Here is a 50,783-nt window from a genome sequence, read left to right as displayed (position 1 = left end):
ATAGATATATCAGGTTATATTGATATCAAGCTATATAAGCACCTTGTAACTCTGATTTAAGTTATATAGGTATCACCCTTTAGCAGGCCAATGTGCACCAAAGTCAGTGCAAGCATCTCAGCTCCCCCATCTCTGGAATATTTTGCTTGTACAGTCACACAGACAATTTCTCCTGCAATACCCACCCTGGTGTTCCCATCTTAGTCACAATACACTGAACATCAGAGACCTTGGAAAGGGAGAGGGGGTTTACTGGAGAGGGGAAGGGTGCACTTGAAGACCTGACCCTCTTTTGTCTCTATCACAATCACAAAGATTCAGCCCAAGCTGAAAGTATGGCCTGTAAGACCTACCTGAGCACCTTCATCTTCAAACAAAAATATTTGAGCCAGATGAAGCCAAGGAAATAAAGAAAATTAAAGACTGAACAATAATCTGCAGGCAGAAAGGAGTTTGCAGTGTTTTTTGCTAGCCATTTCTCCCTCACAGCATTCTGATTAAAAGGGAAGAGAGTTTTAAAAAACTCCTGCTTGATTTACAGGATACACATGCTCCTTTCTCATTAATGTCGTGCCATCTATGCAGATACATTTTGTTTCCTTGTTCCTGTACAGTTTCCAGGGCTGCAAACACCAGCCTCATTAGCAAAACTATTGTCTGAACAAACCGCTTCTGTTCCCTGAGTAGTCGTCACATTTCTGAAGCTTTTAAAGCTTTCAAGGAAGAATTTGAGGGCGTGAGCTGGGGTGTGTTTTGGATATGTCAGGTACCACACTGTGAAACAGCCAGGATAGATCCTACTCGGGAATTAAAAAAAAAAAAAAAAAAAAAAAAAAAAGTGTAAGTCCTCTGTCTTTGCTTTTCTAGAAACTCAGAAACATGGAACCTATCTCTCAGTTTGCATTCACATCCAGGAGGAGTGGGAGTTACTGGGTGATACCTGAATGAATTCCTTGTTCCCAACTTTCCAAGCCCTGCCTGCCCAGTGCAGATGTAACAGACTATGGCCAAGAACACTGCCAGCAGTCAGGGTTTGCCACTTTCACCTTTCTCTAGTGCTCTACTCATCAACCTGGCAATCATCTGACACAAGTCATCAGAGATCTTGTAAAAGGTTTTAGAGGGTAGATTTCTTAATAAAAAATAACCACATTATTTTCCTGCAGTAATGGGAAGATTTGCCCATGTTCATTAAACACTTGACCCAAAATCTGAACAAACTTTTCCACTGTGTCATTTATCTGCAACCCGTAAAATACGTCTCTGCTTTTCCTCCAATTAAAACATTGAGAAATAGAAAGTGTGAAAGCTGTTGGAAAGAAAACATTCTGGGTGTATTTTTACCTTCTTTAGACTTTGTTGGTCATATAGAGTCACTGCATGCTCCAAAGTGGCCAACACATTTTAATAATCCCATTGGGATTGCTTCAAGATTGTGGTTTTATATTTTAACTGAAATTAAATATGCAATTAACAGCGAATACAAACAGCAAATACAAACAGTCTATTTTCCAGGGTATTGAGAAATGTGGGTTTGTCATCTCTCTGTCTACCTTTCAGTCCTCTATTGACCATTACCATCAGCACTGGAACAATGAAGAAATAAAATTCATTTGCTTTGGCAGTCAAAAATGCAAATCACAGTAGGGATCATAGGAAAAGAGACCAATTGGTGTGGCATCACCAATACTAGTGCATCACCAATACTAGTGCAGTTTGGTTAGCCAGTATTCAGGAGCATGTGGCAGGCCTAAAAAGACTCAGTCAGGACAACAAGGATGAGCAAAGTCACAACAAACTTCCAGCTCAGGAAAGATGAAGTCAGGACTCCTCGGACTGGAGATGAGGCTGGTAGGAAGAGGTATCAGAGCTGGCAATCAAACCACGTGTGGCACGGCTGCAAGTGGTGTCCCACAAGCCATAGGATGAGACATCACCTGAATTTTCCAGAGGCATATCCAGAGAGACATAAGGAGAGGATTTCACCTGCTGGGTAGTTACACCACAACATTTCTTACCATGTGATGCTGGGATGGGTGTTGAATGCTTTCATCAGCCCAAAGGAAGATTAGGCAGATTCATGAACAATAAATTTGTTGAAGGTTGCTAATACAGAGACAGTGGATTCATCTCACAAAATTCCTATGCTGTGAATAGTTTGGTGCTAGAGGAGTGCTTAAAAGCAGGTTTTTTCCTAACAGAAAGAAACAAATACTACTTTTGATACTAAATAAGGTAATCTTTCACACAAATCAAAATCTGATAGCACTTGCCTAGTGATGAATAGGAAAAAATTAATTCATATTATTTGCATGTGAAGATAAGCTCTGCTCGGATAGGGCCCCCTTAAGCAGCCTTCTGATTTGTTATCATAGGGTCACAGAATACTTCAGCTTCATTAATTTCCATATTTAATCCTTCCTAATACCCTTGGCTAGATGGGATTATCAGGTGCTGAAAACACTTCCTGGGAGGAAGATATTTTGTTGTGTCTTCTTTCATCTATTTGGCATACTGATTTTCATAAGACTGCCTGGATATTTACACAGTCCACATTTGGGTGACAGTAGTTTTGTGGGATAAATATTTGTGCATATAATGTAGAGCAGAGTGCAGAGCCAGGAGTGCTTCATTAGCTGGAGTCACAGCTTGTCACAGGGCCTGGTATCAAACCCATCCACATGCCTTGTCCCACAGTCAATCTAACAAGCTATTGTGTCTTCCTGCTCCATGTTCAAGGAAACAACGACTATGATAGCCTTTTCCAGATCAAAAGCAAGCTTCCACAAGGAATGCTTTGGGGTGATTAACTACATAGTCATACAAACAGGTAAATCACAATTCATGGACTTGTGCAAAATAGCAGTGCTGAAATTAATCAAATATTTTGGAGATGAGTTTGGCGCCTACTTGAATTACAACATCACTAAAGCTCTAATATGGTCGGATCAGGTGCTTTGTTTGTAATATGAGGACTATTACTCTGTACATCTGTTTGTGCAGACAACACTGTCTGCAAGAAAATCACATAATCTTTATTCTCCTTACTGCAACAGTTAAATGAGCAAGCTAAACCTGGCTGAAACTTTTTGTACATCTGCATAATTGGTCTGTGTGTAGTGGGGAAGGCAGGAGGAAGCTTTTCAAAAATCTTCTTGCAAAATCTGACAGTACCACTGTAAGAACTGAACACAGTTCAGTCTCACACATAGCACATAGTCTGAACACTGCGATTTTGAACACTGTAATTTTGAGCATTGTGATTTTGAGCCTGCAAGCTCAAAGCTGAGCAGGAGGTATGGGATAGGGCCATTAGCTGCCCCTCTTTGGCAAGCAGAAAGGCCAAGCCTGTGTACGTCAAGGCTACTGAAAGCTAATGGGGGCTGTTATACCACATGTTGCTAGCAAGTGCTGAAGTACACTTGATGTTTCAGCAAGGACTAAGGCTAGTTACATTCACTGCAGAAGAGGAGCATGAAAAACCCAGCCAGCCATTACAGAGTACTTAAGATACAAGAAATTTAGGCTTTTGGCTTTTATTTGCAATAATTTACTAACAGCTGGCGCCCTGGGCTACCCATCCACTCTGTCCAGTGGAACACATATCAGGTAGGATCTCAAGTTTCTAAGGGTTCAGCTAAATGGTTCTGACTTCATAAAATTTGGCTGCAGTTTAAGCCTGATTAGGAGGAATTGGTGATTTTAAACCAGAAATAGAAGCAGATAAAGCAAATGCAAATGCATCCTTTCTGGGCTGTTTGCTTGTGAGGGGGGAAACATGGCTGCTGCTGCTGCTGCTCTCAAATGTCTGTCATTTTCCCTCTGCTTTTGTTTTAATTAAACCTTGAGTCTTCAATTAGGGCTAAAAGGACTTGACAAAGAGAAATGTAAATCAACAATTTGTGATGAAGCAGCTTTTCAGCTTTCAGGGCTGTTTTTTCTGTACGTTGAAAGCATCAGTTGTGCAAAGGCTGCAGTTAACAAATATGTATCTGTAAAGTGCTTTAATTTGCCTGTAATCATAATGTTTATCAAAGGAGAGCTCTGAGGAGCTTTTCCTCAGATGTTCTCTTTGTGCAATGAAGATAAGACTTTGGATTAAATAAATACAACTCTTAGAGTAAAAAAAAAAAGAAGCTTAATTTGAAAAACTAAGTTACTGATATTGAGAACTTGCATACACATTACTAAATTATTCAGTGAACCTCCTGCTATTTTTTTAATTGGTCCTTTTCAGAGACATTCAAGAGATATGTCTTGACCTTCAAGAAAAACAAAATAAATACCTTGGAGTATTATGCTCACAATTTTTGTAATAACTTTTAGTTTCATAGCTCTGAGTAAAATAAAAGAGAATTGGACTGGAATGTCTCGCTTTTCATATCAAACAAAAATGCATGTACCTGCTACTTCTGCAAGGCACACTTCTCTTTCTTGGGCCTGATGGACAAAAACTGGACAAAAAGCTTAATGCTGTTAACCAGTGGCATGTCATGGCAATGTTTGGCAGCTCCAATTATGGCATTTTAGCATCTCTTAGATCAGGTGACTGGAAGGAAGTGTTTCAGTAGAATTCCACGAGGGCAAAATATCAGCATTAACTTTTGCTCTGTTTTATCTGGTGGGACCCAGTGCATGTTCAGAGATTTTTTATTAATAAATATAAATAGGATTTATTCACAGGTTTCTAGAAGTTCTCTCTTCCCTAAAGGCAAGTGGTAAATATTGTAGCATTAATGATCTGAGTGCGGTTTTGATACATTTGGAATTTATCCTACTGAGTTGCAAGGACTTTGTCCATTTTTTTAAAAGCTATGTAAAGGACCTGAACCAAACTGTATTAACAAAGATTTCTCAGTAAGTCTATGTATTTTTATTTTTTATATATTTTATTGTCTCAGAAAAAAAAAAAAAAAAGAAGCAGTGATTCTGCCCCATAAGTATCATGCATGCATAAATGTGAGCACTTTCATGCACTTAAGGAGAGAGAAGACCTACTTCAAAGAGGAATTGTCCTGTGTTTGTATAATTTACAAAATTATGTATTAATTTGGGGTTGGGTTTGTTTTTGTTTTGTTTTTTTTTTTGTTTGTTTTGAAACTTATTGAAAAAGCACATGCTTTTTCAACACAAAGTTGCTAATATGTCTCATGTTAGAGAAATATTTTTGCGATGCAAGATCACTGGGCTTTAGCCCCAGGCAACTCCCCATGAACAGATCTATGTGCCAACTGGTCTGAAGCTCTTCCGTTCTCTCCTCCTGGGGCTCTTTTATGTTGTGTGGAACACTTAAATACTGATACATGTGGAAAACAGAATATCTTGATTCTAGTCCATACTCCTAAAAATTTGACAAGTTGGAAGGGAACAAAATGGTTTGGGACCTTCATGTAGTTATTTTGTGATTACAAAGGGGATGGGTAGCTTCAGATGAGTAAAGGAGAAGAGAGGACAAAGCATGTTGGTCTACTGTTTTTTTCTCATACATCTTTCCTTGAATTGCTGTACAAAACCTCTGGGGCAGATGGCTCAGAGCAGCACCTTCCAAACAGAAAACCCTCTGCAAGCAGATCCTGATTCTGAAATGTATTTTCATACCCTGTCTGCAGGTCATGTGCAATTTTTTAATGGGTATTTGCCTTGTGCTTGCCTCTTCCAGCATTTCTGGTGTAGGGCTGTGCCCTGGTTATGCCCTTTTGTCTTGGAGCTTGCCTCATAGGTATTTATTCCTCTCTCAAGTGAATTGATAATATGGGTGCTTTAATTTGCAAATACTTTGTATTCACTTTGGAAAAAGCAGAAAGCCTTGGGGATGGGAGCTTCTCTGTGGATTTTTCAAACAGTTGGGGACAGCAGTGGTGGAGGCTTGTGGTCCCTCACATGCCCAGGGTGAGGGACCTTTTAACCAAGGGTGAAAAGAAGCCTCTCCATTTGCTGGAGGAGGCTTTGCATCATTTTGCAAAGTCATATTGTTTTAAAGTACAATATGACTGTCAGTTTCTATGCCTTCGAGCTGTTTTTAAAAGCAGCATTTTCTTTGACTCACTGTTGTATCTAAGCTGTGTCATTTGAGATCCTGTTAATTGCTTATATTTGATGGAGATGGCTCTTGTATTTCTCCACCGTACCTCAAAGCTTGTCTTCAAAGGGGGAGCTGGCTCTCCTGTCTGGGTGACACCTTCCTGATAGTTCCCAGTTGTGCCAGGATATCAGCATGGCTCCACAGCAAGCTCAGATGCCCCCGTGTTGCTCCTGTGTGTTCAGATGGCAGAAAGACTACTTCCTTTGAAACACTGTCTCCATGCTACGCTGATCCTGTTGCTCTGAAGGTGATGAAGTGTGCAACTCTGAGCATATTTGTGTGTCGCTGAAAGAATTTTCAGGAAATTCGGGAGACACGTCTGACTCTGTAATGAGCTCATTCCCCAGACTGAGCTGGGGCTTGTGCAAATCTCATCCTTTAAGGACCCACTTCATAGTAATTGTAAAATCCATGAAGTCCTGTTGCTGTTACTGAAGCAGCACATGTATTAGCTTATTGTCTGGGTCTCATCTGTGTTTATGTCTCACTTATGTTTAATCAAACTGAATCCATCCCCTTGGGAATCATCAGTGATTCAAAACACTCCATGTCAGACTGACCTGCATTTCCCATGAAAATATTGTTTCACTGGTATTGATAGTTTTACAGGCATTTTGCACTCGCTAATTGGGAACTGAGCCATTCCCAGACATCTCTACTTGATTCTTCTATTTTCTATTTTCTTCTATTTTGCTAAAGACTAGCATGGACTTTTTTCTTCATGGGAAGGGACAAGAAGACATCTACTTTCAGGACAGTATCCCCTACTTCTCTGTCCTCTCCCTACCCAAAACTGTGCTTGTGAAACCAAATGCACTGAATTCTGATAGCATTTAGAGGATCTCAGTTGCATCAGTCTGTGATAATTCCTTTCACAGGGTTGCTCAAGGATCATATCAGCTGAAAAAGGGCTTTTGACAAACAAGGTATGTGTGATATGAGCAGCGGTGAGGCTGCGGGCACAATTTACTTTAGTGCCACCAGCCAGACATTGAAATCTGTTTGTGTGGTATTTTAAACAAATGAAGACTTAAATCAAGATGAGTTTCTCTTTACAGCAGTCAACAACACTAAAAATCCTACATCAAGGAACCAAACTCAAGACATGCTTGTCTTGTCCTGAAGTCCATAACTTGCTCTGCAAGTGCTCACTGCATTATTTCCTCTGTTAAGGGTGGCATGACTTGTTTTGTAAGCTGCTGCTTGATTCAGCAGTGTTGTGACCTAAAAGTGATATTGTTATGCACTATAAAACACAATAATTCTTACACTGATCCATACAATCTGACCATATGTTAGCCCTGGACTTGGCACTGAATACTAAGCCACTAAATAGCATGTTTGCTTCCCCTTAGGGAATCAGGGAGTGGTGGTGGGTCTGCAAATCACACTCCTGTGTGCAGACAACAAGGTTCTGCTGTGACTTCTAACAGATCTGTCTTTCATGGCTATCCACGACAACTTGAAAAAGATTGGTTATTGCTCATATTTATAAATTCTTAAGTGAATAGTGCAGTGAGACTTCAAGTGGCATTTAAGAAACAAAATCAATATCATAGTAGCACATCTTCAGCATTCTTGTCTTGTGTTAGGCAGAAAACAGTAAACCTGGCTATAATAAACATGCACGCATGCTCAAGGCTATATTTGTATCAAGTAAGTTGTGATTCCTCTCGGGAGAATATTCAGCACAAGCTCTCTCTTGTACAGCACTGTGTTGAATGTGTCTTACAAATGCACCATATATAGTTTTGGTGATATCTTGCTTTATTTAATCTAGTAGTCCTAAAACTCCTTCTGTATTACATTCTCTTTCATTTTAGTCAGATTGTGAGGGTTCTAGAAAGGGAAGTCTCTATGCACAGCTTATATTTTGGTGGGTTTTTTTTGTTTTTGGTTTGGTGTTTTTTTTGTTGTTTTTTTGTTGTTGTTGTTTTTTTTTGTTTGGTTGTTGGGGTTTTTTTGTGGGGTTTTTTTTGTGGTTTTTTTTTTTTTTTTTTTTGTAGACCATAGCTCCTTCCTTTTCTCAACCAATTTTTCCATCAGGGTGTTATGGTCATCAGAACAGTAAAACCAAATTTCTGTCAGTAAACCTGAATGTCAGCTGGTTCATTCACAAGTAAAAATGAAGCTGAGTTAATGTGGTGATAAAAAACCTTTTTATTTACATAAATTGTTCAAAAATAAATAAAATTCCTTCATGAGCTTGGTCACACAGAATGTGCTCCTCTTTGCTGTCATAAGCTTCTCCAAACTTCCATCTCCTACTTGCTCTACTAATCCCTCCTCTTCATAGTTGTGTTTTGCTACACTCATTGAGAGTGTCTGACATAAACAGAGAAGCTTCTCATTTGATTTGCTCTTATTTTCTTAATAATAATTAAAATCCCGGAAACACTACCACAAAATTCCAAAATAATTTTAAAATGAAGAGTCCTTTACTGTTCTTCCCAATGTCTGTTTATGACCTTTCTGGTAAGCATGTGTGGCGGGTTGACCCTGGATGGGTGCCAGGTGCCCACTGTGACAGGGGAGAGAATTACATGGAGCACAACCAGCAGGGTGAGATAAGGAAGTTTTATTACAGCAAAAAGAAAGAAACAAGCAGAGATGTGCATGTGCAGGAGCTAAAGAGGAAGATCAGTCTCTACATCCCATCAGCAGTGATGTTCCCGGGAAGCAGGGCTTCAGCACACGTAACAGTTCCTCCAGATGGCAAACACTGAAAACTCACTAATGCTCCTCTTCTTCCTCTCTCCCTTAGCTTTAATATGCGAGCTGACATCATATGGTATGGACTATCCTTCTGGCTAGTTTGGGTCAGCTGGCCCGGTTTTGTCCCCTCCCAGGATCTTGCCCACTCCCCTCCCCTTTGGTGGGGGAAGGCATGTCAGAGGGACAGTAGCCAAAACACTGATCTCTTGTCAACACCCATCCAGCTACCAATGCAAAGCACAGCACTGTAAGGGCTGTGAACTTTACTTCAATCAGACCCAATACAGCATGACCTTTCTAATCCTTGTCTGAAGGAACAGCCTGTTTATACTCAGAGATGGAACTGACCTTGGCTGCAGCATTGCGAGTTCACCGTGTTTTATGCAAAATTCAGGTCACTGGCCATTTTCTTACCTCTGCAGAACAGAATTAACACTACAGTGTCAGCTTGATGTTAATGACTCAAATTGCCTGTAATGAAATGAAAGATATTTTGCATGACCTTGTTGGCCAGGGTGAACAGCAGAAAAAAGAAGGCATATCTGTGATTTATGTTGCCTTATTTGTTTCTACAGGTTCCCTTGGGCTAAATTACTGCAGTGATGCAGTCAGCTTTCTTCACCATCATTAGCAGTGCTGAAAACCCTCTCATTATGACTATCTTTAAGGGGCAAAGGTGGTGTTGAGGAAGTGTTCATGTAATGTTCTGCGTGGCTGGCAATTGCAATATGCTGATGCTGCAGTAAGTGTTCAGTTTGTTCCAGGTTGTTCACCAAGACTGACTTCAAATGTTGAAATGGAAACCTGTATAGCCAAACCCACCATCTTGGAATAGCTTTTCATAGTCACCAGTGATGCCTTAAGTTTTAGCTTTTATATTTTTCAGATCCTGTACTGCATTAGTATATAACTCTGAATGTAGTAAGTTCTCTTCACAGTTTGGTCAGATAAAACAATCCTTTCTCAAATGGGAACCAAGGTCATCATCTCAGTCTCGGGCCCAAAAAGTAAAAACAAAAGTGAATTGGAGGGAGCAAACTGGGGAAATGTGACTTAATTACCTGAAGCTATAATTGGACAATTAACCCCTGATATGGAAATAGACCAAACTTATATCTGTCTGAGAAAACTGACAACTGTTGTCCTTTGTTGTGGTTCGTTTTGGGGGGGGCACCCCGGGGAGTCTCCGGAGGGCCCCTTAGGCTGTGAGTTCGCTGGCCGCAGCAGGCAGGAAAGGAGACTCCACACGGCTTCTGAGGGTGCTGATTAGTTGGGAGTTTATTTGGGGTCCCATCTCCAGGAACAGCATGGTTACTGAGGGAAAAGGGGGGAAGGGGGAGGGGGAAGGAGGGGGAGAGGGCCTAGGGGATGGAAGGGCCAAGAGGGGAGGAAGGCTAAGAGAGGGGGAAAGGCTAAGAGAGTGACTGATTTCCTAGCACAGCTTAAGAGGGGAATTGAAGTGGGCTCGGAATCAGACTTGTGCCAATGGGATTACAGATAATGATGGTTCAGGGCAGGACCACGGGCTTGGGATATACCATACATTTCGGAGGGGTGAGACAGAGCATACCATTTAAATAAAATGCAATACTGCAGTCCTTGTAGCATCTATGAGGCTCCTGCACTGCCCAAGGTGTATCCTTTGAAGGCCTTTCAAGAACGACCTACGTTATTTTCTATCTCTGTCTAGCCTCTGTCCTAGGTAGCCTCTCCAGGCATCACCACGAGGCCTACATGCAGTTTGTGGTGCCAAGTGTGTGGCGCCATGATGGAGCAGTCTGTGAAGGAGAAACCACAGCCCAGGCAGCCCAGAGTGGTGCCAGCCTCTGTGCAGACAGGATTGAGTGACTGCATGGAGGGCTGGCTGGCTGGAGACAAAGGGACCCGTGGAGGACAGTGGCAGCAGGCCATTGCTGCGTTACCATCTGGGCAAGGAAAGATGAGTGTTACAGCTGGGCTGCTTATGTACTGTGAATGTATAAAGAATCTGGGAGCAGGGCTGTCCATGCCCAAACACTGGGAATAGGTGGATTCAGTGGAGGAGGTGTGGGTGTTGGGAAGCCAGCCTCAAAATGCCTGCAGTTAGCAATGATGGTGCACCCGGGGCCTGAGCGTGCTGTGTTAGCCATGAGAACTCCTTCCCATGGGGTTAGAGCCCAGAGGGCACTGTGGGCTTGAATCTTCACCAGCTTCCTCCATCAGGTGATTTCTTGCATCCTGTGTCCCTGTGGTTCAAAAGCAAAGAACAAAAGCCTTCATGGTATATTCCCCTTTCCTGCACAGCACTGTCTTCTCTTGTCTCTTGTGTGAGTTCATACAGTTGCAGGCAGTGAAAAGGGAAGTCCAGGCTGCTCCAAAATGCATGATGAGAAGCAGACTCAGCTGTCAGTGATGTCTTTATCCATGAAAATTAATAACTTGAAGATCGTATAGGGGACACAGAGATGAACAGATCTTTTTTTAAGTAGGTGAATAAAACTCTGAGTCTGAAAATAGATGAAGGGAAAGAAAAGTGAGTGACTTGGCATAATCCACAGAAAAGGAGGTATGGGACTGGGTGTTGTACTTTCTAGCTCTTAACCTGGTGTTTGGTTGTCTGGACTACGCTTCCCTTGCTGCCCTATCTTGAATTTCATTAATTTAATTACTTCAATGACAATAGGAGCAAGGCCTTAGATAGGGTTTTCAGGGACAGTTGAGGGAGTCAGAGACTCACTGCTGGTTTCTCAAATTATTTTGTTGGTTTTGAAACCAATTAGAAAGGTCAAGATTTCAGTTACTTGTAAACGGTGGTTTGGGGGATTTGAAATTCCTTTATTTGCCTCCTGCTTCCAAAGTAGGAGGTAGGAAGAATTATGTGGATCCTGGTCAAGCTGTCAGTTGATTGTTGTTTGTTGGCACTTGCGTATAACACTGAGTTCCTTTATAAATATATACATATGCCACTTGCAATGCATTTTTAAGACAACTAAAAATAAATGTAAAACTATGAATCATGTGATGGGTAGACATAAACAAAATCACAGTGTGATCTACTGGATTATGTCGTGAACACCTCAAAATTTGTCAATACAGGTAAGGGTGAATATCAAAAACTCAAAAGGACTCACTGAGGACCTACTGACACCTTTGGCAAGGGAAAGGACAGCCTGTGAATGAATATTCACAATGACAAGCAAGGCAGGAGTTGATTTTCTCCCTTCATCAGTCTAACAGTAAGGGTTTCCACCTATGTCTGCTGCAGAGGAAATAGCAGCATGAACAGGCATAATATAGACCCCCCCTTTGTTTTCCTGGGTATGAAAGGCTTTACAGTGCAGCTCAGAGGTAGCCAAGCTGGGGGTCAGCCTGTGGGTCTCACCACTCTGAAGGAGCTGGATGGGAAGAGTGGGAAGGTGACTGCCTGAATCAGAAGACATAGTGTATAATTTTTTCCTCCATCTTTATACAGGTGTTCAAGCAGTCATGCATGCAGTCTTGCATACTGAGGCATGCACACCAAATTTACACTGCCAGCTGCACTCTGCATGCAGGTCACAAGCAGATAAATGCACATGCAGCAGGTTCAGAATGCAATTCTCCTTCAAACATGCAATGTCAGTGTAAAGCATAGACTCACAGCTGAAACCCTTGCCATTAGCATGCAAGGAGTTCCAGTATCATCAGAGTTCCCTGTGCTTTGTCTTACCATAAATGGATCATGAATAAAACATTCTGAGTCATGGAGAAGAGTGCAGCTCCCATAATTGCAGGTGAGTGATGTAAAGGTGGCATGGCAACACCAGCAGCTTCATCCTGCTGTAGAACACGAGAGTGACAGAGAAACAGCAATACTGGCTCCACCAGCAGACCACCTCAAAAGCCTGTCTGCCTGCACTGAGGCACATGTGCACCTGCAAACATCTCAGCTCTGCTGGGGTGTCAGACTGGGAGTTTAAGTCCATCCCAAGACTTGGCTGGAGAGCTTAGAGAATGCCTTTCTAATGCAATTCCTCCACTGACATTTGTCTTTCATCAGGAATTTCTGTCCAGCATTGAACAGATATGCCTCAGTGCAAAAATTCATACATGCAAACATTTATTCATCTTTGCAGAACTGCAACTGAAAAGGGGACACAGCTGACTTTGAGGAAAAGAATCCTTTCAGGATTTGTGGAAAGCTGTGGTCATTTACCACTTGCATTGTGCCCATGGCAGAAATGTTACTATCCAGCAGGAGCTGCGGCAAAACCCATTACCTCTAAATATTTTCCATAGGGATAGGAGCACTAATGGCAGAAGAAAGAGGTCACATTTATGAAGAGGAAAGCAAAGCACCATTTCCAGATTTGCCCTTTGTATAGGTTTCACTCCAAGTAGAAAAATCTTCTGCTTTGTCCTCTACTTCTGCTATGGGTGACCTGTAAAACAGGCACATGAGTACTGCCTGTCGCTCCAGCTGCAGCTTTCATTACAAAGATCTAACCACATACTTATTCAAGGTACTTTCTAAACCCATCGTGATTAGTATTGTGTCATGTTTCTTGGAAGCAGCCTGCTTCAGGTCACAGAGTGTAATTAAAGGCAATTAATGCAATTACTCACAACTGTGCTACTGATAATGCTCCAGATGCCATTGCAGCACTGTGCCTCCTGCTACTGGTCCTCACAGGCTGTGCCTTTATGCTCTCCTAGTGTTGTCATTGTGGTTAAACCAGGGGGCTGAAAATGGGAGTACAATTTATTGCTCCTAACTCCCCTCTCTCTGAAAATTTCAACTGTGCTAGGCAGAGCCTGAACTCATTAATTTATTCACTGACTGATGAAAAGTGAGAGAGAAGAGTGAAGAGTCCCCTGGAAAATGATCATAGTTGAAAGGTTATAAAGAAAATATATGAAAAAGTGTGGTTTACAGTAGTTGGTTCTACAACTAAACATATACTAAATGTGCTGATTTCTTCTAATAAGCTTTATAATTATGGAGTAAATTTTCAAAGGAACTATAATTTTAGGCAGTAAAATCTGAAAGACTTTAATTAGCTGTGAACTTCAAACTTTTCCTTTGCAATCCAGCTCTGCCTTTCCCTTTTGTCTCAGCCACTGCCAAGTAATTTACAGTTCAAGAAAGGCTAATGGAGCTATAAACACAGCACAGATGCCTCTCACATTTCCTTTATTGGGCTGAGGTATGAAAATAGCCAGTGCTTCCAGAGAAGGGCACACGTGTAATTATAGAATTATCTCAAGTCTTCTGCTTATCTGTAGAACAGGTACACCATAAACCATCTTTCATCTTCAGTGGGCTTGCTTAGGGGGCTGATACCTACCTGAATTCACTCCCTGCCCTCTGGGTTTATTTTTGTAAAGTGAGTGTTAGTTTATTGGGATGATTGTTAAACTCATTAAGTCTCTAAAGAAGGATTGACTACTGTAAGCTCGATTTTAAAAGCTGTCTCAGACAGATAGTGAGATATCTTTGGATCCCCTTGTGAGCCTGTCAATCACTGCAAGCACATTAGAGTTCAACATTTCCCACTTGCACCAGCATGAAACAAAAATATCTCATCTGAGCTGAATGGTGTTGAATCAGTTTTACAGCGATGCAGTTGTGACTGGGTTCAGTAGCGCCAGGTCAGGGCTGCCTCCTGTTCACCTTTCTCAAAATGCAGGTTCAGCAGGGCTGGAGCCTGGGCAAGCAGCACTGTCCTGCAGCAGCTGATGCCTAGAACACAGCCTGTCTGCAGGACCAGCTCCTGCTGCTGCTGCTGGGACAGGGGCTTGGAGCTGTCCCGGAGAGCTGGAAGCTTTGGCAGACAGCTTAGTCCATTTCCCTTCTTCCCGCGGGTGTGGTTGCAGTACAGGGGAGTCCGTATCCTTGGAAAAATGCAGTAGGATCCATATAATGCTTTGTTTGAAGAAGGCTAACTGTGAGCAGATGCTGTAGCTGATGGTCAGAGTCACTGCAGGGGTATTTCAGGACAGGAGTGCAAATGAGCAGAGGTCAGCAGCCTGCATGGGCACCCGGCAGTTCAGCCCCGCTCGCTGAAGCTGTGTTTGCTGGCTCTGGGACCTTGCAGGGCAGTCCTGTCACACACAGGCTCTGTGCAAAGCTGAGGCTGATCTTCAGCTCTTTAGTAGCTAGCAATGCCCTGCAATGTATAGGCTGGGTCACACATGTACCAGCCAGGGGAACATCTTCCCAGAAGAGCGCTCATGAGCCCTGATAAGCATTTGCCCCTCAGCTGACAAGAGCCATGGTTTTATTTTTAGGGCTGCTCAGACATACCAGTGGTCAAATCACAGCAGAGTTGCAACAGAGACCTTGGGACCCCTCACAGCTCAGGGCTCTTTTCATGCACTCCTGCCTGACACCAGACTTTGAGTGTTTGTTCCACTGAGAGTATGGGTCACAAGCACTTTGGAGAACAGATCTTCACATGGGTGCTATGGCTATAAAGGCAGGTCAGAAATCAGGATCCTAAAACAGGAATTAGTAGTTCTTGTATTAAAAGGGAAGTATCGTCTACCAACATAGGGCATTGATTCTTTTCTGCTTTCTGTAGTCCATACAATGCCCAGAAACCCTCAAGACTCTCACCCTCTGTATGGTTTCTCCTATCCAGCTTTGGAGAGTGTATGAAGCATAAATCAAGTATGCAACTATTGTTCTCAGTTTAATTTCCCCTCATCTGCCCCACTTCTTCTTCCAGTCCCATTTGCCGCAAACCCACAGTGCTGGGGTGGACTGAGGCATCCTCAGCTGCAGATTGGCACCCCTGGCCAGCCCAGCAGCACCACGGCACAAAAGCTGTCCCTCTATATGTGATCATGGATGTCACCTTAAGTGTCATTGCAATATACAAGTGAGCAGGAGCTTTTCTACTGAATTCAATTACACCTTCCTGTGATATTTAGAGCACATTCACTACAGTGATGTGACTGCTGGGAAGGACAAGGTAAGAAATAACATGCCACTGATGAAGGTGAAAGCCTTAATCCAACTGAAAATGCGCTATCCTGGCAGGCTTGATGAATGCAGGTTAGTTTCCATGAAATAACCACTACAGCTTTCACAAGAATGCTCAAAGTGCCATCATCCACTGCATCAGGCCTGTAGATCTTTGCATCACCCATCTTTTGACAGCTACAGCACAAGCATGTTTGTTTGGAGAATGTCCTTGCAGCTATGCCTTCAAACACAGAGGAGATCCCCTTTGGCTATAGAATAGCCTCCATTGGAACCTCCTCTGTTTTGTAGGAATTGGTCTGAGGTGTGCCAAGGCTGTGTTTCAAATGGTGCACATCCTGGTTGTAGGGGAAAATGAAGACTAGGAAGACTGGCAACTTGAGTGGTTCCTGAGTCCCTGAATTATCAAGCCTAATCCCATCTTCTAGTGTCAGAAACAGAAGATAAGATTTCAAATATTACCTTAATGATTAGTTTATTTTATGCTTTGATCTCTATCCACAAAGCCATTCAGTAGTCAAAGTTCTGTTGACTTGAGCCCTTGTCTTCATTTCATTGTTGTGAGGCCCCTGAACACCCTGGTGCAGGCCTGGCTGATGGAGCATACAGATAAAGCCAGAACAGCCAGAGCAGTCTGACACGTCCTTAATGTCACCCCACCCTACACAGGTGTTTACAGCAATGCTGATGTTTTGTGTCCAAACAGAGAAAGAGAGGATAAGGAGGGCTTGTGGTTCCAGGGAGAGGAAGAGGAACTGAAAGAGCACAGGGTGAGTTGTTAGCAATCATCTCTGGTCAGGCAGTTCTGCTGTGTGAACTGGGATTTGAGCTACAGCTCTGAATTTTCTTTATCTGCCTCTGAGTCACTGCCAAACACTGACAGGCACCTCTGATCTTGATTTGCCACAGAAAAAAACAAGCTGTTTGTTCTCTTGGCTCTGCAATGTACTTTGGATTTGACCTAGCAAGTTCATCTCTGGTAGAGAAAGATTCCTTCATTGCCTGGTATTTTTATGATGATAAAGTTACCAATCATACTGAAACTTCAAAAAAATTATCCATGAATTGCAGAGATGAATCAGCAGAGCTCTTAGTAGGTGTCCATTTACAGGACTTGCCTAGTGATCAAATAAACTAAAATCTCTTACCCCATTAATTCTGATTCATCTAGTTTCTCAGTGGGTAGTTATAAAAAATTGCAATTTAAAATATTTATTGTAACATTGTTAAATGCATTTTGTAGTTTATAGTTGTAGTTTGATTTCAACACAGAAAAGCTCTAAAAAACTTTGTCTATTGGTGCTCCCTAGTGGTGAAGTTTGCCTTAAGTATTGCTGGAAGAATTTCATTAGTTATTGTGCAATTCCATATCTTAATTGATTCAAGTCACCCAAAAAGCCTTTTTGGATATGTAAGGTCATTCACACATTGCAGATATGCAGGATTCAGCTTTCATGTGGCACAGGGTCTCTATGATGTGAAAAATGTACATTTCAGCAAAGAAAATCCTTTTTCCCTCCTAGGCTTTGCTCATTCCTGTCCTTAGTGTTAATGTACTGCTGTCCTAAATAAGATGCGATAGAATTCTTTTTCTCACTCTGTGTCAATCAGAAAGCCAGGCACCAATGCAGTGTGCCTGACTGCCTTCCTTTAAGTGTGCCAGGTTGAGGACAAAGCACTTGTGGAAAGGACTTTGGTAAATGCCAAACTGGCTTCACTCATGGGCTGAACTTGATGAATTTGAGAAACATCAAGAGGAGACCCCACAGCACTTGTCAGCTCTTGCCTGTGAAACAGCTGTACAGAGTCACGAACCACAGCTCTGCCTCACAGAACTGCTGGTAATCCTGGGCAAGGCTGACTGGTTCAGATTCTGCAGAGAAAGGAAGTTTGTCCCAGGACAGGCTCTGGAGAAAACAGCAGAGCCAGAGAATCACAACTTTCAGCACAGAGTCTGAGCTAGGAGTGGGTACACTGGGGAAGGAGCCCAGGTTAGGGGTGCACCCAGTTCCCTTCAGCTTTCCCTAGTGAGGTGGCTGTCAGATGCTGTTTTAATCAAACAAAGTAACTTACTTTGATTGATAATTATCAGAGTTGTTTGATAGTAGTTATCATTGTTTATCAGGGATCCTTATTGCTTTGCACTGTTCTTTTTGAAGTTTTTCTGTCCCTTTGTTTTTCTGTCAGGCGGGATGTTATCTTCTAATCTTCCAAGTTTTCAGCAACATTACCTCTTTCAGGAAGCCGAGATCTACCAGCAAACTGTCTGGAAGTAAATTGAAATAAGTCTGTGGAACCTGTAAAGGAAAATTTCAGTTTCTAGTAGTTGCACACATTAGTAGACCTTCTGTCCCCATGCAAGGAAGCCCAGCACAGCAGGTGACCCCTGCAGTTGCAAAGTGTATTTCCAGTGGCCTGGAACAGAGCCTTTCCCCACTTTCTACGGCTTGGGTCAGCTTCTGAAAGGTGGTTCCCAGGGAGCACCAAAGCCTGTAGGCAGGCAGTATGCAGCTTCCTTGCTGCTGACAGATAACATTGGGGAAATCAGCTGTGGCACAGCCTGCTGCCTCCTGCACTCTAGTTATTCTGGCAGATACTCATGATACAATGATCTGAATCCACTGAGTTAGTTGTGTGAAATGACAGGTATTTTATCCTGTGTTTTATCTAGAATATCTGTTATGCTATGGGGTACAAGTGCCTCACAGCTCTGTTGTCCCTCCTGTTTGACAGCACTCCAGAAATGCCATTTCTCACAGAAAAACTAAGCACAAATGCAGTATCCAACATGTCTTGCTGGGTGATGTGTCGGGGATTCCAAATCTGGTCTTGTTCACTGTCTCAGACTTCAGCATCCCTCTCTCACTCCGGTGCTCCAGTGCCTGTGTGTACCAAGAGAGAGATAATTTGCTGAATGACTTCAACAGTGACAGAAGTAATTTAGGCAGCAAATGGAAGACTGTGGTCTCACCTTGCCACGTGACAGACACTTTAGGATAAAGTGGTGGTGCCAGCTCATGTGCAGTGATGCTCATGGTCTAGCCATGAACTGTGGGCCAGGTTGATGAAGCAGAACAAGCACATGTGGCCAGAATGCTGCCATCCCTCCCCTGCATTTATCCCTCTGTGGCCTTGCTGGCTGGTGGCTGCTGCAGGTTCCTCACTATGGTGCAGGAGGTGTTCTCTATTACAGCCAGTATTATGAGTGACTCTCCTGGGACAGACTCAGACTCTTATTCAGCTGGTGCTGCCTTCTCCCTTGGAAGCTGGTTTGGAAAGCAGGGTACTATGCAAAGGATGGCTGCCTTTCCACCCACCTTTCCTGATCAGGTGAGGGGGCCGAGTACTGAGTGATGAATGCCTGTCTGCAGCATTTCTGTTGGTTCCAGTCCCTTCTGCTGCTGCTAAGGTGTCTTACAAGCACGGAACCTGGGATTTAGTTTCTCCATAATTTTGGTCTTTCACTGTGTGATAGATGGAAACCACTTTTAAGGCATTTCAGGCCTGGTAGAATGGGTGGTTTTTTTGTTCAGGGAAATGTGTTTATGCTGTAATTGTGCGGGGTGGGCCTGTAGTCTGCCTGAGCTATTGCTGGGCACTCAATAGGGATAAAATCCAACGTGGCTTCTAAAAGTGAGAAGCTTTAAGTTAATTTCCAGGTATGCTGTGGGGTAAAGAAGTGATGAGACAATGTTCTGGAAACAAAGGCAGGTACTGAGCTGGGGTTTCCATCCTTAGCTCCAGGCCAATCATTACTATTCGGTACAAACAAGAGGGCAGAAACTCAGCAAAAAGTGTTTGTGCTTGCATCACCTCCTGGTGGTGCAAGCAGGGAATAGGCTTTTCAGAGCTGAGTACCCTGAAATGGGCCTAATCCAGAGCAAAACATCCTGAACATATTTTCAGAAGTGGCAGCTAGTTCTGCTTCCTACTATCCTGAAATTGCCTTGATCAGACTCACACCCACACCCACAATCCCAACATGATGAAGTCCTTAGTCCTACTGCAGATGCTACAAATACTTCTGGATTATTGATTAAACTCAAGGAAGCAGAAAATTCTGCATAACAGAAAGAATGCCTGACTTTGTTCATTCAACAAAGCAGCTGAAGAGGGAAGCTGATTCCAAACTGCCTCATAAAACCTGAATCTGCTCGTCCAATCCTTGGACATAATTAGTTTTATTTCACAGGTGCTGCTGTTCCACAGAATCCTCCATGCTGATTCAATCCCTCTTCTCCAAGTCTTGACTCTGCTCTACAATCCCACACCTCCTTCAGCTCTGCAGTGGCACCCAGGGAGGAGGCAGAGGCATAGGATCCCTGGTGAAGCAGAGCACAAGTGGCAGATGTCTGGCTGCATGCAGGGCTGCCTGCCACCACTGTGCCTTGCCAGTGGCACTGCCACCCCTCTCCTCAGACAGCCCAGTGAGGGACAGACTGTATAGGATGTTCTATGGTTCACTTTTCTTATTGCCACAGGATATGTCAGAACAGTTCAGTATTGAAGCCATTCAGATAACCTTTGTTCTTAAAGGTGTCTTATTCTTTTTTGTTCTTTTTCTTTTTTTTTTAATATCCCTTCTCATGGGGAGCATATATGGAGGAAAAACAACTCTCTGAATGATTAAATTAGTGCAAGGTGTATTTTCCTCCCACTCTATCCTGATAGTAAATTTTCATTTGCTATGTAGGGGTGAAAGATTTCTCTTGTGCTTTGTTTTCAGGGGAAAAGCAGACAGATGAAGCTATGTCTGTAAGATCAGTGTGAGATGAAGGATGTAGTGCACTAAACTCTTGCTATTCATTATCTGAAGAACAGAAGGTTGGTGGTAACCATCCACAGATACAAATTTTATTCGACAGGATAAGCAGCTTTTCCCATCTCTATACATAGAGAGTATGGAAAACACCAGGGGATGTCACTTAAGTTGAAGACCTGTTTGATTTGTTTTGCTTACCTCTCAAAAAATGTTGTGGTGTTTTCCCCCTTCCCTTCTGTTCCCTTCTGTTCTTTCCCCTTTGCAGTTCTAGACTTTCTCCCTTCAGCAAAGGCTTTCAGTGAGAACATGGGCTTCTCTAAGAGGAGAGTTAGAGGCTGGCTTGGGAGAATAACACAGTTTTCTGACTACAAGGAATTAGATACAGGATGAAATAGACAAGACATGACCTTGTGAAACCCTGCTAGAAATGCTACAGTGTCAGGCAGAATACTCACTGAATTTCTTTGAGGTAATATTTCCACATTCTTTGAAAAATGATCTTTTATTCATTGCATCAGATAAGAAGAGATGTTATGTTTGTTTTCCTGGATAAATACTTCTTGTAGAAATAATGAAACTGAGGATGTGAATATGTACATAGACATTTCCAAAGTCTGGGGGCAATAAAATAGCACCTCCACCCTCCCCTCTTTGGGCTGCTCCCAGTTTCATTCCAGTGTTGGTGCTATTCTTTAGGGAATACTGCACCAGAACTTGAGACCAGAGACTCAGTAAGGCACAGCAGATATGGGAATATCTTTCCATGTTGATGCTTTTCTCTGTGAAAATCAGTTCTAGAAGGTAACCAGGTTTGTACAAGCCATCACTTGCCATATTGCTGACTGAATTTCTAAGTGCTTCTATCTCTAGCTGACTGTCAGGCGAGAAGATGAACACAAACACTAGGGTACTGTCCACTGTTAAAGATGCCCTTGAAAATCCTATAGTTTAAGGGAAAGATGCACTTATGCAAGTGCTAACCTCCATCCAGGGCAGAGAATGAGATAGTTTTGAGGATATCCTGTAGACAAAACCTTTGAGAAACAGGTATAAAATGGAGAGTAGTCCTTCAGTGACAGGCAGTGAGCTGCCACACTTATGAAACTTTGGTCACCTTGATGACAACAGGAGTGCCTACTTTCTGGTTTTGGTCCAGACCCTTCACTGGTCTTGTCACCTTGCCAGCTTGCAGAAGAGCTGACAGCCTGCTGGGGCACACCAGCAGCTGTACTCAGCTTTGTCAAGAAGTGAGTTAGCCCATGCAACACTCTGCTGCCGTGGCCTCTAAGTTTCAGGCAACTGATTTACATGACCTCCCATCTAATATTCAATATAGATGCAGTCGTGCTGTTCTCAAGCCCTGGCTTTGGAGTGAGGTCTACCTGTGCCTATCTCCACCTAACATTTCTGTTCATGCTAAGCGTGGTGCTTGTCTGTGAGCTTGTTCTCTAATTGCAAATGGCTTTTTTTATAAGACTGCTTTTATAAAAGACTGGCTTTACACTATAAGTCTCTTTCCTTTGTAATCTTTTAAAATTTAACAAATCTTTAGTAAATCCTTTTTATCCTGATACAAAGAAGTGAAAAAAAAAAGTTTCTCAACTAGAAGATTTTAGCCATCTGCATTATGTACTGTGACCACTGACTTGAAGCTCACAGCTGTGGTTTGTTTCTGCAAGACTGGAAGAAACCAGGCCTCTCCTGGGGCTGGAGGGGCTGCCCTCAGTGAGTTGTGAGTGCTGAGGTTTAGAAGATGCTCTCTGGTGGGTATAACATAATATTTTCCACATAACTTTAAAAATCCCACCCAGCAGCAATGATAGAGCCAGTGATGACTATTTTGATTTCCTATGACAAGTTTACACAATGTAATAAGGATCTGGCAGAACATCACTTTGCTAATTTTGTGTGCAAGTTGTGTAACAACAATTCTTGGCAAGCTCAGAATTTAAAAAAAAAAAAAGCAAAGGCAACTGGAAAATGAAGCTATGCAGGCAGCTCTGAGTTTTTTCCAAGGATATAGATGAACTTGGATCCCAACAAACTGGGAAATATGTTTTGAGAACTCTGACATCTTGGCATATTTCTGCCAGTCCATTGGAGTCAAGGGGACCCAATGCAGGATTGCCCTCTGCATTGAATCCTTGCTGTGTATTTGGGAGGTGAGGGATTCTATTTAATGTAGTGATTTTTATTTATTTTTTTTTAGGGCAAACTGCTTCCTTGTTTTGTACTCGCCCTTGCTGTTTCTGTTCTGCATGTGTATTCTGTATTCTCTCTTTTATCATTTTAATGCCTGCCTTGGCACCTCGGTCATGAGGAGGTGCCCATGCTGCAGGACAGAGGCTCACAGTCCTTGTCTGCTGGTTGTACTTGCCTAGGGTCAGAGAACACATCTTGCCATCGAGGGCAAAAGGCAAACAGCTGTAAATAACCTCAAACGTATTTGGACTTCTGCTTTCTCTGCATCCCATTTGGTGGAGATGGTGTAGCAGCAGACAGGTATTTTGTCTGAGCCTGTCTTCTGTTTCCTTGTGAAAGCAGTAATGAGTTACAAGCATGAGCCTTCTTACCAAATTCTGTCTTGCTGTCAGACTGAAGTCAGAGAGGGTGTGCAGCTCTCTGGGTCAGCACAAGGAGACCTGCAGTGCATTGAGCCATCGTGGCCTAATGCAAGTGTACTTTGATTCCTCTTGGCTCATCCTGGACAGCTGCATTTGTACAAAGCGGTGGCTCTCCACACTTCTGTAGAACACATCTCCCTGAGGCTGCAGGTGCAGAGGCCATTTCGTGAGCACTCCTGCCACCAGATCAATTTGCCTTCATTAAAACATAACCAAATCAAACAAAGCCTCTGGCCTTTCATTTCAAAGGCTGCAGTGAACCACACAGGGCGGCATGAGTCTGCAACACACACTGACTTTTCAGGTAACAATCTTACAGTAAGTTAGAAAGGAGGACTTTTATTTTTGGTTGCCTCAATGTGCACAGGTTACCAAACCTATGGAAAAGTGTTCTGTAGAGTTTGTTCTGTTTCTTTAAAATGTTGAATTACTGTCTCATGGGCTAATATTTATATTGGGTTGGTGTTTTGCTCACTGATGAGAATAAAGAGTGTTTCTCTACATACAGTACAGTGATCGAATAAAGCAAGTAATTGTTGCATAGGGCTTCATCTCTTTTCCAAGCCGGCATTCTTCGTGCAAGAATCCAGGAAGTCAGGTAAGGAAAAAGAAAATATCTGTTCCCTTCTCACTGGCAAGACTGCTACTTCCTCTCTCTTATAATATTTTTTATTTGATTATACTTAAATCTCTCTGAAAGGCTTGCTCATTCATAAGCTTTCCATGTAAAAAGTGCTGCAAGTTCTCATTGCACAACAGTGTGAAGACCTACTGCCTTTCTTTGCTAAGGGAGGAAGCAATGGCTGGATTTGAAAGTATAAAAATCATAATAGCATATGTGGCTAAAAGTCTTAAAGAAAAAAACAATTGCACAATTAATTTCAAACTTTTTTGACACAAAGTATTTTGGAATATTGTTTTGAAAAAAATACTTTGGTTTTTAAATGTCCTACTGAATTTGGGGGGGAATTTTTGAGGTAAACCAAATTTATAATGCTCTACTGTAACAGCCTATCAGATTTAGTCTTGATTCAACCTCATGATGAGGTTTGCATTTTTTAATTAATACTTTTTTTTCTGGATTTTTTTGTTGTTGTTTTTTGTTTACCAAGTATTATTACTTCCTAAATGCTGCCAATAACCTTCTGTCTCAGCAAATAAAGTATGATTGACCACTAGCATGGGAAACAGGCTAGATGCTCTCATTCTACTGCTGGTGGAAAATTCAGATTAGCTTTGAATAGTGATGGTTTGCAGTTTCAACAAGCTAGTCAAAACTTTGAGAAGGGAGAATTCACTGCAATAGAATGCTTATGCAAAGAGTTTTTATAGGCATGTAAAATTAATTGGTAACAGGCTAATAGATGGGGCTGCCTAGTCTTAAGGTCTTGTTTGTTGTTTTACATACTGTATAGGAAGAACTCTCATATTTTATTCCAATTTCTAGAAAATATTTTTGAGGATACTTTTGAGCAATGAAGAACAATAACAAATCTTTATTTGTCACATTCAAAATAATTTATAAGCAACATCTGAAACAAAAATAATGCACAATTGTGTTAGTACTCCTGATAAATAAGTGGCCAAAAAACCCATTGTGACTTCCACTCCATAAAGTATTGACTGAATTACTGTATTATGTTTATTATTATATGTCTGTCATGCATGATTCTCCCTTTTTGGATGCTCTGCTTGGCACCTCTGTATTTCGAAACAGATTTATAGACTGTGAGTTTCAGAAGAGACATCTCTGTAAGAACCCTGGCATAACTAACTGATGGTTTCTTGAGCTTTTGTTGCTCATCTCTGTAGATGGACACCTTTGCCACGGGCATGACTGTGCCAGTGCTCCTGGTCCTGCTGAGCCTGGTGATTGGGAGCAGCCAGGGGTGCTACTGTGAACATTACCCATGGGGGTCGTGGTCTGCCTGCTCCCAGACCTGCAATTTCGGCACACAGACCAGGCACAGGTAGGGCCAAGCCATCTCACTGCTTCTGTGTTTCTTTTCTGTGAAAAATAACACTTCTGGAGAGTGGCACCCATGTCCAAAGCTCCACCTTCCACAATATATTGAGAAAAATTTTCATGATCAAGTGTTTATCAGATAAATAGATCATCTTTTAATTGCAATGCTTTAAAATTACAAAATTTAGTATCTAGAACATTACTGCCTGTGAGGCAGGGAGGGAAGGGAAGGGCTGGAATGAAATGATCCTTGAGATCCCTTTCAACTCAGACCATTCTAATCCTAGGAGCCAGTGCCTCCAAACAAACCAGTGTCTGCTGATAGATGTAATGAGGGGAGGACAGCCAGGTCCTGCAGTGGCCTTGCTGTCGGCGTGCTTTGGGTGTTCACCCCTGTGCACACATGAGGCTCTGGGGGCCCTGCACTGGCACAATGCCACAGGAAGAGCGAGCTCCAAATTTCCTCCCTGCACCACTAGTTTTGTGAGAACAGATGATGTCAAATAAAGATTCAGCAGCATCAAATTTGATGCAGCACTGTGGTATAATCTAAACTTATGAGAAATCCCCTCTTTTCCTCCTAGCTCTGTCTGTAGCTATCCTCTGGGACATCTGAAGTGACATGAATCAAAAAGAATTGCTTTTTAAACTTAAGGCATATTTGGATTTTTCTTGTAATCAACGTTCTGCCAAATGTGTATTATCTCTCAGGGTTTCTTAGTTCAAATAATTTTGTCAGCCTTCACCCACAAGTAGAGAACACCTACGGTCTGTCTATTCTTTCCTAGCATAATTTTTTAAACTTTATTTTAGGCAAATAAGAATGGATGAATATTACAGCCAAAACTTCTGTGACCAGCTGTGCACAAAGCAAGAATCTCGTCCATGTAACCAGCAAACATGTCCTATCAACTGTCAGCTTGGAGACTTTGGCCCTTGGTCAGAATGTGACCCATGTGTTAAAAAACAAGTAGGTAGAAAACACATTATATGGGCTAAATGCAAGAAATTATCCTAAGGAGATCTCTTTACAGCAATTAATCTGGAAAATGACAGTTTAAGTTAACAAGGGAAATTGGTTATGAATTATACAGTAGGAGCTGTAGAGAACAAGTTACAATAAGCAGATCAAACCAGAAAGGGGTTTTAATAGAATAAATCCATTTATCAGACTGCTTGTGATGCTTATCATAAACTTGCTTCAAAGTTTCCACTGCCATAGTTAAAGGTGAATTTTTTGCAAAAAGAATCAACTAAACTGTAAAGTATTAATGTTGGCTTAAGCAGGAGAAAGTCACAGAATCTTTGCTTATCCACAACATTCTGTATGTTCTAAAGACAAGAAAAATATGATCAAATCATCTCTTGAAAAGAGTCAACAAATCCTAATTGCTGTTGGCTAGAAATTCTCAGGCTGTATCTTACACTGATAGTCAGGATCAGTTTCAGATTGCTCTTAAGAAATACAGAGCACCATTCCCTGAACCTTCATAGCATGCACAAATCCCCCCACCTCCGCAAGTAGATGTGCTAATATCTATAGGACAAACACCCTATATGGTGTTTTTTCCTCTTGGGCTTTTATCTGTTGACGATGGTACACTTAGAGGTGAGACAGTAGAGAGGAAAGAAATGAAAAATCAGGTTAAAGTGAATTTGACCTAAACAAACCAAGGCCTGTCAAATGTGAGGTTGTAGAGGATAGAGAGAAGTGACAGCAGATTGTGTGGGGTAATTGCTTGGCTGGTGGGTATGAGCTTTGAAACTGACCATGAGAGCAACTCTGAGGTTCTGTACAGACACAGCCCATGTCCCTCTGCATGTACCCCTTGGTTTCAGAATTCCATGCCTGAAAGCAAAAAGCAACCCTGAAAAACCTGTCATCATAAGTATATCTTTACATATATATAGGTAACATTCTGATGCAACAGCTGTCCTACGTGTGAGAGGTGAACCAGCCTGTGGGGTTGCAATTGGGATGGGCAATATGAGAGCAGAATAAGGAGAATCAGTGAGAGACTGGGAGACAGAAAGCTTCAAGAAGTGAGTGTTCCTCTCAACTGGACTGATTTCAATATCCTCTTAAAAGTCTGAGTTTCTTACCTTATATTACTATATAAGTGTATTAATTTTTACTAGTTTCAAGTCTTGATACGACATATGTGCTTAAAACAAAAAGGTGCTTTTGTGGACTGTGGTCCATTTTCTCCTACAAACTGTAAAGACCATTGCTTGTGTCATTTATAAATAGGAATAAACAACAGAATGGAGGAACTGGCTTACAGTGTAAGAATGAAGACTAGTGTAAGCAAGTTCCCATTGATGGGAAGGGATAAAGAAGTGGAAGCTCTGACAAATAATATAGTGTTATGAAACTGAAATGGAGTGTAAAGAATGGGTTCTCATGAGCTAGAAAACTTTCTGGTGTTGCTGTTTGCGCTCTCCCTTCAGAGTCACTTGGTTACTGATTTTCACTAGAATCTTCCTGCCCTGTTTGTCTCTCGGGTCTGTCTACAGGGAGGGAAGTCTGCAAGGAACCATACTTTTCCAGTGGGAAAAATTCTTAGAGGAGAATCTCTTCAGGCACATGCAGACAGGTCTCACCAGAAGTTCTGTGAAGTGGAGTGGAAAATATAGCTGAAGTGTTTATCTATTACCATTCAACTATACTGTTCTGTGTGGAGGGTGCTGTCTCAGGGAAAGAAAACTCAATGAGCTCCCAGAAACTTTCAGGAAAAGCTTTTCTGTCCTCTCAAGTAATCCAGTTCTCCTCAGACAAGCGGTCCCACATGTGGGAGTCAAGCCAGCTGGGTTGTCACTGTCAGGGTATTTCTAATTCAACAGAGATGGTAAAGAACAGGAAAAATCTCTGTAAGCCTGTTCTCACATAGTTTTCTACTGCATATACTGAAGATACAGGGATAGAATTTCTGATTCCCTTGGTGATGTAGACCAGGCAGTCTGCAGTTTAATCATTTATGCTCCATCAGGACTAATGAGGCTCTTGGTTCCCTGCCTGCCTCACCTGGGATGATGGCATGGTAGAATGGAAGGACAAGAATCACTGATTATTTCCTTCAGGGCTGTGGTTCTGATAAAGCTTCAGCAGCACTGATGTGTGTGGCTCTGCCTGGGGTGGGACTTAGCTACAAACAGCTCCCAAAAACAACCCTGGGTTTGTTTCTTCTGCCTTTCAGTTCCGTACCCGGCCACTTCTGCGACCATCCCAGTTTGGGGGCCAGGCCTGCACCGAGCCACTGGTGGATTCCCGTCCATGTTTCCCAGCTAAGCTCTGCAACATAGTGGAAGTTGACTGCAAGAATAAATTTCGGTGTGAGAGTGGTAATGATAATCCCCATTGTTGTAACTGCAGCATTACCATTTAGTAAAATTTTAGATACTAAGGCAAAAGACATCCATACAATCCATGCATAAATTCCACAGAAAATGGACCAGGGAGTAAAGTTATGTGAGGATTTTGTATGTGTTAGTAAGAGCTTATCTTTTAAGTTTCTTCTATAAGTAATTAAAATTCAGTCTGTAGCCAGAGGCATCACTACGATCATGATAGCTGGACAGTAGAACTGTTCCAATTATATTTCTTTGCACAAATTTTTCATATACAAACATAACTGTAGAGTTTGTCTGAACATGAATTCTCACTATTTTTATTAGGCTTGTGGCTATTTTTTGTTTGCTTCAATTAAATATATCTGATTAAACAAAATAATTTTATCCACATATCCTTTTCCCAAACTTAAAATTAAGCCTTTGCAGCTTTGAAATGAGGCAAAACTCACAGAACTGAAATAATAATTTCTTAATTATTATTTTATATATATGGCTTTATACTAATTCTGTGTTAATATCTATGGCAAGCTCACACCTTTGCAAGGGAAAAAGACAAGACTGCCCTTTTCTGCATTTAGACATGATGAACCTTTGCTGCTGCTGTTTCTCTGGTGCAGGTCGCTGTATTTCAAAAACACTGGAATGTAATGGAGAAAATGACTGTGGGGACAACTCTGATGAAAGAAACTGCAGAAGGAAAAAGACTGTGTGTAACCGAAAGTATGAGAGCATCCCAGGTGTGCAATTAATAGGCAGTGGGTAAGCCAATTCTGCTAATCTTTTTGTAAGCTTTTGTTGTTACCTCGCTAATTTACATAAGCAAAATAATTCCCAGTAAGCATGTGTGAGGATTCATTAAAGCATATAATCTCTCAAATTAAAACTGGCAAGAAATGATAAAAATACAACAAAAAAATTAGACTAGAACTGGCCTGCTGCATCTTCCAGTCCTGCTCTGCACTGCTGGTAGACCAGCTGAAGAGGTGTTGAGGAACACTGTCCCCAAGTCACTTGTTCTGTTCCACAGCAACCAGAGCATGTGTGGGCAACTTCCAGCTCATGGAATTACCTACCTGTACATCATGCCAAGTGCTTCAGAAATTTGAGGATGCTTCTCTACAGATGTTGTTTGTCTGTGTGATATTTCACAAGATACCAACTACTTCCACACCATTAATTAAAGCAATATAAAGCCTAAAGATGGGATGCTTGTCCCTAGCAGACTTGCATTTTTAAACTGAATTTTTAACTAATTGTGGTCCAGTAACATCACTTATAGTAGAAATAGAGAACAAGTAGTTCATTTTCCTAGAACATTTCTAGGTTCTCCACTTAAGACTGACTGCCTTATGCTGATTTGGGGTTATCAGTAAGGTTAGGTACTGATGGAAAATAAGAAACTGGATTGATGCTACTGCATTTTTCAGGTGAATTCAGTGTGAATGAGAAATTCTTGTAATTCCTTTCAAAGCAGTAACAAGACCCAGGTGCTCTCAATCCAATCCACAATACCTCGGTGCAGCTGTATACCAAGAAATGTTTCAAGCCCATACATCATTCTGGAGTTGTTTAATCTCTGGAAATAAAATCTTTTGTTAGATTTCACATTCTGTCAGGCGAGAGCCGAGGGGAAGTTCTTGGCAACTCATTCAACGGAGGACGGTGCACAACAGTGAAGCACAATGAGACAAGGAAATTGTATCGTGTCCCTGCAAATCTGGAGGCTGTCAGCTTTCAGGTACTCTCTGGCAGCAGCTCCAAGCCATAAAACCCTCACTGTAATCACCATCCAAAATATGTGCTTAAGCATTAGGTAGTACTGTATGTTTTAGAACAAAATTTCTCAACCTGGTGATGCTTGAACATGCTTCAGTTGATGTGTGGAAAGGGGCTAAGAGTTCATGCTCCACTCATGCTTTTCAGATCTGTGTGAACTCAATGCTCCATATATCAGAGTCAATATAATCGATTTGAACTTTTCCTGCTTCCAGTGGTTGCAGCCAAGTTCTTCCAACTTGGTACCAAGGGCCTTCTCCTAGCCAGACTCATCTAGGCAGAGGTTTGTTCAACTCCAAAGGTTATTCCAGCATCACTTCTGTGCACTTGAAGAACCAATGGCTGTAGCTACTGACTCCAGCTTCCCTCCTGTCACCTCCCTGAGCCATTGCAACCCCTCAGTCCTGCCTGTTCCCTGCCCAGTCCCTCCACAGTGCAGCAAGGAAAGGAGGCAGGCACTAAGCCTGGAAAGCAAGAGGACAAAATACACACAGCCTGGAGAGGAGGCTTACAGGACAGGCTGGGGAATGACCAAAATTAACCTGGAGTGTATCTTATAAAAAATCTAGGAACCACTAATACCTCTTTTATGGGCACTAGCATTCAGAAAATGCTTTGAATGCTGTGGTTGGGGTACAACATCTGGCTGTGTACATACGAGCAGGACCCGTTAGAAGCCAGTACATGCTACATTGGGAAAAAAAGAATGCAGGATGTGAAAAAAGCACAACTAATGGATGAAAATGATGATTTTTGCCACAGGTGTTGTGATTTTTGGATTACTTTAACAGAGGCAACTGAAAAAAGGACAACCTGCTACATTCCACAGAAACTGCAATTGAATTGGCCATGTCATGTAGGATTTGTCAACAATGGTGAAAAATTATTGTCTGCAGAAATATTCAGAGGCAAAAACCAACCTTTGGTTTGCCCAGGTCTCTTTATAGCCAGTAAAGCTCATTAAGTTACTCATGTCCATTTGCAGAACTGTTAAGGGCTTGTGAAACTCACCTTTAGGAGAGAATCTTTATCTTTTAATATTTAGAGCAGCTTCCCATATAAAGGGTCACAGGATTAGGCTTCTTGGAACTCCATCTGTTTTTCTGCAAAAGCATAAATCTTCTTGAAAAATGGAAGGGAGGCAGAAGGGGAAGAATGGGCCACCTCATTTCCCAAAATCCCTACCAGCCCTATTAAGCAAACAGTTCTAGGGGAGGGAAAAAAATCTCATTATTCAAAAACACACAGGGATTTTCCCAGATTTTGGGAAATAAGTAATTTCTGATCTGATGCTGAGGTTGTCTTGGTGCTCTGCTCAACACCACCATTGGAGGTTTACCAACTTGATCAGCAGGTTTGCTCACAATTCCTCTTCATGTGCCTTTAATCCATCATGCAATATAGGTGCTAACAGTCCAAGCATACTCTAAGACACTCCTGTGGAATTCTGTTCATTATTCTAGCTGGAAATTGAGAAGAAAGGTCAGGAAGCACCAAACTCTGTCCTGTACAATATAGAAGCCATGGGGTTGGGAAGTAGCCATGATGTGGACACAACATGTATGTCTGGAATTCTTTTAAAAGTATGCTGGAATTTGTTGAAAAATATTCCTAAGGTTTAGGGCCCAGCGGTGAGAAGATTTAGAAGAAAGTGCTGCATGCTTTTTTTTTCTGTTGTTGTATAAACAAGTATTAGTAAGTCTGGTTCTTAGTTTGTATTCATTTTGCCTCTTAGCCTTTCTCAGTCTCATCTTTTCGTAGCTTACTTTCACATCTCAAATAATCAGGCATACTTTTTCCATTTAAAAACATTAAAAAATCAAGAATTCTTTGCTTAATAGTTTTCTGTTTCATATTATCAATTATGCAAATGCATTTTGCTTTACTGAATTGCCAGGTAACAGATGAAGAGGATGATGTCACATCAGAATTCTATGAAGATTTAACTCCCCTGAGTGAAAGTGTTTCTAGCAGTAGTTCATCCACTCATAGTGGTAAACATTCTTCTGGTATCCCATTTTTATTCTCAAGAAAGACACGGGTCCAGGTTACATCGTCTTCATCCTTCAAGAAAGCTATTGAAGCCTCCTATGAAAAGGTAATTGAATGTTGCCTTCAGTTTCTTTCTTTCAGTTGATTTGTGTCTGCTTATTCCAGAACTGAGCCGACAAAGGCTACTTTCCTTATCAAGACATTGGCCTACTAGAGTTAGTCATTGAAAAAATCCTCTTCTGATACTACACCATGCTCCTGGTTGTAACATAACTTTTGTAATGCATCATGGTTTTCTGAGAAACATAGGCTTATTCTGCTTTTAAATAGCATAGATTTGGCATATGACATATTCAGTAAGCCACTTTCTTACCCTATCCTAATTATAGATTAAGAGGGCATAATACCTACCAGAAGCAAACAACTCAAAAAAATAAAGGAAGTGCACTCAAGAATGTTATACATATGCATGCACTGGGTATTAATCTACATTTTTTTTTTTATTTGGTAACTAACTTGCATATTGGAGTCTCATGTTGGAGTCTCAAACACCAAGAAGCATTTGGTCATAAAGATAATCTCAGAAATAACACACCCACAGAAAAGTTTAACAGAAGAGATAAAATTTTTCCCGTAAGATTCTGTGCCTTTAAAGCAAATTAATACTGGTAGGGTAAAAGATTATGTATTTTTATACCTTAATGGCAGTAAATGATGGGCTATTGTTTGCACTTCTGCATAGGAAAGGCCATAGGAATGAATGAAGCTAAGGCCTGTTGAAACCCAGGAGTTCAAATTACAGTGCAATTGCAGTGAAACTTGGCAAAAATATTATTCTTAACATTAAGATTTCCTATAATGGAAGTTTGCTGCAGGCCTTGCTCACTTGTCCTAATGGTTAAGCAACTTGATTGCTTGAACAGTTCATTGCTTCTAGTTTGAATGCAACTATCCTGAAGTTCCAGCTGCTGGAAACCTGCTGACTTTTATACCCATGCACACAGAGCAGGCAGCTCTCTTGTACAATTGCCAAGTTTATTTTGGGGTGAACAGTGGCTTCTTATTGTTTTAAGCCTAGACCAGAGCTAATTATGAAAATTTTAATTTTTGTTAAACTTCCAACAGAAAATTTATTTTGCGTATACGTTGGTTTTCAGCATTGTTGTCATGGAAGGTGGTGAGGCACAGGAACATGTTGCCCAGATAAGCTGTGGATGCCCCATCCCGGGGAGTGTTCAAGGCTGGGTTTGATGGGACTTTGAGCAATCTGGTCCAGTGGAAGTTGTTTCTGCCCACAGCAGTGGTGTTAAACCTAGACGGTCTTTAAGGTCCCTTCCAACCCAAACAATTACATGACTCTGTGAAATCACAGATACCCACCAAAAACTTAGTCTGATGTTGGCTAAAGATGACACGGTTTAAAATCCTTTCTCAATGAAAAGCAGGACTATTACCTTGGGTCTTCCTTGTGTTATCTACTGTATCAGACAGGAAGCCTCTCTTTTTATCTCTGTCTCCATAAATTGTATTAGTGTATGTAGGCAGATGCGTACTTGTGAATGTTTGAGAGACCTACAAGTAAATTTGCAACACTTCCTTATATAGTGAAAAAAGAAGACTATATTGACCACTTAAAAGGAGAGAGGAACTTTCCTGCACTTTGGGATGTCTCATTCAGACCTATATGTTAAAATATGTATAAATAAGATATTAATATTCTTGACTCCTCTAGTTTCTGCACTTACTTCCCTCTGAAGGTGCTAAGACTCCCCTTTTCTTATTTCTAGAATTCCAACTTTATTAGAGTCCATAAAGTAATTTCGGTTGCAAACTTCACAATGAAACAGTCAGATCTGCAGCTATCAGACGTCTTTCTAAAAGCACTTAACCAGCTGCCCCTGGAGTACAACTACGCTTTATACAGCAGAATATTTGATGAATTTGGCACTCATTACTATACCTCTGGGAAGATGGGTGGCTCCTATGATCTTCTTTACCAGTATAGCTCTGAGGAACTGCAGAACTCAGGTATGTAATCTTTAATAAGAAAATATCATTATTTGTTTAACAGCTTTTCTTATCCCTGTTTTTAGGTCTTACACGACAGAGTAAGTTCTCCAACAGCAAAAAATTCTTTAGACTTTCACAGACTCATTAATTACTCACATTGCTTTCATATAGAGAAGGAAGAAATTTTTGCTCTACACTGTATTTGAAAAGTTCAGGAGATTCCTTATTTGGTAAATGTCACTGTGTTCAGTGAAACCACTTAAGAACTTCAGACCAAGACCAGGTGCCACCAGGAAAAGTTATTCCAGTTGTTTCTATAGCATGGGACTGAGGTCTGAGAGGTATAAGGGGTAATTTTTGGGATGCAGACAATAAAGTTGATGGTTTGGATTAGAAATTACTTTAAAATTTTCCCATGACTGCTAGACTCTGAAAATGAAAATACAACACCACAAAAATGAAAGTCTAAAGTTAAAAGCTGTGACCTTTAATGCCACTGCTGTAACTTGCATGGCATGGGAGGGTAGCTGAATCATGCCTCTGTCCAACACTGTGTGTGGGGCAGCAGGTGCCTGCTGTAGTGACATCTCCAGTGGCTGGTGAGGAGCATGGGAAGCTGCTGGCTCACCTCAGTGTGGGAGCCTAGGGCATGGTGCCCACCATGTATCATGTTTGTGCTGATAAAGATGCTGCTCTGTGGTATTTCTAGGCCTGTCTATTGAGGAAGCAACAGAGTGTGTCCGAACAGAAACAACCAGGCGTGTGTTCTTCAAGAAGAAAAAGAAAGTCAGTACCAGATGCACCACAAACAGGATGACTGTGAAACATGAAGGTGAGCATGATGAGGAATGGGCCCATGTCCTGTTACTTACCCTGAGAGATACCATTTCCCTCAGCTGCCCCAGGTGACCTCTCAGCTTTGTTGAACTACAGATGCACTGTCAGAGCAGCCGGTGTTTCATCGTCTGGCTCTGATACAAGCACTGAAATCTGACTCTCATTTGCAAAAGAAATGATGATGTAGGTGTGCTATTTCTCTGCTCTGGAGTGCCATCACTGGGGATCTGGTGTCACTAGCTCTCTGGTTGGTCACAGATCTGCCAAACATTACCCTTCACCCTGGGTCCAGGGCCAGGAATGCTGAACTGAAAAATGAGCAAAGCTAGAAATTTTGTCTATGACTCAGTCCCTGATCTTCTTTAAGGGTTGCTTGGAGCTCATTGAGAAAGTTGGGCTGCAATAACACACTCCCTGACTCTCCCTTCCCCCCTTCCTCATGCCAAGCAGATATTTAGGTACCAGGGTGCCAGAAATGTGTCTCAGAAACTGCAGTAAGCTGGTGCATTTTCCATGAGAATGGCAGGAGTCCTGTTCTGCATCACTAAGGATCGGAATTTCATCACTTCCACCATCTTTTTGTCCCCAGTAGTTGATTAATATTAGTAATATTAATATTACTTGGATGTTTACAGCCAGGACTAAACCTGCCATGCTGTGCGTTCTAGAGGTATTCTCCTACCATGCTGTGTGCTCTAGAGGACACTACTGCATCCTCTGCATTTTCCACTACTGTCTACTCTCTTTTCTACTACTACTACTACTCTGGATATCCCCATGGCTCAGGTCTCAAACACTTCCATTTGAAATCTTATCACAGGCTTCTGTCATAGCAGGCAGGGATTGTTCTTCTGAGCTTTGACTTCATTTTTCCAAGGATAGTTTCAAAAAACTAATCTTAGTATATTCTTTAATATCCTCTTATACTTTTTCTTATAGTTGTGTTGTCACATATGCTGTTTTTGGAAGCCTTTGTCTGAAAATACTGTGATGAAATCATGTTTCAGGTTCCATTTTGGAGTCAGCTGAACGATCAATTTCCCTGGTGAAAGGTGGCAGGTCAGAGTATGCAGCAGCTCTGGCCTGGGAGAAAAAGGGGGCTTTTCCAGGACACACAGTCTTTAGAGACTGGCTGGAATCAACAAAGGACAATCCTGTGGTGATTGACTTTGAGGTAAGAGAAGAAAAACACTGAGATAACAAAGACTAACTGTTCTTCATAGGCCTGTGCAGATATTTTTTCCCTGTAAACAGGAATGATGATGTATGTGATATCAATGTACATAAACATGGGCATAACATAAACATACAGAACTTTTATTAGGACAACTTCTTATGCATGTTGGTTTATAAGGCACACTTGTTTTGCATTGTTCATGGAGAGTGGGACTAAGAGTAAGGGATGTGAATTACTTGCACTGGCACCAGCAGGAGCTCAGGCATAGGCAGGGGTTAGTTGCTGTGCAGAAAAACAGTGCATGGTATCATTCCCCTGTCAGGCCTATGCTGCAAAGTGTGTCACATAGCTAAACTGAAATAAAACAGCAAGATCCTCTATCTCTGTCCTGCTCCTTCAGTGCAGTGTGCTGGTGCTGCTGTGAGTGCACCGAGCTGTCCCCCTCCTCAGCTGGTGCAGCAGCTGCTCAGCAGCACTTGAGACAAAAAGCAAAACCTGACTGCATGCAGCATCCACTGAGGTCTGTCCTGCTACAGCTGCTGAACTCCTGAAGGCAGCATAAGGATGGATGTCTGACATGACAGGGACTGGATGCAAGCACACCCTACCATGTCACAGACATATTTTATGAAAATCCTTTTACCAGGATCTTTTCTCCTGAGAAGCTGGGAAGTTTCAGCTTCTCCATGTTTTGCTGCTTTGGAATGTGATTTGAAGAACTGTTTACCTAGCATGTGAAATTGTTTTTACTTGACCAATGCAGCCACCTGTGTCAGGACTGTGAGCAATCACAAGATTCCTTTCCTTTTCCCTTCCTTTCCTTTTCCCTTCCTTTCCTTTTTCCTTTCCTTTCCTTTCCTTTCCTTTCCTTTCCTTTCCTTTCCTTTCCTTTCCTTTCCTTTCCTTTCCTTTCCTTTCCTTTCCTTTCCTTTCCTTTCCTTTCCTTTCCTTTCCTTTCCTTTCCTTTCCTTTCCTTTCCTTTCCTTTCCTTTCCTTTCCTCTCCTCTCCTCTCCTCTGATAGATCCTTTCTCTCTATTCTTTTTAGCATAGTTTTAGTACAGCATTAATATAATATAATATAATATAATATAATATAATATAATATAATATAATATAATATAATATAATATAATATAATATAATATAATATAATATAATATAATATAATATAATATAATATAATATAATATAATATAATATAATATAATATAATATAATATAATATAATATATCAGCCTTCTGAAACATGGAGTCAAGATTCTCATCTCTTCCCTCGTCCTGGGGCCCTCAAACACAACCATACTACATCACACAGTGATGTGATGTGTGGTAGAGAGTGTCCTGAATTTTAGGATCTAGTATCCTACTTGGTTGATTCTTCCCTGGCTCATAGAGTCCTAAACTGGGGAGACAAAAGGACAGGGCCCCTGTCCTGTTACTTACCCTGAGAGATATCACTTCCCTCAGCTGCCCCAGGTGACCTCTCAGCTTTGTTGAACTACAGATGCACTGTCAGAGCAGCCAGCGTTTCATTGTGTGGCTCTGATACAAGCACTGAAATCAGGATAACATATATGTACAGCACTGCCGTGCTCCTCTAAAACATCCCTAATTCCTGTGTGATACATCTTTGTATGTAGCCTCTAGCTCCTTTAGGAAGCTCTGGCTGCCCCAGTGAGGGCCCTGCTGCGTTGCGGTTCCTGCTGTGAAAAACGCCAATCACTTGTTTTTTGAAATTTTAAAATTTAATAGTAGTAAAATGGTTAGAAAAATAGTAATATAATTAGAATAATAAAATTTGAACATTGGAGATTAAGACAATATGAGACAATAAAGACAAAGAGATACGGACGTCCGGGTACCTTTTTCTGGGCAACACAAGCCCGAAAAAGGACGCCCGTTAACAGAGGATTAACCCTTAAAAACAATCGCCTGTTGCATATTCATACATCTCATCCATGATGCATAAATTCCATTCAACCACAGTGTTCTGTCTGGTCACTGTCAACTTCTTCCTCTTAATCCTCATGCCATCTTCCTGTCTGAGTGAGGTGAGAAGAAGTTAGTTTTCTGCTGATAAGGGAGCAATAGATTTCCTTTTTCTGAAAGATTTAGGTGTCCTGTGAGGACATCCTAAATGTCCTCATTACATCCAACCGGTGAGGGTCCCTCATTCCTTTCTAAAAGAAAACATTCCACATACATAGGTCCTATTTTAACTACAAAAGCTACCTTTTTGCTATGAAACCACATTTACCATAGTATTAAAATGTTAATACACTACTACTCAGTACAAGTGTATATAGTATGTGTATAGTAAATTAATGCGTATAGTAAGAATCTGCGTAGAGCCATATAATGCGCACTTTTCACGCTGCTGACGGGCCAGCTCTCTGCCAGGTGTCCCCCATCGTGGATCTGGTGCGGAACGTGCCGTGCGCGGTGACCAAGCGCCGCCACCTGCGGCGGGCGCTGCGGGAGCAGGCGGGCGGGCGGGCGGCGTGCCGCTGCGCGCCGTGCCCCGGCGGCGGCCGCGCCGTGCTCTCGGGCACCCGCTGCCTCTGCCTGTGCCCGCCCGGCGCCTCCGGCCCCGACTGCGCCGTGCGGGCTCCGGGACCCGCTGCAGGTACGTCCGGCCGCGGCTTTCCGCTGTCGCTTTGTCCGGGTTCATCTGCCTTAACCTGCCCTTGCTAAAGCCGCAGCGCTTCTTACACTTTCTATCACATTCTTATAGTGATGCCCAAAACACATAAGGATAAATGTAGAGATTGCAAATAAAAAAAAAAAATCAAACTGAAGAGCCATGATTCCAAGGACAGTGTAAGACGTGGTAAAATATTCCTCACCTACATAATTAAGGTAATTTGAAACGAGCTATTCAGCAATAAGGGTGAAGCTGAGATCAAAGATAACTGATGTGAAAAATTGAGAAACCCATTGCTTAGCTTTCCCTATAGCCCATTATGCTTAAGATTAAATGGCTAATGAACAGAAAAATTGTGGATTACAGTTTAGAAGGAAAACTCAGCTGTCATAAGGAGAGAGAACATAATCGTCATTCTGGAAGATTTAAAGAGCAATTTGATGCAAAAACATTTTTGAATAAATTTAAACTAGTGCCATACCTAAGGGAAACAAAGGAGACATGATATATGTTTATATTCCCCAGTCAAAAGGGAACATAAGTTAAAGTCACTCAGTCACTCAGTTCTCATTATCTGACCCTGATGGAGCAATATTTTGGAAGGAAAAAACAACTGAAGACAGAGATGGATACAGAAAGTCTATTGCATGCAGAAAAGAAAGGGTGTGTAAGGAAAAAAATTATGCATGTTTCATGGTGATACAGGTAATAGATGCCAGAGGTTAAGAGAAAACAGTAATAGTTTTAATGTAACTGGCATAAGATGTAGATTTGGGGTTTAGACATGGTGTTAGAACTCAGATTTAGTTGAAAACTCATTAAATAATGACCTAAGAAACTTGTCAGTACCATGAAAATCTGTGAGTGCAGTAAAAGTGTAAAATATGCTGCTTCTGAATTTTAATGTTACTTGCAGCCAAAAATAGGAAGGTAAATGAATTTTTTGGTTTTATGAAGCAGCTGGAATTTAACTGGACAGCATTTGGAAAACTTGACTCTCTAGATGCAATCTATTCCCTTAATCTTAACAGCATTAATTTTTCTGAAAATGGCTATTATGAATTTACCATCATCCCTCTCATGTTTGGCCTTAAAAGAAATATATTGTATTGGTCTGCCAATAAAATATGGTGTCTCTTTTATTCCTTGCAGTTGCTGTTGATGGCCAATGGGGTTGCTGGTCTGAATGGAGTCCATGTGATGCTTCCTTCAAAAAAAGAAGGACCCGGGAATGCAATAACCCCTCCCCAATGAATGGTGGGAAGCCATGTGAAGGGGAGCAGGAAGAAGAGGAGGACTGTTATGTCTCCATGTTCACAGACAGGTAAGAAGATCAAAAGATCTCCTTAGTCATGGGATGGTTAAGGAGCGCTCCAGAGTGGCTCTGTGACTACCAAGGAGAAATAGCAGACAGCTTTGCCCTTTGAATTTCGTTGGTGGAGCATAGAAAAGGCAAACTCTGAAAATCTCTGCAATTTGCTTCACATTTGCATTTATTAATGTTTTATTCCTAGAAAATTTCTGATTAGTTGAATACTAAAGTATGCCTGTAGATCTTGTATGCTGCTTTGCGTGGCTTCTTTTCCAAAGCCAAGGAAAAATCTTTTCCTCCTCTTTATTGGAAGTTTTCTATTTTTTTCCCTATCCTCTCTTTTCTTGGAGATGTAGATCTGAACTCAGTCACAGAGAGAGTTTGGATGAAGCTACCAAGTTTCTCATATTTCCACTTCAAGTACGCCTGATGTACCTTTTTAGCATGGTTTCAACTTCAAATCCTAACCTCAAACTGGCTCCATTTTTTTATATCTTCAAGCCCAAGGCTTCAGGTTTTTTTCCTTGCCAGAATGAATAGGAGAGGATTACAAGCAGTGGGCTCCACAGTTCTTTGTTACTCAGTTAGACACCATGAGAGACCAGCCACCTTTAACCACTGCCTGGGGGCAACAGAATTACATGGATGATTTAGAGACTTCCTAATAGGTTGTTCTTTGATGACTCTTTTACTTGCTGTACAAAAATATTTAATTAATTATGTTGATAGATGTATTTAGTGCTTTTTACTGCTCTCATGCTCTCCCCCCTATCAACCTGCAGTTTTGTCCACCATCTTTTATTTAACAGAATAAAATTATAGGGGGAGGATGACAGGACACACTTGCAACTCTCCTGACATTCTGCCATTGTTACTTGGTGACATGAATGCTTAAGATACAGCCTTACAGCAAATTATCACTTTTCAGAGGTGCTCCTTGTATAAATGATGATGAAGCCACAAGAGAAGAGAATGTCTTGATTGGTGAACCTGAGTCTGGATGTTCTAGGCCAGAACCACCAGAACACAGCTTTATCAGGGTGAGCATGAAAAATTACACAGAAGCAAAGTGTAGTAGTTGCAGAGGCTGGAAATTTTGCAGCTTCTCTGCTGTATGTGCCTGATATCCAATCTAGCTACCATGCTAGTGGAAGTGCTGTGTTCAAGGAATGCTGCAGGGCTCTAGCCCACCACACTACACCAGCAGCTGAAGCAAAGTCAAGGTAAAATTCATTTCAAGTGGTCCTTGAATCCTTGTTTGGTAACCATGACACCAGTTACTGCAACTGGAAAAAGTTATCATTATATTGGTGAGTGGATGACTCATATTTCAGAGTAGGAAATGCATGCATTCATTACATCTTATCAAGATTTCGCTATTGTTTCCTTTGACAATGCCCAGTCTCGTTACCATAGATCCTTGCAGAGCTTTTTGATGTGGGTTTCTTAAATTTTTTTTTTTTTTTTTTTTTTTTTTTTCCAGAATGAAAAGAACCAGTATGCTGTTGGGGAGGAAGTTGAAATTGCTTGTGTGAGTGGGCATAGCCTCATTGGCTATCAATACCTTCGGTGTCTGCCAGATCAAACCTGGACACAGCAACATATTGAGTGCCAACGTAAGAAAGACAAAATGAACAAAATGCACAGCAACAAAATAGAAGGGGAAGAAAACATATAAAAAAGATTCTAATAAAGGTCTTTTAGAAATGAATCTCTAACATATCTGAAAAGATAGCATTTTAAGAAGGTATTTCATGTAGACGTGGCAAAAACATCGTGAGTCACTACATCACTCCCCTTTCAATTCAGAAGTGTTGCTATTATGTGCTTTGTAAGGAAATTGTAATATGCAGTGCATTAGAAAATCCTCAGATGGATGCTGTGAGATCCGTCTCTTTTCTACTTTTAAATAGCTTTAACAAAAGGACTCACCTTTTGTTTTCAGACGTACATAGGTATCTTTAGGTTGATACAGTTATGAAGAAAAAATCATTCCTACAGAAATTTGTCTGCTATCTTTTATATTAAATGGATGATGTGTTTCTAACCATGACCTCCCGGGCTGCCTTGAAAATCTCTGCTATAAATCAGTGCCTTGAAGGATTTATAGGTCAGTTAAGAATTAAGGAATAGAATCGGTCTGTGTTTGCTAACAAGAGAGATTTCAATAGTTTTCTAAAACTTGGTGTATTTTAATTGACTTAGTCTTCATTTTAACAAAAAGAAGAATCTGAATATATTTATAAGGTTTCTATTGCCATTGACTTTCTTCCACTTACAAAAGGCAAAATTAAAAAAATGCTGTTAAATGCCATTCTTACTATTTTTAAATAGCAAAATTAAATTACTTATATTGGCATACATTTGAAACGTTTTGTCATTATTTAGTTATTACTTGAAAAATATTTTAAAGACTATGACAGTACACTGAAAATTTCTAGACTTAATTAGGTTAATTTTTTATTGGTTTTGAATGTCAGACAAATGTTCAGTATTACTGAGTGTCTTTATATGGTTCTTCAGATAAAGCATTATCACTTTCTGTAAATATCCACAGAGCATTAAACCAACAAGAATTATGCTTTTTTTTATTGTTTGTTACAGCCTCAGTATGCCTCAGGCCACCAATATCTGACAGTGTCACAATTTCCCCATTTAAGCAACAGTACAACATTGGTGAAACAATGAAGCTGAGCTGCCAAGCTGGGTTTATAATCACTGGTCACACAAAGTATACCTGTGGGAAAGACCTGTCCTGGATACCTCCTATTTTGAGGTCTATTACATGTGAAAAAGGTTAGTATGCCTGCAGATAGTTACTGTTTCCATATTGCTGGTATTAACAGTACTGTCTATTTCAGCTAGGTAGAACTAGAAGGCCGATGACTGGGTTTAAGACATATAGCAGCTGTTCATTAATTTTAGTTTTTCTTTGTCTCCCCCATGGTGACAGAATTTCAGCTCTAAACTTCTGCATTAAGTTCAGAATTTTTGGATGAAATGTACTGTAAACTTTAATAATGAAATTGAGACACTGCAACTGTTTGCTTAAAATCAAAACCAAATCAAACTAAACCCCAACTGCATTAACGAGGCTTTGTGAAAGCAATGTAGGAAAATGCATTCTATTGAAACTTTAGCTGTTCCTGTTAATTTCCAGTGATTTTTACAAAGACTGATGAAAATACTTCTGGCATGCCAACGAGGGAGCTTTTGAAAAACTTAGGACAAAGGGAAATGAATCCATTTTAGCTTTTATGGTGGGAGTATAAGATATTTCTGTTCTCTCCTTACTAGTTACGGTAGTTCTCACTTGTTGTTTCAGATGTGTTAACCCAAATTAGAGGTATTTGCAGTCCAGGACAAAAACAGGTTGGATCACAGTGTGTTTGTATGTCTCCAGAAGAAGATTGTGGGTAAGTGCTGTAATTAGAAATCAAAGTTTCTCTAATGATAGACCAAGAGGCCATTGTGACACTGAACAGGAAGAGCAGGAAAAGACAACTGCAAATCAAGACTACTCTCTCTTCAGATATTAGCTAGCTGTTCCTCTGTATTCAAATTACAGTCCTGTTTGTAGCCTATAAATAAAAAATTACAGAATAACAGAATGGGTTAGGTTGTAGGGATCCCCAGTGATCTCCTGGCTCAACCTCCCTGGTCAAGCGGAGCCATCCCAGACCACATAGCACAAGATTGTGTCCAGGTGGTTCTTGGGTGTTTCCACTGAGGGAGACTCCACGACCTCTCTATGCAAACTGTTCCATCCACAACAATCCACTTCTTCCTCCTGTTCAGGTGGAATTTCCTGTGCACCTCTCACTGCCCATTGCCTCTTGTCCCATTGCTCAGCAGCACCGAGCAGAGCCCTGTCCCTGCTCTGACCCCTCCCTGCAGACACTGAGACACTGATGAAGTCCCCCTCAGTTGTCTCTTCTCAAGGGTGAACAGGGACAGCTTCCACAGTTTTTTTTCTCATAATAGATATACTCCAGTCCCTTGATCATCTTTGTAACCCTCCACTAGATCCACTCCAGGTGTTCCATGCCTCTGTTGTGCTGAGGAGCCCAGTGGAAATTTCACATCCTTGTGGAGGTAACAGCCTCTCCTTTTTCCTGTACAGACACATGTCCTTCACCTCCCAAAGGCTGGACAGGACCAAAGCTTCCCCATCTCACAGCACTTGTTTTCTCAGGTCCAGGTCCTGCAATAGCTAGGGCAGCCTGAGGTCTTTAGGTGAATCTCCAGCTGGCCATGGCTTTGCTGTGTTTCATTTGATGCTGATGTACTGTTTAAAAGTATGGACTTGTTCCATAGCCTGCTAAAATAATTTTTCTTTTCTTTCTTTGGGCAGCCACTACTCAGAAGACATCTGTGTGCTACATGCTGTTTCTGAACAGAATGTGACCAAGCCCAGCTGTCAGTACTCAGCTGAAATGTGCCTTGGAGTGCAGTCATTTCATTTCTTGCATGCTGGCCCTTGCCATGGTAATTCCAACCTGGACTGGGCTATTGAGAGGGCAAAGCTCTCTACAAATAGCTTGAAGAAAGTGCCCTGTGGCTATGACACCTGCTACGACTGGGAGGATTGCCAAGGTATGACTTCTGAATGGTGAGATTCAGCCATTCCTTTGGATCTAAAAGTAAAATGCACTGACTTTCACTGCTCCAAGAACAGGATTTACAGACATCGTGGTCCCTCTGGGCACACAGAGTGTGAAAGCGTTGTCAGCCATGTGTCCCTGCTACCTAGGGTTACACTTAGTTATGTGCCTTTTCCCTTTACTCACAACTAGTGTAGTGTTGTTACTTGCCATTAGAAAGGCACAAGAGGAACTTTGAAATTGAGAGAACTTTTTCAGGAGAGCTAACATTTGAATCTGTAATCACAAAAATGTAGTTGGTAATATTTTCACCCATTCCTTGTAAGGCTACTAGCTCCTAGTTTGTACTTCAGGAATTAATTTGGGCCACACCCTCCATAACATATAATTAAATTGTGAAATTAAATGATGATACTACTTCAAAAGCAAGACTGGTGCCATCAGCCTTAATGGGATGTTAATGGTAAAATTTGCAAATACACATATGCGAAAATTGTGTCTATCAAGAGTTTTAATGAACTAGCTAAGCTGGTAAAAAATCCTAAGAGGATTATTTTCTAAACAATATTGTTCAGCTTGGCTATTTACTGTGTAACCAGGTGATAAGAGCAGTAGGTTTTTCTGTAAATGTCTGAGGTGCTGACTGCTCTGCTCATATCAAGTGTTTGCCAGGTAAAGGCTGAGTGACAGACACGCTCACTCCGTTCCTTGCTGGCAGAGACAAATATGATTCTTATCACATCTGGTCTCCTTAATGATAAATAAAGCAACAGCAGTGTGCAGCAATCCTAAGCCTCTGTTTTGAAGATGCAAGATTTCTGCAGCAGAGAATTTGAAGTAAATATGGCTGTAAAATCATTGCATGACCTGTTGTCCCTTGTGGGCTCAAGCAGAGGGCATGACCAGGTGTGTCCATCAATGGACATGCTCTGGTGGAACCTCTAGGTACCAAGTGCTCCTGAGGAAAGGTGGTAATTTTTTTAATTGCTTATTCCAGAGCCTCTAAGAAGCCTAGTTCTGCTTCTACTGTGCAAGTGTCTTCAAGCTGGATCTTGTGCCAGCACTTCAGTGTTTTTCTCTCAAAAGCCTACAGAGGAGCTCTGTTCAGAAAAATAAGAGAAAGGGGAAAAAAATATATTAAATAAGATTAGTTGTCAGTGTGGTTCTCAAGAGATTAGAACTGGACTCTTTACCATCTCCACAGAAGTCCACTTTTCCTGAGTGTGCACAAACATTTAGGAAATTAATGTTTTGTTTTTCCTGAAAGTGAGTAGTTGATGTCAACACAGGGACAGAACATACTGCAGAGAAGATACTGCAGTACCATGAAAGAAGCTAAATGCAGGAAAACATGCATTTTTCATGTTTTAAAAAACTGAAGGCAGAAACTCTGCCTAGGGAATTTCTGGGAAAGAATATAAAGAGTCAGAACCTGATTAGATCAGAAATGGGTAATGAAATAACCGGCAGGACTGAGCTTTACCACAGGCCAGCAGTAGGTAGCTTAGTATTCATAAAGAGAGCTTTAATGAAATAGGAGCTGACACAATATGGACCTTAAGACTCCATTTCATAGCAAGATTGTGTTCAAGGATAATTGGGAAAAGAAAGTCAACTTAATGTATCTTTGTTTAGAAGAAAAGTCAGGGAAAGCCAGTGGATAAAAGTAGTTAGATCAATTCTGCTTTTGTATGGGCCATTGCTGAAAAAACCTCTTATTTAAAGCTGATTATGCCTCTATACCTAATATCCAGCCATCTAGTGAATGCACTACAGGCTTTTTGTAACTAATATATCACAAACATCCACTAGTGTTTTTCCCTGTTGGACTTTGAAATGCCATCAGAGTATAAAATCTCATTTTAGTCATCACATTTGCTGCTATATTTCCACACATTCATTCCCAGAGCCGCAGACCCAGTGCTCCTGCCTGATGCCTTACCAGTGCCCCAAAGGAGAGATCCGCCCTCACTGCATCCAAATGGAGATGACGGGGAGGAGGAGGACAGTCAGTCATTGCATGCTGGCAGCCATGAAGTGTGCTGGCATCAAACTGCAGGTGCTGGAGCAGGGGAGCTGCCTACCATAACCCGTTTGCTCTCTGCACACACCGTGATCACTGCATCAAATGCAAACTAAGCCACCCACGGAAAAGCTTGGTTATGAAATGATAAATGTATCAAAACAAAAGGATGAGAGAAAAAGTCCAGCTTGTTAAACAGCTTTCTGGGAGACGAGTGACAGTGACTTTTTTCTGTCTGAAAATTACCTGGGCTCGGGGGTATAAAGGGCAACTTGTCATTGCTGACACCTCTGGGAATGTGCAGAGGAAGGGAGGGGAACAAATGTAAATGGAAAAAAAAAATATTGCCTTTGGTCTCCCCTAGATCTGGATGAGACTTTTCCTTTCCTCAGCCATTTGTTGCTTTGTCCTTGTGCTTGTGACTGCTGTTCACTCTTGTCTCACTGGCTGAGTACCTGCTGTATCACATAGGCAAACAGAACAAGCACTTCAGTACCACTTCTGACATCAAATGGGGAAGGGGTAGCAAGAAGCTTCCTGCAGAACAAATGGAAGGAGCAATACCAAAATGATGTGATTTTAATTGGAGTAGCTGAAGGGAAAAGGTGTTTGCTTTCTGTGTTTGTTCACTGGGTTTCAGATTTAGGCAGAAAGCCTGAAGCATAAGGCTAGCAGAATTTCTATAGTACCTCTCAACGTGAATTAAGAATGTTTGTACTTTAAATATAAAATAAACATTAATGAACAATGCACTGGGCAGAGTCCTACTTCAATATGTGATTCGACTTGGAGTGTTTGTATTTGGAGTCTGCAGAAATACATCACAATCAGATTCCTTGCATATACCTGCATCAGCATCAATCCTGAGAGCAGTTGTATGGGGCACCTCAGCCCAGCCATGGTCCAAGCCCCCAGCATTCCTTGGTCACAAATCATTAGTTCTGAGCAGTTGCAACTATAATTTTCTCTTCAGCACTCAGAATTTCACAAATCTGAGTATAAATCTGCCTTCTAAGAAGGGTGAAACAGAACGCCACTTCTTCCTTTACCAACAAACATCAGAACAATGACAATCAGGGAAAAAGCCCCACAGATTCATAGAAAAGAATCATAGAATTTGCTGAGCTGGAAAGGACTCATATGGATCATCAAAGTCCAGCTGGCCCTGCACAGGACACCCAAGGATCACACCATATGCCTGAGACCATTGTCAAAATGCTTCTTGGACTTAGACAGATCCTGTGACCACTGCCCTGGGGAGCCTCTTCCAGTGCCCAACCACCCTCTGGGTGAAGAATCTTCTTCTAATAGCAACCTAAACACTCCTGACACAACTCCAGGCCCTTCCCTCTGGTCCTGTCACTGGTCACCACAGAGAAGAGATCAGTGCCTGCCCCTCCTCTTCCTCTCATGAGGGAGTTGTAGCTGCAGTGAGGTCTCCTCTCAGCCTCCTCCAGGCTGAACAGACCAAGTGCCCTCAGCTACTCCATGTACAGCCTCCCCTCCAGGCCCTTCACCATCCTCATGTCCTGCTTTGGACACTCTCTAATAGTTAAATGTCTTTCTTACATTGTGGCACCCAAAACTGCCCCCAGCACTGGAGCTGAGGCCACCCCAGTGCAGAGCAGAGTGGGACAATCCCCTCCCTTGTCCGGCTGTTGATGCTGTGCCTGATGCCCCCAGGACAGGGTTGGCCCTCCTGGCTGCCAGGACACTGCTGGCTCCCCTTCATATTGCCATCAACCAGGACCCCCAGGTCTCTTTCTATGGCACTGCTTTCCACCTTCTCATTTCCCAGTCTGTCCATACATCCATGAGTGACCTGTCTCAGGTTCAGAATCAAACATTTTTTCTCGTTGAACTTCATAAATTTGGTGATTGACCAGCCCTTGCATCAAGGATTTCTCTTCCCAAATTCATATCCCTTCCAGTCCTGCATCCAAAGTTGCTTTTGAAGATGCACAGGGCCCATGACGGAGCCCTGAAGAACTCCATATGTGACCAGTTGCCGCTCTGATGTGACTCTATTCACTACAATCCTTTACATCTGACACATCAGCCAGTTGCTCACCCACTACATGATGCCTGAGAAGTATCCATTTCTGAACAACCTGCCCTATATGTAAGTGTCACACCTTGCCAGAGGCTGGGCAAAGTCGCCTGGGAGCTGGGAGTGGGCTGGATGGGAAGTGGTTATCTTTCCCTACAAAGAAACATATCTGGTATGTTGTCAAGCTCCTTAGAGCTGCTCCTAGCAGCAGCTAGTCTCAACTTGATGGAGCACAAGAAAAATAATAAATTAATCCTGCTGCTAAATACAATAAATGTATGCTTTCTTGTTTAAAATTTAGAGTAAGAATTATTATAAAAGCCTGAGATAGGCTTTTCTTTGTAGTTCTACAGTGCTTTCCTCCAGCTGAAAATCTATAGTAATACGCTAGTGGTGACCTAGGAGTGAGTTGCAAATTCGATTATGTTTAGATTGGATTTTAGTGCCCTTGTTTCTTCCTGCTGGTTGCATTCTGTGGAGAAAGAATCACTCAGAATTGTTGTGTATGCTCTCTGCACCACCAACAAACAATGAAGATTTCTTGCTCCTGATCATCTAACTTTAATACTAGCTTTTCATTACAGGCCTCCGATTCCAGTCTAGCAAAGTTTCTGATAAAGGGAATTTTTAATCCCTGATACTTTTCACCATGATAAATTGTCAGATGAAGTCATTTCCTGGTAAACAGAAGGCAGCCAGGTGCTCTCTGACTGCCCCCACTTCTCCATCACCTCTGGTCTCAGAGTGGTTGTGTGCTGCGCAAGCGCTCACAGTAAGACCTGCTTTGTTCTCTCTTGCTGACGGGGATAATTCCTATAGTTTCTGTTTTGCAGTTGAGCATCACAGCACAGAATGGAGACATCACCTGCCACTCATTAATAAAGGGATGATTGTGCCATATACTGAATCCAGAGGACTCAGCATGCTGAAATAAGTGGGATTTTTACTGTTGGCTCCAGTAGGGTCCAGATTGCACTTCACAAGGACATTGCGTTTGCTCCTGTGCTCTGTCACAGGGGTCCCCAACCCTTAGACCAAGGACTGAAGTTCTTTAATATTTCCTGCAACATCTGTCTTTTTCTTAGATGTCATGACTTATATTAGGTAATGACAGTTTTCTTGTTCACTGTGGGCAGGAAATGCCATCCCTCCTTTGCCGTTGTAAGCCCCAAGTAACATACCTGGCTTGATGGATCATTGCCTTGGGCCATAACTTATAATTGGAGAAGATACACCAAACCTGAAGTTAATCTGTCAGGGTAACCTAGGTCACAGAGACCTTACCAATTCTCAAAGAACATCTTTCTTGGTAATGCAGCTTCTCTACTGCACAGAAAAAAACCCCATCTATTTGGTCTTAATATTAGAGAGGAAGCATGATCCAAAATAAATGCAATGAGCCTTTCCACACAAATTTCTGTACAAATTCCAACATATCTAATTTTTCACTAGCACAAGAATATGTGTAATGCATATAGAATACACTTACCACGGACTGAGACAGCTGAGGCATGATTCAATGGCTGGACAATTAGCACTGCTGTTTGTCTCACCACGGCTTCTGTATAATTACTTACTGTAATGTAGAATGCAAAATTTGAGAAAATATAGAAGAGAACTGAATAGTACCTGTTATAATGTTTGTCCTTATGCAACCTCAGAAAGGGTTGGAGTTTTCTTCAAAGGTTTGAAGGTAAATCAAATGTATAGGTTTAAATATCAACTGCCAAACTTTTGCTGAGAAGCCACAGCTTAGTTATAGCAATTATTGTTGCTTGTTGCAAATATGAAAACATCTGGTATTAAATGTTTGAATCCTGGTGTCTTTATATTTCAGATGCTGTGAGAGTGGTAATTATTTCTTAAGATTTTGGTGCAAAATAAGACAATTGAATGCAAAATTGCTAGACA

General features: G+C 41.5%; 1 protein-coding gene across 5 annotated transcripts; it reads left to right on the top strand.

Annotated features, from left to right (window-relative positions):
- Nucleotides 1–17,453: 17,453 nt before the first annotated feature.
- On the top strand, nt 17,454–47,574 carry C6 (complement C6). Of its 5 annotated transcripts, none has more exons than XM_064404182.1 (19): nt 17,454–20,974; nt 23,638–23,727; nt 24,942–25,099; nt 25,909–26,065; nt 28,293–28,437; nt 29,064–29,205; nt 30,046–30,184; nt 32,120–32,320; nt 34,002–34,242; nt 34,934–35,056; nt 36,069–36,235; nt 38,640–38,865; nt 40,036–40,207; nt 41,124–41,235; nt 41,679–41,811; nt 42,800–42,991; nt 43,521–43,611; nt 44,550–44,791; nt 46,707–47,574. In XM_064404182.1, the coding sequence occupies exons 3-19, from the start codon at nt 24,942–24,944 to the stop codon at nt 46,886–46,888; spliced, it is 2,823 nt and encodes a 940-aa protein (XP_064260252.1). In that variant the 5' UTR covers nt 17,454–20,974; nt 23,638–23,727; the 3' UTR covers nt 46,889–47,574. The 5 variants fall into 5 exon arrangements, with proteins under 5 accessions (XP_064260252.1, XP_064260250.1, XP_064260253.1 ...); XM_064404183.1 differs by lacking the exon at nt 17,454–20,974 and adding an exon at nt 20,988–22,667; XM_064404180.1 differs by having other exon boundaries at nt 23,638–25,099.
- Nucleotides 47,575–50,783: the final 3,209 nt, after the last annotated feature.

The sequence above is a fragment of the Passer domesticus genome, chromosome Z, assembly GCF_036417665.1.
Source record: "Passer domesticus isolate bPasDom1 chromosome Z, bPasDom1.hap1, whole genome shotgun sequence".
Classification (NCBI taxonomy): Eukaryota; Metazoa; Chordata; class Aves; order Passeriformes; family Passeridae; genus Passer; species Passer domesticus.
The sequence above is the reverse complement of the archived record's forward strand: the minus strand, read 5'-3'. Positions and strand labels throughout refer to the sequence as shown.

Bases quoted from the DNA above. Each gene is read 5' to 3' on its own strand.
- C6 (XM_064404182.1), top strand. From the start codon at position 24,942: ATGGACACCTTTGCCACGGGCATGACTGTGCCAGTGCTCCTGGTCCTG. The intron at 26,066-28,292 runs GTAGGTAGAAAA...TCTGCCTTTCAG, and splicing joins ACCCATGTGTTAAAAAACAA to TTCCGTACCCGGCCACTTCT. The intron at 32,321-34,001 runs GTAATTGAATGT...TCTTATTTCTAG, and splicing joins TTGAAGCCTCCTATGAAAAG to AATTCCAACTTTATTAGAGT.